Source organism: Populus nigra, chromosome 9, assembly GCF_951802175.1.
Source record: "Populus nigra chromosome 9, ddPopNigr1.1, whole genome shotgun sequence".
In the NCBI taxonomy this organism is placed as follows: Eukaryota; Viridiplantae; Streptophyta; class Magnoliopsida; order Malpighiales; family Salicaceae; genus Populus; species Populus nigra.
Window position 1 is genome coordinate 978914 of NC_084860.1, and position 55254 is coordinate 1034167.

Genomic DNA, 55254 nt, shown 5'->3' on the forward strand with positions numbered 1-55254 from the left:
TCAATAGCCGTCAACTCCCGGCACCAAAATTTTTCATGCATAGCTGGTCAAGCCTAGACATTCCGACTTTCTGCTTCCGACATTAGCCATGGAAAATTCCTCACGCGGAAACGTTCCATACCATAGAGAGAGAGTGGACTTGTAGGGATGACTTGTCTTAAAATTACAATCCACCCTTTCTCTCTCAATTTTCAAACCATTCGCTCATGTCTTGGGCCCAGTTGTAGAGTTGCTCTGAGGAGATATCGGAGACGTTCCGTTTTAACAGGACAGCAGAGTTCCGCGTCTTTGAATCATTGGCAATGGCAGTTATGAATACGATGGAATTTGAGATGTTTAATTGTTTGTTCCTGGATATAAAAAACTTGTGAATTAGATTTTTTATAAATAAAATTTAAATTTAAATAAAAAAATATTAATTTAATTAAACCTTGCTAACTCCCGACAGGATCAATATCAAATAATTATTTTTAAAACAAAAAGTAAAATAATTTTATTAGAGTGACACATCTACAATAAATTTTGGTGATAATAATAAGAATTAGAGTCTGTTTGGCAGATATTTTTAAATAACTTTTTATATTTAAATACATGTAAATAATATTTTTATATGTTTTAAAAATTATTTTTGATATTAGTACTTCAAAATAATTTAAAATATATTAAATTTTAATAAAAAAAAAATTCAATTTTTAAAAAAGTGGTGACAAACAATGTCTTAAAAGCCCTAGTAAAGGCGCGATAAATGATTTTAGCAAATTAAAAAAAAAAAAAGTCCTCACGCGGGAAATAGCCCATACCACAGTGACTTGTAAAGCTGACTTAAAAGCAGAAAATTGATGAACTGTTAAGAGAACATCAGCGAAGATTTCAGGTACTCTCTCTCTCTCTCTTATCTCTTTTAGTATTATGTTAAAATACTTGAACTATCGACTTGAATCCCGCAACTCCTTTTTTTTTTTTGTTCAGATCTTTGAAAAGTCTTATCTTTGCTAGACTCGAAATGGCTGCTGGGAAATATCAAGAATCCTACTCTTCACGGTTTTCTAATTGTAAATATCAAGTGTTCTTGACTTTTAGAGGTGAAGACACCCGCAAGAGCTTTACTGACCACCTCTACAAGGCCCTGGTTGATGCAGGGTTTCACACATTTAGAGATGATGATGAAATTCGGAGAGGAAAGAATATAAGGCTGGAGCTCCAGAAGGCAATAAAACAATCAAAAATAGCGATAATCGTGTTCTCCAAAAACTATGCTTGGTCGAAATGGTGCCTCGAAGAACTTGTAAAGATCATGGAACGTAAGAGGAATGCTGAATGCATAGTTTTCCCAGTATTCTATCATGTGGATCCATCTGAAGTCAGAAATCAAACTGGGAGCTTCGCTGCAGCATTTGTGGAACATGAAAAGCACTACAAGGAGAAGATGGAGCGGGTGAATGGGTGGAGGATTGCTTTGAAGGAAGTTGCAAATTTAGCTGGAATGGATTTAGGAGATGGGTAAGTTATATCTCTTGATGAAACTATACGTAGCATAAGAATAGAATGCTGGCCGTGAACTTTTAATTAATTTCTTTCAGTTAAGTGTACTGATAAGAAAACATACAAGAAAAATAAAATAAAACACTTATGATTTCTTCTTCTTCTTCTTCTTCTTCTTTTCCGATCATGATTTGGTTTTAATAGGTGGTGATAACGCACCTACAAATTTAATTATCATTCATGGACACGCAGCCCGGTTTAATTTCTTAGCTAAATGTTGTTTATTTCTATCCTTTATAGAGAGGCTACTAATTATCCCACCTTGTATTTTACTTTTTGATGCAGGTACGAGGCACAGTTTGTCCAATCTATTGTGGAGAATGTCTTAAAGAATTTGGATCCAAAAATATTTTATGTCCCCCTTCATTTCATCGGAAGAGATGCTTTAGTACAAGATATCAACTCATGGTTGCAAGATGGATCCCATGGTGCTGCCATTGCTTTACTCTATGGAATTGGTGGAGTTGGAAAGACAGCCATAGCTAAGAGTGTTTTTAACCAGAACTATTATAAATTTGAAGGAAAGAGCTTTCTATCAAATTTTAGGTCAAAGGATATAGTTTGCCTACAGAGGCAACTTCTTTTCGACATCCTAAACAAGACTGTTGAGATAAATGATCCTGATGAAGGAATTCTGAAGATTAAGCATGCATTATGTTGCAGAAGAACTCTTATTGTTCTAGATGATGTGGACAAGAGGGACCAATTCAATAAAATCATTGTCATGCAAAATTGGCTTTGTAAAGGAAGTAAAATCATTGTAACAACCAGAAATAAGGGTTTGTTTTCAGCTAATGATATTCAGTGGGTCCGGTACAAAGTTGAACTGCTAGATGATGAAAAATCACTTGAGCTTTTCAATTGGAATGCCTTTGGACAAGCTAACCCTGTTGATGGTTTTGTGGAAGACTCTTGGAGAATAGTACATCATTGTAATGGACTTCCATTAGCTCTTGGAGTTATTGGCTCTTCATTGTCCGGAAAAGGAAGAGGAATATGGGAAAGCGCGTTACAACAAATGGAAGTGATTCTTAATTTTGAAGTTCAAAAGGTTCTTCGAATAAGTTACGACTTTCTTGATGGTGATTATCCGAAGAACTTATTCCTTGATATCGCATGTTTCTTCAATGGAATGCATGTGAATGATGCAGTTAGGATACTGGATGGGCTCGATAAAGGTGCAAGATTTGGGATTGACAATCTCATCGATAGATGTCTTGTTGAAATCAACAGTGATCAAAGGTTGTGGATGCATCAACTAGTAAGAGATATGGGAAGGGAAATTGCTCGTCAAGAATCACCCAAATGTCAAAGAATATGGCATCATGGGGATGCTTTTACAGTTTTGAAAGGAACTACTGTAAGTAGCTGAATTTTTTTAAATGTCTACTTAAATGGTTTGTGGTGCCTTGACATATTCATTCATCTACTTTCCCTTCTCATGTACTTCTAATATTGTTATGCAGGAGGCTGAAAAATTGCGTGGCCTTACCATTGATATGCATGCATTAATGGAATATCATTATGCAGAAGTTGTCTGTACTGATTCAATGGTTTGTCGCAAGCGCCGCAGGCTTAACTTCTTTCAACAATGGCTTTCTGATTTTTTCGATGGGGGAAAATTACAAACTGGCCAAACAAGTTTGTTTCCCATCCTCACCACGGATGCTTTTAGAAAGATGCCAGATATAAAATTTCTCCAACTAAACTACGCTAATTTTCATGGAAGTTTTGAGCACTTTCCCAAGAATTTGATATGGTTATGTTGGCATGGATTGTCTTGGAGCTCCATACCAAATCACGTATGCTTGGAGAAGCTGGTGGTTCTTGATCTATCCAGAAGCTGTCTAGTTGATGCTTGGAAGGGCAAACCGGTATGTATCAAGTCTCTCTATAGCTATCTCTCTCGTTTTCAATTGATAACAACTAAATTCATGTATTTTCACAGTTTCTTCCAAAATTGAAAATTCTTGATCTCCGTCACTCTCGTGATCTCATTAGAACCCCAGACTTCTCGGGTCTCCCATCCCTTGAAAAGCTAATACTTGAAGACTGCATCCGTTTGGTTCAAATTCACGAATCTATTGGTGATTTACAAAGATTGTTGATCTTAAATCTAAGAAATTGTACAACTCTTGTGGAGCTTCCAGAAGAAATGAGTAGATTGAATTCACTTCAAGAGCTGGTTTTAGATGGTTGTTCAAATCTTAACAACCTGAATATGGAGTTAGAGCATCATCAGGGGCGCAAGTTGCTTCAAAGTGATGGAATTGTTGCAAGTACATCATTCATTTCATCTCTTCCATTGAAGCTATTCTTTCCCTCTAGGTTTTCAACGAGGAAAATGTTGAGATTTACCTTGTTTTCACTGCCACGCTTCTTGGAGAGTCTAGATTTAAGTGGAACTCCAATTCGTTTTCTTCCAGAAAGCATCAAGGATCTTGGTCTACTCAGAGCCCTATATTTAAGAAATTGCAAAATGCTTCAGGCACTCCCAGAGCTTCCATTCCTTTTGGATTTGTTAGATGTGTCCTTGTGCTATTCACTGCAAGAACTTGCATATCCAAATAGTTGGACTGAAGGAGATGGTTGCGATCACTTAGTCGAGTTCCAAGATCGGATAAAGCAGGAATTAATCCAAAAGTTAGACTCTCAAATGTTCAGAATAATGGAAACGGTTAGGGCTCAAATACAGCCATCGAGATTTCAGGTGGAAATCTACATTTTATTGTTTTGGAAATCTACATTTGAATACTTTTCTTTTGCTCATTTTATAGACATTGTTTTGGTGGTACAGATAACATTTATGGATGGCATATTCAACGTTGTCTTATATGCATTTGAAGATGAGATGTTACGGTGGTTTGATGAGGAGGATAAATGGCTAATTCAGAATGAGTTTGAAGATAACTTTTCATTCAAAATATCCTCACCTCCTCCTGCGCACCGGATATGTGGCTTTAATCTGTTCATAAGTTGTGTGACGTCAGCACACCGTGGCTTTAGTAATGTTTATATTGAAATCAGAAACAATACGAGCGGTCGATCCTTGCTTTGTCACTTCTTTGTCTTCCCTATGAGGTACGCGCGTGGTGTTCGGGAAATCCAATCGCTATTGCACACGAAATTAGGGGGCAATGATCCTTCATTTGATAATGGTGATGACGTGAGTATTTCAGTGCGTCCACGTGGTCCAGCTATCCAAATAAGGACCGTTGGAGTACAATGGTTGCATGAAGAGGAAGGAATGGATGAAGTTATTAATGCCCACAACAGTAGCGATGATGATGATGATGATGCAGCACACGTAGCCAAAGTAGAATTAGCTTCTCATATAGTTAGAAATTATAATTGTGCTTTCCATGGTAAACGCAGGGCTCGCAATTTCACTTTTTGGAATTTTGCAAAGAAGGGTCTAGAACACGTATTATTTTATGTTTCATTAAGTAGAGGTTTGCTTTTTTAGATTTCAACCGTAAAATCAAAAAAGCTGGAAAGCTTTTGAAATAGTTTTTTCTTTTTTCTTGAAAAGCTTATCATGAAAATAGCTTATCATGAAATAGCATGAGATATTATTTTATTAATTTGTATTTATAATAAGACATATTAAATATAAGTTAACCTTCCAATTTTCATGTTATTTTATCTATTTTATTTCATTTTTTTATATAAAAAATAAAATAAAAATAACACATGATAAAATTTAATTAGTAAAAATAACACATGATAAAATAACACATGATAACATAAAATAGAATTTTTGGCCGAAATGATGTCAATAGCCATCAACTTCTCCTCTTAATTAGATTTTTCTAACTTGATTGAAAATTCCTCATGCGGAAACGTTCCATACCATAGAGAGAGGGGACTTGTAGGGATGACCCATTTGCTGTTTTCTCTTAAACAACTAAAAAACGCTCGAGTTCCCTTCCAATTTTCCGGTCAGCCAAGTCAACGGGAAACCTCACATGCTATTTCAACTCTCACTTGATTGTTTACTTGATAATAATTGGTACGCCAATCTAATATTACTAAGAGTTTTTATGTTCACATAACTTGTGTCGCACGTCAAAAAATTCACGCGGCGTCGGCTGACGATTTTTCGTTTGTCGTTTGCTGCTTGAATTGATTTGTTCGTTGGAGTCGCCACCTAGTAATTTATTGAAGGCTACTAGAAAACCGGATGTATCACACGGCGTCGGCTGACAATTTTTTGTTTGTCGTTTGCTGCTTGAATTGATTCATTCGTTGGAGTCGCCACCTAGTAATTTATTAAAGGCTACTAGGAAACCGGATGTACTGGTCTTGTCAGAGATTCACGAATAAGAGACTGGTTGTGATTAGGAAAGGTATTAACACCCCTAACGCACCCTACCTGAGATAAGCTGCTTTGTGATTTTTGACGTGTTAAAGAAGTTTCAAATTTGTCTTTTCATCGGATATTAGAAATACAACTTACATATAAGTTAATAAATCTGAACTGTGAGCAAATTAAAATATTAAATTCTTCTTTGTTCCTTGCAATTTTATTAAAATAATAAAAACATTAATAAAAAGACACAAACACACCCATTCACTCTCACCATATTTTTCTGTTCTTTTCTTTTTTTCACATCCACACTATTAACATCTTACAATTCACCAAAATTCAAAATAAATCAAAACAATACATTAAACAATTTCAAAAATATTAAACAATTCAAAAATTACAAAATAAACCCCCCAAAAATCCATAACAATGCTGGAGAAGCTTTTTGAAACTGCATGCAGAGCTGAGGCAGGTCTCTGAACAGGTGAACACTGGCGGCGCGTCTTCCCAGTCGCCACCATCACTGGTGGCGCGTGGGTTCACGCGCCGCCGCAAGAAACTCCAGGCAGTAGGGGGATCTGGAGCGGCTTCATCCCTTCTTCCCTTCCATGCCGGCAGTGAAGGCCACCGTGACCTGCAACAACAACAAACGCAAGCAACAGTAGATTTTACTCTTTTTTAGATCTGTTTCCTCGGGTCGGTGTTTTTCAATTTTTTAGATCTGTGATCAGTTCTTCCTCTTTCTGGTGGCTGACGGCTCCGAGGTGAGGGTGGACGCTGACGGCTCTGGGCGTGCTGCTGGTCGGCGAGTTTGGTTGGAGGAAGGCGAGCAGCGGTTGGTTTCTATGGAGGCCAATCTGCAGGGAAAAGGAAAAAAAAGCAGAAGAAGAAGAAGAACAGATACGAGGAAGAGAAGGTCGGGTCGTGGTGGAAGCGGACAGGGCTGGCTTCGGGCTGTTGTTCTAGCCGTTACTGTTGAGGGAGAGGCTGGTCTGTGTGCAGCCGAGAGAGGGAAGTTGCTGGCTGCTGTGGTGAAGGAAAATGGCGTTGGGCAGGGGAGCTCTCTGAATGGCGAAGGGTTGGCTGGCTTTGTTTCTCTAGTTTCGGCTGGGGAAGGGAAAAGTGAGGGGGAGCTGTAGTCGGGGAGGCTTGAGCGGCTGGTTTTGTGTTAATGAGAGGGAGAGGGGACAGCGTCTGAAGAACGGTGGTTGGTCGAGAGGGGGTGGCGCTGCTGGGGCTGTTGAAGCTGCGGTGAAGGAGAAGCTGAGGTGAAGATGAAAGGAAAGGGAGGCAGTGTGTGGGTCTCCGGCTGAAAGAAGAAGAAAACCCAAATCCAGGGGGGGCGGCTCCTCTTGAAAAAAAAGATGGGTTTAGGGTTAGGTTTTTTGTATTTTTTTTATGATGTCAAAATTGCCCCCCTTGAAAATTCAGTGTAGCATGGTATTTATAGGAAAAGTTTTGCTAGGTTTTCAAATTAGTCCCTCAACTTTTCCTTTTCTTCTCTTTTCCTTTTTTTTTTGTAAATTTTGATTTTTCTTATTATTATTTTTTTGTATTTTTGAAAGCGAGCAAATATCAACGTCGACTCAATGTGGAAAATCAATTATTTAAAAATAACGCGTTTAAAAGTTGAATGCGTTTCAAATGTCTTTGAAAATTTAAATTCTTTTGAGACGATGCTAAAAATGTTAAAAACGATGCAAATGTATTAAAAATGTATTTTTTAGATTTTCAATGTTTTTCGCTATTTTTTGGATTTTTCTGAAAATTTATCAAAACATGGGTAAAAAATTGGGTAGCAACAACTTGTAAGCCTCATATCGACCTTTTGAGGATGATCACTGAGCATGCAAAAAACTTTTTGAGACTAGATAGTAATCTATCTCTTAATGCACTTAACGACTAGAACTTACCTACTAAGTTGTATCCTGTGTAATCTCACTATGACAAGCCCAACATATAGTATCTTGAATTCCAAGACCATCAGGTTGCAAATGGTCATCACATAAGATACAAAGAGTCTGAGTTGTTACAGTTGACAAAAAAAACCGACTTAAATTGAAAGTTGAAAGGTTTATTAAAAGCTCAAACTTAAACAAGACTGGATAAGGATCCCCTCGTTGGCATGATGACGACATCGGGTCCCTAAAATCCATGAATAAAAGACCATTGCCACCCCGTGAAGGACGAGTCCACATTAAATGTGCATTTTCCTTGTTGATAACATCATTACTGATAAGCTAGCAAGAATTGTTACAGAGATGAACAAGAAGCAAATAGAAGTAGAGAAAGATGCTACTATAATGCAGAGAAAGAAGAAAATGTTTATGTGTATTATTCATTGCTTACATTCCCAGCACTGTTACATTCATTTTATATCAACAAAAGGTGGCTGAAGCAGAGGTGGCTGAAGCAGAGCCTTTGATATCTTGAAGCTTGGTTACATATTCTACTCAATTGTAACAAAATTCATTAATTGTCTAACCATATTAACAAACTTGCTAACCATTATATTCTCTATTTTCTTTGACAGGTGGCTGAAGCAGAGCCTTTGATATCTTGACAATTACTTGTGCATGATTGCATAATTTTGTAAACTAGTTTGATATAGAATTTGTGTGTCGGCGATTCCATTAGGAAATTTATCGGTGATAATAAATCAATTATTGACGGTTAGTTTATCAGTGATCCATCGGTAATATTTACCGACACATTGGTCGATAAAAAAATAGTCAGCAAATATTTTTTTTTTGTCGTGAATATATTTTGTTAGCTAATCCGCTGATAGGTAACTTTACCGACCGAATTATCAATAGATCTAAAATCCTTGATGAGAAACTCTCCTATGAAAAATCTTCATCGATAATTTATATGCCGACAAAAATATAGCTTAAACGCATATGGAATGTTCTATAAGAGAAAAATCAATTTTTTGATTGTTATTTGACTTCAAAAATTAATTAATAATAATAAAACTTGAAATTTGACAACTCTATAATAAAGACTTTTATTTCCTTTATAGCTTATTCCCTTGCAATTTTAACAACTCAATAATAATAATAATAATAATAATAATAATAATAATTATTGATACAAAAAAAAACATGATTGTTGAAATATCTCAAGAAACCATGTTAGTCTCCTTTAAAAAAGAGGTGTTAGTACTGGGAGTTCGTTTTTTTTTTTTTTTTGTTAGTCGTATTAAAGTGTTTAAATTGGAAAGGAAGTTAATTCCTTTATTAAAGAGATATTAAAGTATTTCTTGATTAATGCCATTCCCTTACTATCATGCCAAATGTTAGGATACTGGCATGCAAACCCGACAAGATAAAAGGCAAAGAATAGGATAAAATGAGAAATCAGACACACAAGAATTTACGTGGTTCACCCAATTTGGCTCCGTCCACGGGCAAGTATAGAAGGATTTTACTAAGTAATGTGGGAATTACAACATCTCTCTACTAATAGGAGAACAACTGAAATCTCTCTATTATTAGAAGAAAACACCTCACTTACTATCTCACAAAATACCTCACAATTATGTGGGATTACTTTCCCTCTCTTACTCTCCTCTTCTCTCTCTTATTTCTCTCTTGGTGTGTTTTATATGGCAAGGATGCACTGCCTATTTATAGGCAAGCATCCTTGCCTTTGTCTTGCAAAAGACAAAGCAAGGCAAGTGGCACCAATTGGTGCTGCAAGTGGCACCGAATTGGTGCCAGTTAACTTCACATTCTCCCACTTTAATCAAGTCTTCACACTTGATCATTTGTGATTCTTCTATCCTTTCTGTATTTGCCATCTTCATGCTGCTTATGTTTCTGCTAGGCCATAAGAGGATCTGCACCATATATACTTGTCAGTGTTGACTGGTTTGGTCAAAGCATCTGCTGGGTTTTCCTTTGTGTGAACCTTCTGAAAATCCACACTTCCATCTTCCACCACCTTGCGAACAAAGTGATACTGAACATCTATGTGTTTTGTTCTTGAATGAAATGCTGGATTCCTTGCAATATGCAAAGCACTCTGACTATCACAATACAAAAGAATCTTCTCTTGTTTGTGTTCGAGCTCCTCCATAAGTTTCTTCATCCATATTGCTTCTTTACAAGCTTGTGTAGCTGCCATGTACTCAGCTTCTATTGTGGATAAAGCTACAACAGTCTGAAGTTTAGAGACCCAGCTCACAGCTCCTCCTGCAATTATGAACACATAGCCTGTAGTGGATTTTCTTTTCTCAAGGTCGCCAGCAAAATCTGAATCAACATAACCTTTGACAGTAAATTTTAACCTTCCATAACATAATGCGGCATCTGAGGTACCCTTGATGTATCTCAAGATCCTCTTAATAGTATTCCAATGCTCTCTACCAGGATTTGCCATGTATCGACTAGCTGCTCCCACTGCTTGTGCATACCATGGCAAACATTAAACTTCCCACTGCTGATGCATACGGTACTCGAGACATCTCCATCCTCTTTGCTTCATTGCTAGGAGACATACTTGAGGATAATTTGAAGTTAACAGGAAGTGGGGTGGAAATTGGCTTACAATCTTGCATGTTGAAGCGTCTCAAGATCTTCTTCAAATAATTCTTTTGAGAAAGCCAAATCTTCCTCTTACTTCTGTCTCGGTGAATTTGCATCCCTAAAATCTTGTTTGCTGGTCCCAAGTCCTTCATATCAAACTCCCTAGCCAACTGTGCCTTCAATTCTTGGACTCGATCTTTGTTGGGGCCTATCACCAACATGTCATCCACGTACAACAACAAAATGATGAAATTTTCTTCAAACCTCTTGTAATACGTACAATGGTATGAACTGAGTCTGTTGTACCCAAGGCTAATTATGAAGGAATCAAATCTCTTGTACCAACACCTCGACGCCTGTTTGAGACCGTATAGAGATTTGTTCAACCTGCAAACCAAGTTTTCCTTGCCTGTTTCAGCAAAACCCTCTGGTTGGAGCATATAAATTTCTTCTTCAAGTTCTCCATGAAGAAATGCAGTTTTCACATCTAACTGCTCTAAGTGAAGATCAAATATAGCACACATTGCCAAGACTACTCTGATTGTAGTAAGTCGTACCACCGGAGAAAATATCTCATTGAAGTCTATTCCTTCTTTCTGAGCATATCCTTTCATCACCAATCTTGCACGATACCGCTCCATTTGATCATTGCCATCACGCTTTATCTTGTAAACCCATTTGTTGCCAATGGCATTTCTTCCTTGTGGTAGCGGAACAAGATCCCAAGTGTTATTCTTGTGTAGAGCTTCAATCTCCTCTTGCATTGCTGTCATCCACATAGATACATCTGTGCTTTTGATAGCCTCATGGAAAGTTGATGGCTCTCCATCCTTTGTTAGAAGACAATATGCAATATTACTCTCAGTAACATATTCTGAGTGCCAAGCCGGTGGTCTTCTTTCACGAGTTGACCGTCGAACTTCAGGAGTTTTAGACTCTGTTTGTTCTTGTTCTTCAGGGGCTGGTGCAGCTTCAGAAGAAGTATGATTCTGAGTATTTTCCATCTGGACTGCTGTAGTCTCCTTTAGAATGCTATTATGTTCTTCCATTTGCATTTTACCTTCTGTAAATATGACATCTCTGCTGATGACTACTTTGTGGACAGTGGGATCCCACAAGCGATACCCCTTCACTCCATCAGCATATCCCAAGAATACACATTTTCTGGATTTTGAATCCAGCTTGCTAACTTCTTGTGTATTGTACATCACATACACAAGACTTCCAAATATATGCAATCGAGAATAATCAGCTGGTTTTCCAGTCCACATCTCCATCGGTGTCTTCAGCTTAATTGTAGTTGACGGAGATCGTTTTATCACATAACAAGCGGTATTGACTGTTTCTGCCCAGAATGACTTTCCTAGACCTGCAGTCTTCAACATTGCTCTTGTTCTATCTAATAGAGTTCTGTTCATCCGCTCTGCCACTCCATTTTGTTGTGGAGTGTATGCCGTTGTGAACTGCCTTTTGATACCTTCATGTTGACAGAAGTTATCAAATTCATCACTGGTATATTCTCCTCCATTGTCAGTCCTCAAACACTTGATCTTCTTTTCAGATTCAAGTTCCACCCGCGCTTTGAAAGTTTTAAAGATTGTGAACACATCTGCCTTCCTTCTAATTGGATACACCCAACATCTCCTAGAGAAGTCATCTATGAATGATACAAAGTATCTTGCTCCTCCCAAGGATACAACCGGTGCTTGCCAAACATCAGAGTGAATCAGGTCTAAGATGCATTTGCTCTTAGTTGTTGATGTGCCAAACTTCAACCTATGCTGTTTACTTGTAACACAGTGCTCACAAAAAGGTAAAGTAACCTTTGTAAGCCCAGGGAGTAACTTCTGATCAGAGAGAACCTTTAAACCTTTCTCTAACATGTGGCCTAGTTTTTGATGCCACATCATCGTCTTCTCTTCTGCAGGACTGGCTGATGCGATTGACACTTCTGCCCCATGATGTGTTTCTCCCATTAATACAAACATGTTTGCAACTGTCTTTCTCGCCTTTAAAACCACCAGCGCTCTTTTGACAATTTTCATTATTCCATTGTCTGTTCGGATCTTACAGCCAAGACTATCAAATTGTCCCACGGACAAAAGATTCTTCTTTAAGTCTTTCACATGTCGCACTCCTGAAATAGTACGAATTAAGCCATCATACATCTTCAATTTGATGGTGCCAATGCCAGCAATCTCTACAGCATGATTATCACCCATGAACACTTTGCCTCCAGAGATGGGTTCATATGTATGGAACCAATCTCGATTAGGAGTCATATGCCATGTTGCTCCTGAATCCATTAGCCAGACCTCAGTAAGCTCTTCTCTATCTGTAGAGATTGTCGCTGCTTCACTATATAAAACCTCTCCATCTTCTGAGGTGCTTGCAACACATCCTTGAGGTTTTGATGACTCTGCAGTATTCTCTATACCCTTTTTAAACCAACAATCCCTTTTGAAGTGCCCTTTTCTGCCACTGTTGTAGCATTTCACAGTCTTCTTACTTCTTGATTTGGACCTCCCCTACCTTTGACTCCCACTGGAGCCACGCTCCGTTGATCTCCCTCTTGACACCAACAATGCCTCTGCTTGGTTTGAACTATTTCTGTCTCCTTTATTTTTGCGCCTATTTTCTTCTTCCAAGATGGCGGCTGCAACATCATCAAAGACTAAATAGTCTGTGAGGATATTATTGGTCAAATTGATAATGAGCTGATCATACGAATCTGGAAGACTTTGAAGTAGAAGCTCTGCACGTTCACTTTCCTCTATTTGTTGACCCAACGTAGTGAGTTGTGAAAATAGAGTTCTTATTGTGTTGTTGTGGTCAGTCACCGCCGTGGTTTCTGCCATTTGAAGGGTATAAAGTCTTCGTTTTAAGAAAATCTTATTGTGTAAAGACTTGGACTCATATAGCTTTGTTAGAGTCTCCCATATCTCCTTAGCTGTTTTCTTCTTTGCCACACTTGATAACACTTCATCGGCTAATGCTAAATGTATGTTAGCAATAGCATTGCCATCCATTTCATTCCATTTTGCATTATCAGTGATTTCCGCAGGTCGATCCCCAATTGCTACCAAGCAATTGTCTTTCCTTAAGATTGCCTTGATTCTCATTTTCCACAGTGAGAAATTGCTCCCCTTGAACCTCTTTATCTCGTACTTTGCTGCCATTGTATTCACCGAGATCTATTCAGCTATCATCGTTTTACAGATCTGTGACGTATATAGAAATAGTATCGTGTGAGTAATACCTCACTAAGTAAGTTCCCAGGAAAGATTGGAGGGGTCACAAACGGTCCCGCTTAAAACCCAATCTCCTTAGACAGAACTTCCTAGACTGTATTTAATCACCGCACTGGCTTTCTATATACGCCAACAGTAGCGTATGTGAACAGTACCGTATGGATGAATAGTGTCGTCTAGGTGAATAGTATCGTAGACGTGAATAGTACCGTACACACGAATAACTTTTGTGTATTAACAACACCAACCAGAAGGCTCTGATACCACTGTTAGGATACTGGCATGCAAACCCGACAAGATAAAAGGCAAAGAATAGGATAAAATGAGAAATCAGACACACAAGAATTTACGTGGTTCACCCAATTTGGCTACGTCCACGGGCAAGTATAGTAGGATTTTACTAAGTAATGTGGGAATTACAACCTCTCTCTACTAATAGGAGAACAACTGAAATCTCTCTATTATTAGGAGAAAACACCTCACTTACTATCTCACAAAATACCTCACAATTATGTGGGATTACTTTCCCTCTCTTACTCTCCTCTTCTCTCTCTTATTTCTCTCTTGGTGTGTTTTATATGGCAAGGATGCACTGCCTATTTATAGGCAAGCATCCTTGCCTTTGTCTTGCAAAATACAAAGCAAGGCAAGTGGCACCAATTGGTGCTGCAAGTGGCACCGAATTGGTGCCTACTTTGTTGACTTAGCTTGCACCAATTGGTGCTAGTTAACTTCACACCAAATAGCTTTACTTGATAAACTAGCCATTGGAATTTATTTTCTAACTTGTTTGTTAGTTCTGGATGTCAATAGCCGTCAACTTGTGGAATTTATTTTCCAAACTTGATTTTTACTTCAGAATTAATGTCAACAGCCATAAAATTTTGTCACCAAAATTTTCTATGCATAACTGGTCAGGCCTGAACAGTTGTCTGCTTCTACTGTTATGGCGATCTTGGAAGTCTGTTCCACCGAAACCCAGGATGGATGGAACAAGTTGTGGGTGCATGTCAGCCAATTTATGGACTTTAGTCATACATAGAAGAGGAAAGAAGAGGCGCATACAGATGACAAAGCCAACTAGAATGAGGATATCAATGGTGAGGAAGCTATTTGATGAGCCGATACGCCGAAAGATTCAACAAAAATCCATACCAATGGTGGGTAGCAATAGATGCCCCTCTTTACAATGCTTATGAAGCAAAAATCCTCAATGTTTTGCATAGTAAGCTTTGTAAAGAAAAACTTGTCTTCTTGTCTTCCTAAAATTATTGAATGATCCACTCATCTAAAGACCTTTCTTTTTTCTTTTTCTGTTTCCTTTTCTTTTCTTTCTCTTCTTTCTTTCTTTCTCTCACTCTTTTTTTTTCTTGTTAACCTGAGATCCCATCTGGCAACCTCCTCTAACCAAAACCAAAAAATGTATGTAGTTCGATCAGCCTGAAATCCTATCTGGTGATTCCCTTTAACCAAAGCTACCTGAGATCCCATCTAGCGACCTCCTTTAACTAGAATCAAAGAATGTGTGTAACTCGATCAACTTGAAATCCCATCTGGCGATTCACTTTAACCAAAACTACCTGAGATCCCTTCTGGCGACCTCATTCAACCAAAACCAAAGAATGTGTGTAGCTCGATCAACCTAAAATCCTATATGGCGATTCCCTTTAACCAAAGCTACCTGAGATCCCATCTAGTGACCTCATTCAACGGGAACTAAAAAATATGTGTAGCTCGATCAACCTGAAATCCCATCTGGCGATTCACTTTAACCAAAGCTACCTGAGATCCCATTTGGCGACCTCATTCAACTGGAACTAAAAAATATATGTAGCTCGATCAACCTGAAATCCCATCTGGCAATTCCCTTTAACCAAAGCTACCTGAGATCCCATCTGGCGACCTCATTCAACTGGAACTAAAAAATATGTGTAGCTCGATCAACCTGAAATCCCATATGGCGATTTCCTTTAACCAAAGCTACCTGAGATTCCATCTGGCGACCTCATTCAATTGGAACTAAAAAAATATGTGTAGCTCGATCAACCTGAAATCCCATATGGCGATTTCCTTTAACCAAAGCTACCTGAGATCCCATCTAGCGACCTCATTCAACTAGAACTAAAAAATATATGTAGCTCGATCAACCTGAAATCCCATCTGGCAATTCCCTTTAACCAAAGCTACCTGAGAATTGTTCTCTCATTGATTGTGCGCATCGTGCTAACACCCATCAAGATTGTCAATCAGTCCTGAACCTGCCTCAAGTTAAAACAATACTCTTCAAGTATATGTTATCACCAGTCTTCTTAGAAACTATCTAGTTATCCAGACATGCATCTCATAGCTTGCAGTACAAGGCTCATCGTTGTAAGCTCAATGGATTTCTCTCATTTTATCGAATCAGATTGTGAAAAGAAATGCAGTGGCATCATTAATGATGTTCATTTTATCACCCATATTCATGCGATGAAGTGCGCATTTGAGCTCCAAAACAGATGGTCCCACAGTCAGTCTTGGTGGTGTGCATCTTTCTGACATTCATTCAAATGCAACTATGCGATAACATCTGTCCTAGCTATATTTCAAAGGGTAACCCCAAGATGAAAATACAAAGTTGTCCCTCAGGTGTAGCGTTGTTTTTAATTGCTGCTGGAGTTCATTAGATTATGGAATGTTTTTTGAACAATATTGCCCCCGGTGTGATCTGAATGTGTTTGTTCATTGATTATCTTTCCTTGAACCACATTGTCCTCCGTTCATCGATTCTTCATTTAATCATCTTTCTTTGCCCCCCAGCTGAGCTGAATACTATTTGTTCTCCTTCTTAGGGTCCACTGTATTGCCCCAAGGAGGCTTAACTTTTCAAGGAGTGTTGAGAAGAGTTGATGTCATTTCATGTCAAGGATTTTGCAGACTCAATCGATGTTCCTCTTGGTTTGACAATCTTTCTTGTTCTGGAATCAAATCTCATATTTCAAAGGTCATGTATATTTAAGTCTAATTGTTGAAATGAAATCAGAGAGATGTCAGTTTTGGAAGAGATTTTTGAAAATTAAGCTTTTTGGTCAAAGACCCAACACACGTCATTCAAATTATATAATCCTTTGATTGTCTTATATTTTGAAAACAGAAATTGACCCATTGTAAGATTAAAATGACCTTTATTCCATGGTTCTTTGTATCCACTTTAAACTCTGATTTTGGGTATATCTTTTGATGGTTTGTGATGAGGTGACCTTTTATGAATTTCAAAAACAAGATGCTCAGGCTTTATCAAGAAATGCTGTTTCTTTTCTTAGCATTTATTTTATCAACATGCATAATAACCAGTAGCTTAATTCATGAAGTCACGACCCTTATAGAAAAGCTCTTCTAGTTTTGAGAGCATCATTTATTGGTTCAGATTGCTTACTTGATCGAAAAGGGCTTTTAAAAACACGTAATGCAGGCTATGGTTCATGGCTATGAAAGAAAGGAAATTCACAGGCTCAAAAGGTGTTTAAGGGTTTCAAGGACCTAGGATCAACATCAACTATTCATCAACTTTTCTTCTCTTGTTGTCTTTGTAGAGAAACTGACATATAATCTTGTTAACCTTAAAGATCAAAATTCTCTTAACATAGGTCATAAAGCAAATCCAACTTCTTCCTTGATGAATAACCAATCTAATCATTACAGTCTTTATCATTGATACCAAAAGACAATGTTTGTAACTCAATATTTTTTTTCTGGTATTGACTTTTGGCGTATGCTGTGTCTTTTCTTAATTGAAAACTCCTTTTCTCTTTCTCGACTTGATAGGCGTTCTAATTCCTTTCCATTTTTTTATAGCTTTCTTCAAAGTCTATAGCTTCTTTCTTCATCAAGCTCTTTCTCAATCATTGGATTTTTGTTCTAAGCCTTTCTTTTATCCATTGATTCTATCAGTGTCTTTAAAATATCTCTTATTTGCCCCCAGTGTGGGGTGTGATCCTAGTCAGAGTTTCTTTTGAAAAGAAATATTCTATCAGGCTCAGATAGGGATTACAAGGGATATATATCTTTAGACAGTGAAGGGATGAACAAAGATGGCCTTTTCTCATTTCAAGCAAGGTCAGTTAGAACCGATAAATTTTGATCTCGTCTAGTGTAATGAGTTGGACTTATAAGAATCATGATTCACGAGTCCATAACTATTGAATCCACTACATGTCATTGTGCATACTACTAAAATTTAGCTACATGGTGTGTGGTTCAATTTCAAGTGTGAGTTCAAAATTTGTTTGGTCGCCTCATATTGTTTATCTTGCCATTTTAACAACTATCGAGTCATTTCTGTAATCAAAGCACTTTTAATCTTTTAGGATTGACTAGCCTTAATTTTGCATGTTGGAGTTTGATCAAAATATTTTGTCAAAATACCCTTTGAAAGAAGCATCTCATGATTTCAGAACAACAAAAAGACAAAGAAAAAACATGTTTCATTAAAGGATGAGATGTGACCCCAAAACAAAATGCAAAATGGCAAAACTCCATAACAAAAATGATTGACAGTTCAACACCTTTCTTGGATCAGTTGCTCTAGCGATATCAGTGTTTGCTAAGCATTCATAATCACTTGTCATTCTGAGGATGTTTTGGTGACAATATGGTTGATAACATCATCTTTCACAAACTCAGAGTCACCTTTTGTTCAACAACTTCTGGACTCGATTCTTGAAATTCTTGCCATTGTTCAATTAAAATGGTCGAGGACCCCACCATGACATCCCATCTCTTGTCTGAATTATACCACCTAGGAAATAGTGGTTGCATGGGATTTGATGGAGCCAGGACGACAAGTCTGGGGCGTAACAGATGCTGGTAGACAAACTTGAGTGGCCGAGGTATGCCAATCTTGTTGGTGATAATAACACATTACACGCTGGAGATAATCAAGGCAACAATCAACTAGAAAATCACTCCTAGCATCAAGGATCAATCCATGGAAATCAAGACGTTATGAGGAGCTGATTAGTTGTGTATATAGAATCTTAAATATCTTTCCTTATAGAGCTGATACTATTATTATTATCAGATTGTATTATTAGACTGTAATAGTTTTCTATATAGTGCAGTATTCTACACCATAAGCATCACGCTGTGGTTTTCATTATTGTCTCTAAAACTCTTCAAATCTTGGCAAAGACATTTAAGCAGCAGCATAACAAGTTCTGACTAGGCAAAATAACTGAGGTTTCTCAATTGAGAGTCATCTTCTGATTCAATTCTCATCACTGTTCTGGAATCCATGGTAGATCCTTCAATCTTTCCTCTCTTCATAGCTTGTTTATTTTTTTAGCAATCCTCACAACATCATGTCAATCTTCCAAGGTTGTTGTGGTTGTTTGAGGATTGTAAGAAACCTTACACCAGCTAGGTAATCTTGGCAGCGCACAGAAACATGTAGCAGCGCCATTACCGACGTGTGGAATCACGTGTTGTCTCTACTAGAAGAGTAACTGATGAATCTGAAACTCTTATGTATCCTCTTTGATTCCTCACTGGTGGTGTAACAAACAAGCACCAATAGAGGGAGTTTTGCTCTGTTGAAGTTTCAGTATTCTTTATGTTTTTCAGTCTAGGCATGTCTCTTCTCTCTACTTCTGCGTTTTAATGCTAACACTGGTAGAAGAAAATTGTAGATGATTTGAAACTATTGCATTCCTTCTTGAATTCCCCATTGGCATATCCATAAACAGATCTCTATAGAAAGAGCTCTGCTATATTGAAGTTCAATGAAAAGTCATGGTTTTCATACCAACATCCTGTGTTGCTAGACTGGAGTGGAGTTCACAGCAAATATGGCTAGAAAGAAGGTTTTGCTCATGGTGCGAAAGGCTGACAGCTATTGGGGGCCATTGAAAGATGTGGAGGTAGTGAACAATTAACAGTGCAGTTGAAACAGAAATGAGATTGTCTTGTATTGATGATTGAAGGTGTTGTTGTTGTTCATGACTGAAATGAGGGAGAGATGGTGCCACTTCAGTGTTTATGGCCCCTACTAATGGAGTGATGAGGAGAAAGGTCAATGATGTTTTCCGTGTGTGGGACATGGACAGACAGTGCTTCCATAGAAAGTTGTGCAGACATTCCCTTTCTACTCTTAAAGTTCAACACTTGTTCAAGCAGATCAAAGAGTCTAGCTATTTCACATTTGATGCTCTCAATTTTCTTTAGACAATGACCCTCTTATCGAACCCCATTCTTTATTTTCCAACTTTTCTCAGTCCAGTATAATAGACCTCGGGTGAGGGAATCAACTTTTCATCCCGGTACATGCATGACAAATGTATGAACATGTAATGTATATGATGAACTCACCCTTTCAAGGGGTGATATATGGTCGTAACTCTTGTATGATGAAACAAGAATCATGATTCTTGCCCAAACTCTACAATAAAATTTTTCCATGCATCACTGGTCAATAGCCATCAACTTGTGGAATTTATTTTCTAACTTTTTTCTTACTTCACCAAGTCAACTCCCGGCACCAAAATTTTCCATGCATAACTGGTCTAGCCTAGACATTCCGACTTTCTGCTTCCGGCATTAATTAGCCATGGAAAATTCCTCACGCGGAAACGTTCCATACCATAGAGAGAGTGGACTTGTAGGGATGACTTGTCTTAGAATTACAATCCACCTTTTCTCTCTCAATTTTCAAACCATTCGCCCATGTCTTGGACCCAGTTGTAGACTTGTTCTGATTACATAAGGGTGTGTTTTGTATTATGTTTTGAAAATGTTTTTAAACTAATATATCAAAATAATTTAAAAATATAAAAAATATTTTAATTTAAAGTGAAAAAATAAAAAATTATTTTTTATTTTTCACTTCAAATTAATATATTTTTTATGTTTTCATATCATTTTGATGTGCTAATATCAAAAATAATTTTTTTAAAATAAAAAAGATATTATTTTAATGTGTTTTGAAATGAAAAACACTTTAAAAAGCAACCGCTTCTACACTTTCAAACACGCTATAATAAATTCCGGGTAATTGCGTTATCCAATTAACTTAAGTCAATTATTTTATAAAAATAAAATAATTTTATTTTTTGTTTTAAAAATAATTATTTGATGTTGATCTATTGATATTAAATGATTTTCTGGTAGTGTAAAAAAATCTTATTCACGATATGTTTATATATGAGAACAAACCATTAAACACCTCAAATTCCATAAATCTTAAATTCTAATTTTTTTTTTAAAATAAATTATTTGACGTTGATGTGATTGAATTTCATTCGGAGTTAACAAGACTTAGTTAAATTAATATTTTTTAATTTAAATTTAAATTTAAATTTAAATTTAAATTTTATTTATAAAAAATCTCATTCAGGAGTTTTTTATATTCGAGCACAAACTATTAAACACCTCATATTCCATAAATCTTAAATTCTAAATAAATAAGAAATTAAATTATTTAAATGAAATACTAATCTAAAAATATTACTGGTTGACTAATTTATTTAATTTAACCAATTGCTTTGTTTTTAATTAATTCTTCATAAATCTACTTTACTTTCAACAGATTCAAATGATGCAACAAGAATTACAGGCCCTAGTAAACTTTCCAAGTCAGATATGAAGACCCTTATCCTGCACGTGCCTTTTTCTTACTGGTGGGTGAAGTAAGCAGAACCGTGTGAGTTGATGGGAGGGATTATGTGTTGTGTGTGTGTCTAATGTCCCTTTTGGTAATTATAGCAAGAATTACAGGCCCTAGTATACGCGTGATAAATGATTTGAGCAAATTAAATAAAAAAAAGGGTCTTCACGCGGGAAATGGCCCATACCACAGCGACTTCTAAGGCTGACTTTATAGCATCTCCAACGTAATATTATTTTAGTTTTTTTATATTTATTTTACATATTTTAAAATAAAATGCTAAATAAAATATTAAAATGTTTTTTCTCTTCCACAAATATTATTTTTACTTATCTTTTAAAAACATCAAAATCAACAAAATGAAGTCACAAAAAAATAAACTAATTAATTATAGCCTTATAAAAAAAAATAACATCAAACTTATAAAAAAAAAACACTATATTTATACTATTTAAAATATTATTTTATCAATTTTGAGTCTTCAAAATAACATTTTCTCCTGGAGACGCTCTTGGAAGTAAAGATTACAGGTACTCTCTCTCTTATCTCTTTTAGAATCACTTCGATTAATTCACTGTTAGAAACTAATTATTGATGATCTCATCAACCAATTTTGTTGGTTCAGCATAGAGATTTATCATATGTACAGATATTTTTCTGAAAGGGCATGGAGGAGTTGATTGGTGGGAAATAACTTGAAAACTGTTTTAAAGAAAAAGTAAGATAATAATATATGAATACTTCAGCTTATTGGTGTGCTGTCGATCTTGAACTCTTGACATCATTCCTGCAACTCGTTTTATTTTGTTCAGATCTTTGAAAAGTCTTATCTTTAATAGACTCGAAATGGCTGCTGGGAAATATCAAGAATCCTACTCTTCACGGTTTCCTAATTGTAAATATCAAGTGTTCTTGAGTTTTAGAGGTGAAGACACCCGCAAGAACTTTACCGATCACCTCTATACGACCCTGGTTCAAGCAGGGATTCACACATTTAGAGATGATAATGAAATTCAGAGAGGAGAGAATATAGATTTCGAGCTCCAGAAGGCAATACAACAATCAAAAATATCGATAATCGTGTTCTCCAAAGACTATGCTTCGTCGAGATGGTGCCTCGATGAACTTGTAATGATCATGGAACGTAAGAGGAATGCTGACTGCATAGTTTTGCCAGTATTCTATGATGTGGATCCATCCCAAGTCAGAAGTCAAACAGGGAGCTTCGCTGCAGCATTTGTGGAACCTGAAAAGAGCTTCAACGAGGAGATGGAGCGGGTGAATGGGTGGAGGATTGCTTTGAAGGAAGTGGCTAATTTAGCTGGAATGGTTTTAGGAGACGGGTAAGTTGTATCTCTTTATGAAACTATACATAGCATAAGACTAGAATGCTGGTCGTGAACTCTTAATTTCTTTCAGTTATGTATACTGATAAGAAAACATAAACAAAAATAAAATAAAATAAAATACTTATATATGATTTCTTCGTTGTTTTTTTTTTTCCAATCATGATTTGGTTTAAACTATCAAATCTTTGACACACAACCTGCTTTAATTTCATAGCTAAATGTTGTTTATTTCTTTTGCTTATAGAGAGACTACTAATTATCGTACATTGTATTTTACTTTTTAATGTAGGTACGAGGCACCGTTTGTCCAATCTATTGTGGAGAAGGTCTTAAAGAATTTGGATCAAAAAATGTTTCATATACCCCCTCATTTCATTGGAAGAGATCCTCTAGTACAAGATATCAACTCATGGTTGCAAGATGGATCCCATGGTGCTGCCATTGCTTTACTCTATGGAATTGGTGGAGTTGGAAAGACAGCCATAGCTAAGAGTGTTTATAACCAAAACTCTTATAAATTTGAAGGAAAGAGCTTCCTGTCAAATTTTAGATCAAAAGATATAGTTTGCCTACAGAGGCAACTTCTTTCCGACATCCTAAAAAAAAATGTTAATGAGATAAATGATGAAGATGAAGGAATTCTGAAGATTAAGGATGCCTTATGTTGCAGAAAAATTCTTATTGTTCTAGATGATGTGGCCAAAAGGGACCAATTCAATAAAATCATTGGCATGCAAAATTGGCTTTGTAAAGGAAGTAAAATCATTGTTACAACCAGAAATAAGGGTCTGTTTTCAGCTAATGATATTGAGGGGGTCCGGTGCAAAGTTGAACCACTAGATAATGAAAAATCACTTGAGCTTTTCAGTTGGAATGCCTTTGGACAAGCTAACCCTGTTGATGGTTTTGTGGAAGACTCTTTGAGAATACTACATCATTGTAATGGACTTCCATTGGCTCTTCGAGTTATTGGCTCTTCATTGTCCGGAAAAGGAAGAGAAATATGGGAAAGCGCATTACAACAAATGGAAGTGATTCCTAATTTTGAAGTTCAAAAGGTTCTTCGAATAAGTTACAACTTTCTTGATGGTGATTATCCGAAGAACTTATTCCTTGATATCGCATGTTTCTTCAATGGAATGGATGTGGATGATGCAGTTAGGATACTGGATGGGCTCGATAAAGGTGCAAGATTTGGGATTGACATTCTCATCGATAGATGTCTTGTTGAAATCAACATTGATAAAAGGTTGTGGATGCATAAACTAGTAAGAGATATGGGAAGGGAAATTGCTCGTCAAGAATCTCCCAAATGTCAAAGAATATGGCGCCACGAGGATGCTTTTACAGTTTTGAAAGGAACTACTGTAAGTAGCTCAATTTTTTTATGTCTGCTTAAATGGTTCGTGGTGACTTAACATATTCATTCATTTACTTTCCTTTCTCATATATTCTTAATATTTTTAACGCAGGATGCTGAAAAATTGCGTGGCCTTACCCTGGATATGCATGCATTAATGGAAGATAATTATGCAGAAGTTGTCTGTACTGATTTAATGGTTCGCCGCAGGCTTAACTTCTTTCAAGAATGGCTTTCTGATTTTTCCGATGGGGGAAGTTTACAAACTGGCAAAACAAGTTTTTTTCCCATCCTCAGCACGGATGCTTTTAGAAAGATGCCAGATATAAAATTTCTCCAGCTAAACTACACTAATTTTCATGGAAGTTTTGAGCACTTTCCCAAGAATTTGATATGGTTATGTTGGCATGGATTGTCTTTGAAATCCATACCAAATCACGTATGCTTGGAGAAGCTGGTGGTTCTTGATCTATCCAGAAGCTGTCTAGTTGATGCTTGGAAAGGCAAATTGGTATGCATCTAGTCTCTCTCTATAGCTATCTCTCTCGTTTTCAATTGATAATGACTAAATTCATGTATTTTCACAGTTTCTTCCAAAATTGAAAATTCTTGATCTCCGTCACTCTCGTGATCTCATTAGAACCCCAGACTTCTCGGGTCTCCCAGCCCTTGAAAAGCTAATACTTGAAGACTGCATCCATTTGGTTCAAATTCATGAATCTATTGGTGATTTACAAAGATTGTTGATCTTAAATCTAAGAAATTGTACAAGTCTTATGGAGCTTCCAGAAGAAATGAGTAGATTGAATTCACTTCAAGAGCTGGTTTTAGATGGTTGCTCAAATCTTGACAGCCTGAATATGGAGTTAGAGCATCATCAAGGGCGCAAGTTGCTTCAAAGTGATGGAATGGTTGCAAGTGCATCATACATTACATCTCTTCCATTGAAGCTATTCTTTCCCTCTAGGTTTTCAGCGAGGAAAATATTGAGATTTACCTTGTTTTCACTGCCACGCTTCTTGGAGAGTCTAGATTTAAGTGGAACTCCAATTCGTTTTCTTCCAGAAAGCATCAAGGATCTTGGTCTACTCAGACACCTATATTTAAGAAATTGCAAAATGCTTCAGGCACTCCCAGAGCTTCCATCCCATTTGGATTCGTTAGATGTGTCCTTTTGCTATTCACTGCAAAGCCTTACAAATCGACACGGTTGGATTTTAGCAGATGGTTGTGATCACTTAGTCGAGTTCCAAGATCGGATAAAGCAAGAATTAATCCAAAAGTTCGACTCTCACATGTTCAGAATAATGGAAACGGTTAGTGCTCAAATACAGACATCGAGATTTCAGGTCCTCCCTCACCCATTTTATTGATTTGGAAATCTACATTTGAATACTTTTCTTTTGCTCATTTTATAGACATTGTTTTGTTGGTACAGATAATATTTGATCATGGCAAATTCAACGTTGTCGTATATGGACTTGATGAAGATGAGATGTTAAGGGGGTTTGATGAGGAGGAAGAAGAGGATAAATGGCTAATTCAGAATGAGTTTGTGGATAACTTTTCATTCAAAATATCCTCAACACCTCCTGCGCACCGGATATGTGGCTTTAATCTGTTCACAAGGCTTAGTGTGACGTCAGGGTACAGTCGCCATGATCCTTTTTATATTGAAATCAGAAACAATACCAGTGGTCGATCCATGCTTTGTCAAACCTATACCTTCCCTAAGAGTTACGCGCGTGGTGTTCGTGAAATCCAAACGCTAAGCCACTGGAAATTACGGTTCGGTGGTCCTACATTTGATAATGGTGATGACGTGAGTATTTCAGTGCGTCCACATGGTCCAGCTATCCAAATAAGGACGATTGGAGTACAATGGTTGCATGAAGAGGAAGGAAAGGATGATGATTTTATACAATCAAAGGATGAAGTTATCAATGCCCACAACAGTAGCGATGATGCTTCTCGTATTTTTAGAAATTATTATTGTGCTTTCCATGGTAATAGCGATTATTATTGTGCTTTCCATGGTAATATCGATTGGTGGTATTTTGCAAAGAGAGGTCTAGAACTTTTGAAATGGTAACATTAAAAAAGCTGGAAAGCATGAGATCTTTTATTTATAAATATTTGTAAGGACTTTCACTCTTCTTCTTTTTTTCCTGTAATATGATATTATTTTATTAATTAATTTTTATTTATAAAATCTTGTATTTATAATAATACATATTAAATATTTTATTTTATGTGTTAACCTTCTATGGACCAAAATATATGTAAATGTCCATTTCTTTTTCATGTTATTTTATCTATTTTATTTCATCTTTTTATGTAAGAAATAAAATAAAAATAATATATGATAAAATTTGATTAGTAATTTTTATCATATGATAAAAATAATAAAAATAAAAAATTAATTTTGATTGAAAATTATCAAATTAAAAGATAGAATTAAAATTCAATAACAAAAGTGGAAAGCTTTTGAAATTGTTTTTTTTTTTAAAGCTTATCAGGAAAATAGTTTTGTATCTCTAGCAATCTTCCTTCTTTCTTTGTATAGCATGAGATCTTTTATTTATAAATATTTGTAACGGCTTTCACTTTTTTTTTCCGCTGTAATATGTTATTATTTTATTAATTGATTTTTATTTATAAAATCTTGTATTTATAATAAAATATATTAAATATCTTATTTTACTTCTCAACTTTTTATTGATCAAAATATATGTAAAGATTTATTTTACTTTCATGTTATTTTATCTGTTTTATTTTATCTTTTTATATAAAAATAATACATGATGAAATATAATTGTTAATTTTTTTTTGTTTTTACATAATGAAATTTGATTGGTAATTTTTTTTCTATATATATTCTCTCCAGATAAGTTTACTTGTAATAAAAAATAAATAGATATGTTTTGAAAATATGATTGAGAGAGTTTTATAATTTAAATATATTTTATTTTAATTAAAAATTAATATGATTGTATTAAATTTTCATAATAAATTAACATAGATTTTTTAGTGGATACACCGGTAAAGATGCAATTGAATTAGTCTTTCATAAACCAGCACTGTACTGTCACCCATGACCTTAAACATTAAAACCCTTTTTTTTATCAACATTATGAGGATCTTGGAATTTGTTTTCATTTCCCTGGTTTTTGTCAACAACAGTTGTTCTAGGAGACGCGAAAGCCACAAAGTTCTAACCACTTGGACTTTTTAATGGTTGGCTGTTGGAGCTATATCATGGCATGCTCTGTTGATTTGCCCCACCCATTCTCTTGAAAGCATTCCAGGTTTAAATCTTCAAGAAATTGCTGAGTATGTCTGAGGAGAAATAGACCGCAACCTCATCGTAGAGCATGACCAACGCCACAGTGCTGTGGTTTTGTGTAGACCCTCACAAACCCCATCTTTGCTTTTTTTTTTTTAAGAACTGAGTGGAGGAGGCGGTGGGAGTGGCCCGATGGCAGTGATGGAGGTATTAAAAGCTCGACCTGTGTTGTTGCACATACACAACGTTACCTTCTGTAGAATTTCAAACTTCTGCAATAACAGTCCCATAAGCTCTTTATTATCTGGGTAACCGCATGGCATTCTCTTGCTATAGGGAGGGTGTTTTTTTTTTTAAAAAAAAAAGAACAAAGCAAACACAGTACATGAAGGGAAGAAAGGCAGAAGGGACGAAGATAAAAACAGAGAACAGGGAATAACGAAGAGAAAAAAAGAGAAACAGAGAACAGGGGGGAACGAAGGAGAAGACTAAAAAATACAGGGGGTGAGAAGGAACGAATGATGAGAAACACAACCAGGGAAGGCAAACGAGCCTAACACAGAGACGAAAACGATAAAGCACAGCGGAGGGAGCTTCCATTCAACCAGCAGCATCTCACGCCTTCATCACCAACGTCTTCATCCTGAGCAGAAAAACCAGAGAGAAAGCAAAAGGAAAGAAACAGTCAGAGTAAAGAAAGCGAAAGGAGGAACAGAGGAAGTATTACATAAAGCATCAAAAAGTACAAAGTCAACAGATGTTCTGCAAGATGACACTACCTCAAGACAACTAAAGTAACATCCAGAATCAGAGCTCTGCAAATTAATGAACATTATCAATGAGGACATTACCATCCCTATTTGCTGTTCTCTCCAGCTGATCATCATCCCCTTGTTGCTGCTCAAAGACTGTGAACTCCACAAACCCATTTGCTGTTTTCTCTTAAACAACTAAAAAACGCTCGAGTTCTCTTCCAATTTTCTGATGAGCCAAGTCAACGGGAAACCTCACACACTCTTTTGACAACAGAATCCTATTACTATCACTCCATGGAACCTCCATTCTTATAGAACCCCCACTCAATAACCCTCTTGCCATCAGCACTTGGAATCCCTGATTCCCTAAACCCACACTTTATAGCCAAAGACACCAAACATTGTGCGGCTTCAATGTCCCTCCACTCCACAGCAATACTCAATGGCTCAAAACGGAACACTAGTCGGTAGCCGACCCAGTAGCTGATTCAGAGTCATGATCCTCACGTGCCTTTTTCTTATTGGTGGGTGGTGTTGATGCTGGTTTTGGATGCGAGAGGATGGAGATCCGGCCAGAGCAGGCGCACAGCGAGGGTGGATGAGTTGGATTATGCGGGTGTCTAATGTCCCTTTTGGTAACTATAATAAAATATTTTATTTATAATATTGTGCCACATAGACTTGAAGGGTTGTCTTAAAAGTTTGGAGCAGAACCCAATTAATTACTGATACAGAACAGCAGCCACAGCTTAAGAGAGAAGGGAAAGGGAAACTTGCAGGTACTCTCTCTTTCTTATCTCCTGTTTACTTTGGTTCCAGCTGCTGTCTTGTTCTCTTTGTTGATGATCACTTAGATTAAACCACTGTTAGGGACTCCTTGTTCATCATCTCATCTTATCATGCCACTCAAAAAATTATAAACTAACAAATTCACATCCGTACTTATGTCAGAGAGGATGCTGAGGTTCTCCCGAGGAAAAACAATGTTTAGGAAATAATATGTTGTTTCTATTAGTATCAGTTGTTAAAAATCCTGGTAATAAGACTTATGACGAAACGACTTGTACACTAGTGTTGTGTTAAGGATTTCAAATGAGATGGCTAAACATAAAAGATATAAAATTATAGTGTTAGGTATCCAAATTTTATGATCTACACATAAAAGATATTTGTGGAGGAGGATTGCTAACCAAGGTACAAAGTTGAAGATAAGTTCCTAAGACTAATATGAAATAATTTTTAGAAAAATAAATATTTTTTTTAGTTAATTTTATTTTTCTATTTCTATTTTCCTATTAAATATTATCAGGCTTTTCTAGTTTTTTTATTTGAATGAAATATTTTTTTTATTTTTATTTTTATATTTAATACTAATATGGTTTTTTTAGTATTTCTATATAAAGGGTTGTAATAACTTTTGATTAGTGGAGACTTAGATGAAAAAAATAAATATTTTGGACATCTCTCAATAATTATGGTGTTCTGGGTCCTTGAGGGTTTTAATCTGTAACAAAACCTATTATTCTTTATTCCTGTTTATGTTAGTTAATATCAGAGTCTAACGATTCCTAGTGGTTTTGGTTGGATGTTGTAGATGACTTGTATCAGAGCTCAACCATGTCTTATGGTTAATTGCTATGTGTTGTTAAATAACCATGGCTAAAAGAGATTGTAGAACAAGACGTAGTTGTTTAGGAGGGAATGATAAAGTTTCCCTTAGAAAAAATACATTAAGTAATTAATGTGATGTTTCTATGTATTTTAGTTGTTGTTATTGAAAATCCTAGTGGTAGGACCAATGATGGGGTAACCCACATAAAAGTTTTGTGTTAGAGATTTAGGATAAGATGACTAAGATAAAAGTATTGTATTAAAAATCTATAATGAGGTGATTTTTGTAAATATAGTGTTACACAAAGGATATTCATGGAGGATGATTGGTTTGAATACAAAGATAAGTTCTTTTCATCCTCACAAGACTAATGCAGGAGATTTTTAGGAAAATATATATATGTCTTTGTTTTTTTTTTTTAGCTTCCTAGTTAGTCAATATTATTAGGTTTTTCTAGTTTTTTTTTAATTTGAATGGAATAATTTTTCTATTTTTATTTTCTTATTTAATATTAATAGGGTTATTTAGTATTTATATATAAAGGGTTGTAATAGATTTTGGCAAGTGAAAATTTTGATGAATAAAAATTGAATATTTTTAAGGGTTTTGACTTATAAAAAAACCCTATTATCATTTGTTCTCATATGTGTCACAATCAACACGGTCAAACTCTAGCTTTTTTGTATTTTTTAATTTTAAAATGATATTATTTTAGATTGATTCGTGTTAATTACATAACCTGTAACCACTATGTTGGCCTGAATCATAGGAAAGGTCGAGTTTAATAACTTTTGTTTCATAAGATAAATTAAGTTCACTTAGACCATTTGCATCAGTTTTAAGAAATTAAGAAAAATCATAGCGTGATTGAGGTTAATTCTTAGTTTTAATGATAAAATAATTCCGATACTATAATTTTCATATACCGATAGTAATTCTTTCTTCAATCACATCTTCAACAAACCATTCATATACATATGTAGATTGATGTATATCATAAAAGTTTATTTACAAGATCATTTTTTGAATTTGAATTTTGAGTATGATAGCTACATGAAATCTACTTACCGTCTTAGTAAAAGATTATTATTTAATAACTAGGTTATTTCCCACGCTAATCTATGACTTGGATCAAAATTATTTTGAATATAAAAAAAATAATATTCTAGTTGTGAGGAATTTTATAACAATATTATGAAACTAGTTCAGTAGATCAAATTTAAAAACTCTAGATTTGAATTTTTAGTCTGAGTTTCAAATTAAATATATAATGTTGTAGTTATTTCAATATCACCTAATCTCTTGTCGGGTGAAGAATAACAAATCAAAGAATAGAAAAAAATAAATGACAAAAAAATATAATTTGATTTAAAAAAAAATAAAGGTTGATATAAAAACATGTTAGATCGTAACCCTGGTGAAGCAATAAAGAGATTTACATCCACTGTTTCCTGCATGATGTTTGGTTCTGTGGTATAAAGAACATGTGGTATCCTAACTACTGCTTTGAAAATCCAAAGTACATAATTCCTACAGCTGAACCCGAAATTGGGCTTATGCTGAATTATTAGGACTCGTTTACATGCTATACATCTAGATATGACTGTTGATAATAACCTTACATGCAGAGATATACCTATGGTTTGTGTTATATAACATTGAAATTATAATTCCTCTGTCAATCTTTGTAACATGTATCCAATTGAGGCTTCTATGGGCTCATAATAGAACCTTGAATTTTCTGTTTTGCAAAACTAGCTAGAGCCTTCCTTTGATTCGTGACGCTTTCGGTGTATTCTGCCAGAAGTGGAAGACTACCTTGTTCTCCCTTTTTACTTGCTTGTCCTCGAATTATCTGTCGGTGCTTCCTCGACAAAGATGGTTAGTTGGTTACCTTTGATGCTCATGATCGCTCTGCTTGTTGACACACATTTGTAATCTCTCTTCTAGACATGCTGAATACAGCAAGAGCAAACATGAGTGCCGAGGAAAAGGAAAGAACAAATGAAGACGCAACTTAACATAATGATCTCCTCGTATGGCCAAAATCAGTTCAAATTAAAGAGACAGTACTGAGACGACACCTGATTAACAAATCAAGACGGTCATGAAACAATTTGATCACTTCTCTGTTACTGTCTCATGGTACTGGCATGATGCAGTCCCCTAAAAATACTTATTTTATGGGGTTATCCATGCACTTTACATATTTCTAGCAATTCACATTACATTAACAAATGATACGAGTCTTAAATAAGAATCTACAATACACTAAAACATCCTTGTTAACAATCTTTTACTCCGACAGCATCTAGGATTCCTTTAACAATGAGATATCTCACGCACACCTAGCAAATCCTTGACTCTTTCCCCTCATTTTGTTAGGTGCTTAGCATACTGGGTAGCTATTTCCCTGTGATTCCTCCGATCAGGTAGGCAAAAAGTAATCAGTGAATCAAATAGACTAAGAGCATGTTTGAGAATGTGGTTGAACCGTGTTTTTTTTTAAATTTAATTTTTTTTATTAAATTTTTTTTTTATATTTTCAGATCGTTTTGATTTGTTGAACTCAAAAATAATTTTTTAAAAAATAAAAAAATATTATTTTAATATATTTCTAAGTAAAAGACACTATAAATTGCAATCATTATCACAATCCCAAACAAACCTAAGAACACATATAAAACGAGTTAGAAAACAATCCAATTGGCTCAGGCAATGATCAACATATATGATACAAAGAACTTTCAACTGATATATCGTATTGCAGGAAGATCAAGGTCTTGTTTTCTTTTTGTGTTTGCAATGACTACAGAAAGAGTTTGAAGAGTACCTGTCATTCCAAATATCCTCACCCGCTGCGCACCGGATATGTGGATTTAAGCTATTCACAAGGTTTTCTGTCATGTCAGAATACGGTCGCTCTGATTATGTTTATCTTGAAATCAGAAATAATACCAGTGGTCGATACTTGTTTTGTCCAGCCTTTGTCTTTCCTACAGATTACGATCATGGGATTGCTGAATTCCAATAGCTAAGCCACTGCAAAATAGGGGTCGATGATCCTACATTTGATAATATGAAAATCATGTGCTTACGTTACAACTTCTCTCCTTTTTCTTTCTCTCTCTTCCTCTCTCTTCCTCTTCTGCTATTTATCTCGCCAACCAAACCTCCCACTCTTTCTTTCTCTTCTCTCTCTCATTCTCTCCTCAAGCAACGACCCTCTTTTCTCTAACAGGTATGGCTTCTCCTCTCTTTTCTCCTCAGTTTGTTTAATTATTTATTTATTAATTAACTCATAACATGTCATTTTTTTTATTTTCTCAGATTAACCCACAACTAAAATAAGGTAAGAATTCTCCTATTTCTTCTCTAAGTTTTGTGTTTTTTTTCTATTTTATTTTTATTTTCTTAATTGTATGAATTTTTTTCATATGAGAAAATTTTGTTGGATTTTAGTTGTTTTTTTTCAATTTTGTTTTTTAATTAAATTAAAAAAATCCAAGGACATAATTGAACTTTAAAAAGGTTTAAGTGGCTTGATCAGCAGGAGCTAAAATGAAAGAACAATAAAGTTTACAAGTCAATTTGTTAGAAATTAGAAGAATCAATAAGTCTAGGGACTTAATTGAAATTTGGTTTATGTTAATTAATGCAACTAGGGACTTAATTGAAGAAAAAACAAAGTTTGAGAATCAATTTGTGTCAAGATTGCAATAATTAAAGGTTCAAAGACTAAAATGAATGGGTGTTGAAGTTTTGAGAGGCAAATTAATTTAATCAAGGGTGAAATCAAAAAAATTAAAAGTATAAAAGGAGAATTGAGGATGAAATTAAAGAATATCAAGACTAAAGACCATAATGTAAAAGACACTAAGTGCTCAATCAAAGAAATCAAGTGCATAATTGAAAAGATTATTAAAGACTGTGACCAATTGAGGGTTTGTTTGTGAAATAACAAGAAAATAAAAACTAAAATTGACTTTCACTTATTACAAAAATTTTTAGGTAATTAGTTCAGAATAAACTCATTTACATGCAATTGGCTAATTAACATACAATTTGAAACATGATAAAGGCTGCCCATTAAATATATGTATTAATAGAAAATAATTTTTAAAAAATAATCTTAAAACTAGGTCAAATACAAGTTGAGTGAACTCTTCACTCAATGAGAGGAAACATATTAAATAAAATCAATTGGTTTGTAACAATTCAATTTAAATTATTTTCTCTTGTATAGAGGAAGTGTTGCTAATTTTTTTTTTAAAAAAATAGGAATGGTTTATGACATTTTAATTTTTTAATTTGTGTAGATGTCAAGGGAAAAGTCAATCGTGTGTCATATGAACATGATTATTGCTAGTTCTTCTAGTAACGCTTCTAACGATCATGAATCGTTAGATGGCGACCAAGAATAAGCACATGAAAGATAGACATTCACTTACAATGCGAGCTCGTTGAGTACCTTTAGAGCAAAATTTTAAATGGAATTTTTATTATTTATTTATTTTTTCTATTTGATCAAATATTTTTAACATATTTCATCACTATCTATGTCAGAAATTAATAACATAAATTTTCTATCTTATTGGTGGAATATTTTTTCATAGCTATTTGCTAGTTTTCTTCTAGCAGTGAAACAACTAAAAAAGAAAAGTTGCATTAGTCTTAAATGTTAGGGGTAAATTGAAAGCAATCCCGATTTGTTTTTAGTATGATCAGATTTCTTTGCTCAACTACTTGAAAGACATTTGATACAATACGTTTTGGTCTAAACCATATTTTTAAAAAAATTAATTTACCTGTTGTTGTTTGGTCTACTAGCGATGTTTTATGAAAAAAAAAAACATTTATAAAAGCATGTGAGGTCAGAGAAACTGATTGGAATATACAGGAGATATTTTAGAAAAAGGAAATTAGACGAAATGCATGGAGAACTAGGAGAAATTAATGGCAAACAGATATAAAATTTAGGGATTTAATATTATGTTATTAAAATAAAGGGATTAACTAAATAATAATTTACTTCACAAAAAAAATTGTTAAAGGAATACAGTAATTCCTGGCACCAAAATTTTCCATGCATAACTGGTCAAGCCTAGACATTCCGACTTTCTGCTTCCGATATTAGCTATGGAAAATTCCTCACGCGGAAACGTTCCATACCATAGAGAGAGAGTGGACTTGTAAGGTGTGTTTGGTATTATGTGTTGAAAGTGTTTTTTTTTAAATTTAATTTTTTTTTTTTTTTAAATTAATATTTTTTTGATGTTTTCAGATCATTTTAATGTGCTGATATCAAAAATAATTTTTAAAAAATAAAAAAAATATTATTTTAATGTGTTTTAAAATAAAAAACACTTTGAGAAGTAACCGTTACTACAATCTCAAACACGCTTTTAAAATAAATTTAATAGCCATCAACTTCTCCTCTTAATTAGATTTTTCAAACTTGATTCTTACTTCTGCTCTTAATTAGATTTTTCAAACTTGATTCTTACTTCAGGATGTCAATAGCCATCAACTTAATTGTGGAATTTATTTTCTAACTTTTTTCTTACGTCACCGGGTCAATAGCCGTCAACTCCCGGAACCAAAATTTTCCATGCATAACTGGTCAAGCCTAGACATTCCACTTTCTGCTTCCGCCATTAGCCATGGAAAATTCCTCACGCGGAAACGTTCCATGCCATAGAGAGAGAGTGGACTTGTAGGGATGACTTGTCTTAAAATTACAATCCACCCTTTCTCTCTCAATTTTAAAACCATTCGCCCATGTCTCGGGCCCAGTTGTAGACTTGCTCTAAGGACAATTCTAAAATAAATTCCGGGTAACTGCGTTATCCAATTAAATTATTTAATAAAAATAAAATAATTTAAAAATAATTATTTGATGTTGATCCGATTCAATTTCATCGGGAGCTAGCAAGATTTAGTTAAATTAATATTTTTTATTTAAATTTAAATTTTATTTATAAAAAATATAATTCACGAGTTTTTTATATCTGAGAACAAACCATTAAACACCTCAAATTCCATCGTATGCATACCCACACAGTGGGTGAATACGTGGGTGAAAGGTTTTTAGCTAATGCTTTGCCTTATTTTATTGGGCAGAGGGTAATGCTTTGCCTTATTTTATTGGGCAGAGGGTAATGCTTCGCATTTCTATGCTACAAATATTGGACATTTCATTAGCATCATCGATTGCATTTCAACTAGTTGAACTAATTTAACTAATTCTTCATAAATCTACTTTGCTATCAACAGAAAGAAAAAGCTAGAATCAATTCAAATAATGCAACAAGAATTACAGGCCCTAGCAAACTTTCCAAGTCAGACATGAAGAGCCTTGATCCTCCACGACCTTTTTCTTACTGGTTGGTGAAGTAAGAAGAACCGTATGAGTTGATGAGAGGGATTATGTGTTGTGTGCGTGTCTCTTGTCCCTTTTGGTGATTATAACTAGAATTAAAGGCCCTAGTAAACGCGTGATAAATGATTCACGCGGGAAATGGCCCATACCACAGCGACTTGTAAGGCTGACTTAAAAGCAGAAAATTGATGAACTGATAAGAGAACATCAGCGAAGGGAGAGTGAAGATTGCAGGTACTCTCTCTCTTATCTCTTTTAGTATTATGTTATATTGTGGAATGTAAATCTGCTGTAACTGAGAATCACTTAAATTAATTCACTGTTAGAAACTAATTATTGATGATCTCATCAACCGATTTTGTTGGTTCAGCATAGAGATTTATCATATGTACAGATATTTTTCTGAAAGGGCATGGAGGATTTGATTGATGGGAAATTACTTGAAAACTGTTTTAAGGATAAAGTAAGATAATAATATATGAACACTTCAGCTTATTGGTGTGCTGTCGATCTTGAACTATCCTGCAACTCGTTTTATTTTGTTCAGATCTTTGAAAAGTCTTATCTTTGCTAGACTCGAAATGGCTGCTGGGAAATATCAAGAATCCTACTCTTCACGGTTTCCTGATTGTAAATATCAAGTGTTCTTGAGTTTTAGAGGTGAAGACACCCGCAAGAACTTTACCGATCACCTCTACAAGGCCCTGGTCCATGCAGGGTTTCACACATTTAGAGATGATGATGAAATTCGGAGAGGAAAGAATATAGAGCTGGAGCTCCAGAAGGCAATACAACAATCAAAAATAGCGATAATCGTGTTCTCCAAAAACTATGCTTGGTCGAGATGGTGCCTTGATGAACTTGTAATGATCATGGAGCGTAAGAGGAATGGTGACTGCATAGTTTTCCCAGTATTCTATCATGTAGATCCATCTGAAGTCAGAAATAAAACTGGGAGCTTCGCTAAAGCATTTGTGGAACATGAAAAGCACTACAAGGAGGAGATGGAGCGGGTGAATGGGTGGAGGATTGCTTTGAAGGAAGTTGCAAATTTAGCTGGAATGGATTTAGGAGATGGGTAAGTTATATCTCTTGATGAAACTATACATAGCATAAGACTAGAATGCTGGTCGTGAACTCTTATTTTCTTTCGGTTAAGTGTACTGATAAGAAAACATATAAGAAAAATAAAATAAAATACTTATAATTTCTTCTTCTTCTTCTTTTTTCGATCATAACACACCTACAAATTTAACTATCAATCATGGACACGCAACCCGGTTTAATTTCTTAGCTAAATGTTGTTTATTTCTATCCTTTATAGAGAGGCTACTAATTATCCCACGTTGTATTTTACTTTTTGATGTAGGTACGAGGCACAGTTTGTCCAATCTATTGTGGAGAATGTCTCAAAGAATTTGGATCCAAAAATATTTCATGTCCCCCTTCATTTCATTGGAAGAGATGCTTTAGTACAAGATATCAACTCATGGTTGCAAGATGGATCCCATGGTGCTGCCATTGCTTTACTCTATGGAATTGGTGGAGTTGGAAAGACAGCCATAGCTAAGAGTGTTTTTAACCAGAACTATTATGAATTTGAAGGAAAGAGCTTTCTATCAAATTTTAGGTCAAAGGATATAGTTTGCCTACAGAGGCAACTTCTTTTCGACATCCTAAACAAGACTGTTGAGATAAATGATCCTGATGAAGGAATTCTGAAGATTAAGGATGCATTATGTTGCAGAAGAACTCTTATCGTTCTAGATGATGTGGACAGAAGGGACCAATTCAATAAAATCATTGTCATGCAAAATTGGCTTTGTAAAGGAAGTAAAATCATTGTAACAACCAGAAATAAGGGTTTGTTTTCAGCTAATGATATTCAGTGGATCCGGTACAAAGTTGAACTGCTAGATGATGAAAAATCACTTGAGCTTTTCAGTTGGAATGCCTTTGGACAAGCTAACCCTGTTGATGGTTTTGTGGAAGACTCTTGGAGAATAGTACATCATTGTAATGGACTTCCATTAGCTCTTGGAGTTATTGGCTCTTCATTGTCCGGAAAAGGAAGAGAAATATGGGAAAGCGTATTAAAACAAATGGAAATGATTCCTAATTTTGATGTTCAAAAGGTTCTTCAAATAAGTTACGACTTTCTTGATGGTGATTATCCGAAGAACTTATTCCTTGATATCGCATGTTTCTTCAATGGAATGGATGTGGATGATGCAGTTAGGATACTGGATGGGCTCGATAAAGGTGCAAGATTTGGGATTGACAATCTCATCGATAGATGTCTTGTTGAAATCAACAGTGATCAAAGGTTGTGGATGCATCAACTAGTAAGAGATATGGGTAGGGAAATTGCTCGTCAAGAATCACCCAAATGTCAAAGAATATGGCATCATGGGGATGCTTTTACAGTTTTGAAAGGAACTACTGTAAGTAGCTGAATTTTTTAAAATGTCTACTTAAATGGTTTGTGGTGCCTTGACATATTCATTCATCTACTTTCCTTTCTCATGTACTTTTAATATTATTATGCAGGATGCTGAAAAATTACGTGGCCTTACCATTGATATGCATGCATTAATGGAAGATCATTATGCAGAAGTTGTCTGTACTGATTCAATGGTTTGTCGCAAGCGCCGCAGGCTTAACTTCTTTCAACAATGGCTTTTCGATTTTTTCGATGGGGGAAAATTACAAACTGGCCAAACAAGTTTGTTTCCCATCCTCAGCACGGATGCTTTTAGAAAGATGCCAGATATAAAATTTCTCCAACTAAACTACACTAATTTTCATGGAAGTTTTGAGCACTTTCCCAAGAATTTAATATGGTTATGTTGGCATGGATTGTCTTGGAGCTCCATACCAAATCACGTATGCTTGGTGAAGCTGGTGGTTCTTGATCTATCCAGAAGTTGTCTAGTTGATGCTTGGAAGGGCAAACCGGTATGTATCAAGTCTCTCTATAGCTATCTCTCTCGTTTTCAATTGATAAGAACTAAATTCATGTATTTTCACAGTTTCTTCCAAAATTGAAAATTCTTGATCTCCGTCACTCTCGTGATCTCATTAGAACCCCAGACTTCTCGGGTCTCCCAGCCCTTGAAAAGCTAATACTTGAAGACTGCATCCATTTGGTTCAAATTCACGAATCTATTGGTGATTTACAAAGATTGTTGATCTTAAATCTAAGAAATTGTACAAGTCTTATGGAGCTTCCAGTAGAAATGAGTAGATTGAATTCACTTCAAGAGCTGGTTTTAGATGGTTGCTCAAATCTTAACAACCTGAATATGGAGTTAGAGCATCATCAGGGGCGCAAGGTGCTTCAAAGTGATGGAATTGTTGCAAGTACATCATTCATTTCGTCTCTTCCATTGAAGCTATTCTTTCCCTCTAGGTTTTCAACGAGGAAAATGTTGAGAACTACCTCGTTTTCACTGCCACGCTTCTTGGAGAGTCTAGATTTAAGTGGAACTCCAATTCGTTTTCTTCCAGAAAGCATCAAGGATCTTGGTCTACTCAGACACCTATATTTAAGAAATTGCAAAATGCTTCAGGCACTCCCAGAGATTCCATCCCATTTGGATTCGTTAGATGTGTCCTTTTGCTATTCACTGCAAAGACTAGCATATCCAAACAGTTGGACTGAACTAGATGATTGTGATCAATTTGTCGAGTTCCAAGATCGGATAAAGCAAGAATTAATCCAAAAGTTTGACCCTCACATGTTCAGAATAATGAAAACGGTTAGTGCTCAAATACAGACATCGAGATTTCAGGTCCTCCCTCACACATTTTATTGATTTGGAAATCTACATTTGAATACTTTTCTTTTGCTCTTTTTTTTTTTTTTAATTATTGTGGGTGTCTGGGCTAGCTTACGTGCACCTCGACTAATCCACGGCCCTGAAGTTAATGACATCTTTTGCTCATTTTACAGACATTGTTTTGGTGGTACAGATAATATTTACAGATGGCATATTCAACGTTGTCGTATCTCTATTTGATGAAGAAGAGAAGTTCAGGGGGTTTTGTGCAGAGGGAGAAGAGGATAAATTGCTAATTCAGAATGAGTTTGTAGATAACTTTTCATTCAAAATATCTTCACCTCCTCCTGCGCACCGGATATGTGGCTTTAATCTGTTCATAAGTTGTGTGACGTCAGCGTACCGTGGCTATAGTTATGTTTATATTGAAATCAGAAACAATACCAGTGGTCGATCCTTGCTTTGTCAAGCCTTTGTCTTCCCTATGAGGTACGCGCATGGTGTTCGTGAAATCCAATCGCTATTGCACACGAAATTAGGGGGCAATGATCCTTCATTTGATAATGGTGATGACGTGAGTATTTCAGTGCTTCCACATCATCCAGCTATCCAAATAAGGACCGTTGGAGTACAATGGTTGCATGAAGAGGAAGGAAAGGATGAAGTTATCAATGCCCACAACAGTAGCGATGATGATGATGATGCAGCACACGCAGCCAAAGTAGAAATAGCTTCTCGTATTTTTAGAAATTATTATTGTGCTTTCCAAGCTAAACACAGTGCTCGCAATTTAACTTTTTGGAATTTTGCAAAGAAGGGTCTAGAACTTGAATTATTTTAAATTTCAACCGTAAAATGAAAAAAAGCTGGAAAGCTTTTGAAAGAGTTTTTTCTTTTTTTCTTTTTTCTTGAAAAGCTTATTATGAAAATAGTTTTGTATCTCTAGTAATCTTCCTCCTTTCTTTGTCTAGCATGAGATCTTTTATTTATAAATATTTATAAGGGCTTTCATATTAAAAAATGTAATATGATATTATTTTATTAATTTGTATTTATAATAAGACATATTAAATGTCTTATTTTATATGTTAACCTTTTATTGACCAAAATATATGTAAATGATTTTTTTAATGTTATTTTATCTATTTTATTTCATCTTTTTATGTAAAAAATAAAATAAAAATAACACATGATAAAATTTGATTAGTATTTTTTTTTGTTTCTACATATACCTTCTTGAAACAGGTTCACTTGTAATAAAAAAATAAATAAGCATGTTTGACTAAGAGGATTTTATAATTTGAATATATTTCATTTTAATTAAAAACTTGAATTGATTCTATTAAATTTTTACAATAAATTAATATATATATATATATATATATTGTAAAAATAAAATATAATAATCATCAAAATTAAAATTTTAAAAATTAATTTTGATTGAAAATTATCAAATTAAAAGATAGAATTAAAAATCAATAACAAAAGTTGAGATCGTAAAATTTTCTATAGTAGCCAATAACTTTGACTACCTATGAGAATCTTTGATATGTTTATCCCTGCAAAGTGGAATGGTACGTGGGTACATGCATGGTGCATATAGTGGAACACGTACGTGGGGGTGAATGAGAAATGGGTCTTTGTTAGTTACTGATGGTTGCTGGAAACTAGTGTAGTGGGAGGAATATTTCCTTATTGTTAGTTTCATATTGTGAGTGCTTTCCTATCTTTAAGCAGGTTGTTTACCTTTCCCAGTTTAGTAGGCTATAAAATATAGCCAATAGGTTGTTCTGAATTATGCTGAAAATAATAAATAACATCCTTTCTACTCTTGTCTTTTCTTCTCTTGTTCCCCAATTCTTTTATAGTTGATAGTAAATTACTCATCAATTGATATCAGATCTTGGTTACACCATGGACACCAGAGGAAAATCCAACACTGAGTTCCGCAGCGAGGTCAATGAAGTTTTGGCTAGACACGAATCCAACTTCGATCAGGTGCATGGCACTCTACAAACTATACTGATTGAGTTTACAAGCCTTGCGCGTCTCTAGGAGTCCAAGAATGAATCCTCCAGAGTTGAACCCATTTGCTCTTGCTGAATCATCAAGTCACAACTCAGGAAACCATCAATCCTCACTTAAACTGAATTTTCCAAAGTTCAGTGGGGAAGATCCAATGGGGTGGATTTACAAATCTGAGCAATACTTTGAATACAATAATATTTCACCTGTGCAACGAGTGCCGCTTGCCTCCTTCCATCTAGAAGGAATAACCTTACAATGACATCAATGGATGACTAAATTCCAGGGACCATTAACATGGGATGAATTCACCAAAGCCATTCTCTGACGTTTTGGTCCAACTGATTTTGAAGACCCCTCGGAAGCTCTTTGAAGACTCCGACAAACTACCACCATTGCAGCCTATCAAGAAGAGTTTGAAAAACTCTCCCATCAAGTTGATAGCCTTCCAAAAGCCTTTCTTATCGGTTGTTTTATTGCAAGTCTAAGAGATGACATTCGCCTATATGTCAAGATTAAGCATCCAGCCACATTATCTGATACCATCGGTGTCGCAAGGTTGATTGAAGAACGAAACCAACTTCAAAAGAAGGTGACACATCCTTACCGGATCCAACCACCTGCAGCTACAACAAAAACAAGCATGAGTAATACTGTAGGGGTACTTGGACCTCCACCAAATTTGCGGCAGAACATGAATCCCACATCAAATGTCAGACGAATTTCCAACCAGGAAACACAAGAAAGGCGAGAAAAAGGCTTATACTACTATTGTGATGAGAAGTTCATTCCGGGTCATCGTTGCCAACGACCCCAATTATTCATGATTAGTGATACAAATGATCAAGATTCTGAGATACAATCTGAGATACTACAAGCGGCATAGGACCAAGAAGCTATTCCTGAAATTTCCTTCCATGCAATTGCAAGTACAACTCATCCTCAAACCCTTCGGGTGATGGGAAGATTGAGGAGCAAAGAAGTCATGGTATTGATAGACGGTGGAAGCACACAATTTTATCGATAAATCCATAGTCAATAAATATGATATACCTATAGTTCCTAATAAAAAAATTCCAGGTGACAATAGCGAACGGGGAGAAAATAGATTGCACAGGGTTGTGCCCATCACTCACCATCATGATACAAGGACAAATTGTTACAGCAGACTATTTTATTCTTCCGATAGCAGTGTGCCCAGTAGTGTTGGGAGTGCAGTGGCTTATGACACTACGTCCGGTGGAGACATATTATAAAAGATTCACCATGTCTTTCAAAAAGGATGGGAATTTATGTGTTTTTCAAGGGCTGAAACAATGAGGACTACAAGTTTTGACAGAGAAGGAATTCACTACTATGTACGTCTTTAACCAATTCTTTGCTATAATTCCAGTAGGCTTCATTACCCAACCAAATTCACATCCATCCGAAATAGCCCAACTCTTATCCAACTTGACGCACGTCACCCACACGACAATCGTTAGCAATTTTTTGTTCATTTGCTTTGATTGGTTTTTTGAGAGTCGCCACCTAGTATTTGATTGAAGGCTACTAGGAAACCTGATGTACTGGTCTTTATTAGAGATTCGAGGGTAAGGGACTGGTTGTGACCAGGGAAGGTATTAGCACCCCTAGCATACCCTACAAGAGATAACATTTTTACCGACGGTCTCACCAACGGAATCCATCCATCGAAATACTAATCGTTGGTCATTTTCCATTCCGTCGCTAATTCTATCGGGAATAAAAAAACAAAACACCGACAATATTTTCTGTTGATATATACCAACAGAAATGGAGACGGAATTATTTCCGTCGGTAAAAAATACCGACAAAAAAATTCCATCAGTAAGTCGGTTTTTGCTGATTTTCTGGTAGTGTTTTAATTCAAATACACTACCCAAAATATTAAAAAATAAATTTGAAAGTATATAAAATTAAAGTGAAAGTAAAAATAAACTTACTATTAAAGTTACTTCATTCGATGTTTGTGAAATATAATTCATCTATAATCGAATCTGAATTGATATTGTAACAACTCCTCAACTGGAATAAAATAACAATCTCATGTCAACTGAAAAACAAAGTAATTAAATTTTTTCCCTCTCTCAATTCCTCCTTCCTTCACTTGATTCTTCCTTATATTAATATTTTCTAAGTTGGACTTTGTAAGTTTACAAGGTTATTTTCTCACTTTTCTTATTTTTTTTCCTTAGATTTTTTTATGTTTTTCCCTTACTTTTCTCTCTTTCTCTCTCACCTTTTCTTTTCTTTCTTTTTCTATTATGCTTCTGCCCAGTCGGCAACATATAAAAGAAAGGAAGAACTGATTTATTTTATTTTTTAATGGCAAATAACAATTTTACCCTTAATGAGTCGTTTTGCTTTTATTTGATGTTTTTTTTGTTAGCACTACCAAACTCTGTTCATCCTAAAATTTTAACCAGATTTTATTCAATATATTTGAAGATTCCTCGTAAAATTTCAGCTCAATTTGATGGCCGGATTGAAAATTACATCCTATAACGTAAAACTGGTCAAATTGTGATTTTTTATCAAATTTCTGAATTTTTTCAAAAATTCTGAAATTTTAACCCAAGCTAAAGCATCATATTAGAAGGCTCCATGTAAAATTTCAGAATTTTTTGATACCTTAATTGAGAATTACAAATTTTCTTTACATAAAACTAATAAATAAATATTGATAAAATCTGACTTGGGCTAGAGCCCACCCTAGCCCATACATGCCTCCGCCTTTGCTTGCTAGTGAAATTTCAGGTTCAGGGTTAGTTTGAGAGTTGAGAGGTTCGGGTTCGGTCGAGTCAGGGCCAGGGATGTCATGGTGGTTGTTGTTGGGGTGTTGGAGAAGATGGAGAGGGAGGTGGGCACCATCAACAAAGAGTTCATCAGCTGTGTCATAACCCAATTTTTGACCCTTTTATTTTAATTATTATTATTATTTTATTTACTGAAAAGAAAAAAAATGATGATAATTATGAAAAAACAAGTAAAATAAAATAAATAAAGAATGAATTAAAATTTGGGTTAAAGGCAACATGATTGGAAGTTTTGATGTTTAATTAAACTTTGGAATTAATTTAATTAATCCAATCAAGAGTTTAATTGGTGAATTGATAAGTTTTGAGACTTAATTAAGCTTGAAATTAATTTAATTAATCCAATCAAGGTTTTAATTGGAGAATTGATAAGTTTTGAGACTTAATTAAGCTTGAAATTAATTTAATTAATCAAATCAAGGGTTTAATTGAAGAATTGATAAGTTTGAGAGTTAATTGAACTTGGATTTAATTAAATTAATGAAACCAGGGACTTAATTGAATAAATAGCAAAGTTTGGGGTTAATTGGGGGCAAAATTGCAACAGATTAAAGTCAAAGGATTAGCTTGTAAAAAGCACCGAAATACAGGGGTCCAATTACAATTTACAAAGGGGCTTGATTGCACGATTTCAGAACTTCAGTGACCATATTGAAAATGGTCATTCCCATCGCACAAACGGCACCGTTTTGAGAAGCTGTTCATCGCCTTCTTCCTCAGGAGCCGTTTCTGGCAGTAATGGCTTTGAAGTCGTTACAAATGGTTGGTATTCTCTGGCTATAAAGCCAGAGAAGATGAGAGAGCGCGGGAGGAGGAATCACAGAGGGGGGAATCACAGAACCGAGAGAGAGCGAAAAAAATCCAGGAGACAGAGGGGGGAGAGAACGAAAAAACCAGGAGAGGCAGAAAAAAATAAACCCAGAAAACAGAGACAAAAGCAAGCAACAAACCCAGAATACCAACATTAACATCACCGTCTTCTTGATCGCCTCCTGCAAATAAAAAAAAAGAACCCCCAGCATCGCCATCGTCTTCGTTCCTTCATCTCAAAAAACCAGGATAATAGGCTAGATAACCAGAAGCAAAGGAAACGCAAAACCCAGAGAGAAAAACGCAAGGAAAGGTGGAAAGGGTGCCCTGCCAAGCGTGGTTCAATCACACAGAAGGAGCTTTGTCATCGTCTTCGTCGCCTTCGGCCAACCAAGATAAGTCGCTTCCTCTGCCTTTCATTCGGTTTCAACTTATTAGCAGCATACTGTGCAAGTGAATTTTAATTCACTTGCACAGCGCAGCAACACGCGTGGCTTGTCGCACGCGTGTTGCTTTTGCTCGGCCAGGTCACTGGCTTGGGCCAGTGACCGGGCCGGGCCGGCTGGGTCTAGCCCAGCCCATATGGGTTGAGCTGGGCCCAGCCCCAAAAAAATAAAAAAACAATAGAAAAAATAGAAAAGTAGAAAAAATAAAAAAACATAAAAAATGTGTATGCATAAATAAAAATAATATAAATTTATTGGTTTATTCACTGACGCTAGAGTCAGGAATAAAAATACCGATTTAAATTTATATTATTTTTATTCATTGTATTTTATTTTGTTTAGCTAGAAAATAAAAAACATATATGTGCATGCGTAAAAAAATAAATTTATTTTATGTGAATATTTACTGGCGCCAGAGTCAGGAATATTATAAGCAAATTATCATAGCATAAACTAATAAACATTTAGCAATTTAAAACAAAACCAGCAATGCAGTCTGCCTCAGGTAGAACATTTAAGGGGTGATAATATCTTTCCTTTTACGTAACCAATCCTGAGCCATAGAATTTTTGATGACCAGTTAAGGTTCCTAGTGACCGTAATACTAGGTAGCGACTCCTCAAACAAGACATTTTTTCCTAAAAAAACAAGATGCTAGATATCTGTTCTTTTGTCATAATTTAAAAAAAAAATTTAGAGCCGCCGCGATGTCAGGTGCGACAAGCTGAAACAATATTTGGTTTGAGGGAAAGATGGGTTTTAGATCCAGAACTCAAATTCTGGTGAGTTTGAATCACTGCTTGTCCTACTTCTTCTACTGCTGCATGGAGAGAGGATTACTTGAGGTTCTTTAATGGATATTCTTTGTGGCCTATCCATATCGTTGGATAATGAAAGAGAGAGAGAGGAGGTTTGTTTTTGACAGGCGAGGAGCGAGAGGAGAGGAAGTGTGGGGAAGTTTCTCTATTTTTTCGGGACTTAGCATAGTTCAGAGTTCAGCTCAGCTTGACCCTACAAGAGCAATAAACAAAGGAGATTGAGTTGATAAAAATGAAGAGATGGGAGGGTGAAAGGTTGGGTCTCTGTGTGTGTATACATAAAAGTCAACTTGAGACATGCTCTGGATTGTATTTTAAAAAAATCTAGAAACTAGGTGGCGAGTTGATCGATCAAATCCTTGTAATCCAATTTAATACATAAGAATTTCATAGGAAATAAATATTTTTCTTCTTATTATTTGTTTATATTTTCATTTTTCTATTATGGATTTTTAGGCTTTTCTAGTTTTCTTATTTGAATGAAATCATTTTTCTATTTTTTTAAACATTGATAGGGTTTTTCTAATATTTCTATATAAAAGGTTGTAATAACTTTGACAAATGAAGGCTTGAATGAAAAAAAATGAATATTTTAGGAAGTCTCCTCATAATTATAGTGTTCTTGATATTTGAAAGTTTTGACTTGTTACAAATTATGTTATCCTTCACTCCTGATTGTGTTAGTTGGTATTAGAGCCTATCAATTCTTAGTGGTTTTGGTTGAAGGTCGTAGATGACATGTATCGAAGCTCAATGATTTTTGATTGCTAATTGATGTGTGTTGTTGCTACCCAATTTTTGACCAATGTTTTGATAAATTTTCAGAAAAATCCAAAAATAGCAAAAAACATGGAAAATCCAAAAAATATATATTTTTTATACATTTGCATCGTTTTTAGCATTTTTAGCATCGTCTCAAAAGAATTTAAATTTTCAAAGACATTTGGAACGCGTTCAACTTTTAACGCGTTATTTTTAAAATCATTGATTTTCTTCATTGGGTCGACGTTGATATTGCTCGTTTTCAAAAAATACAAAAAAATAAGAAAAATCAAAATTTACAAAAAAAAAGAGAAAAAGAGAAAGAAAGAAAAAGTTGAGGGACTAATTTGAAAACCTAGCAAAACTTTTCCTATAAATACCATGTTACACTAAATTTTCAGAGAGGGGGTCAATTTTGGAAACAGCAGAAAAAATACAAAAAAAACAACTTAAACCTAAACCTATCTCTAACCCCAAAAAGAAGAAGCCGGCGGCCCCCTCCAGGCTTTGGAATTTTTCTTCTCTCTCAACCTGCCCCATCGTCTCCAGCAACCCCCCCCCCCCCCCCCCCCCCCCCCAACACTGCCTCTTCTCCTTTCCTCTCAGTAGATCTCCCTCTGATCAACATCAAACCAGCATTTCCTTCCCTCAGCAACAGCACCAGCCGGATCTGCTAAGAGGAGTGAAGACCGGCCAGCAGTAGCCCATCTCCTCTTCAGCCGGTTCCACCATCCTGCCAACAGCAACAGACCAGCCCTTTCTCTCCATCTGCCTCCACACTCGTCCCTGCCTTCCCACTCTCAGCCGCTCATTTGTCTCGGCCAAAACCAAGAGGCAGCGCCCCCCCCCCCCTTTTCCTGAAAAAAACCGAAGCCAACTCCCTCTCTTCCCTCTCAGTTGCAGGGGCAACAAACCCACAGCCCCTCCCTTTCAAAAACCAAACCGGAGCAGCCACTCCGTTCCCTCATTTCCAGCTTCTTCTCCCGAGCCTCTCGACCTTCTCCCCAAACGGATCTTCTGCATCTTCTCCAGGCCGCCAGCTCCAAACCCCCCAGGCTTTTGATTTTTTTCTCCCCCAAACAGCAGTTATAGCCTCACCGTTCCCCCATTTTCTTCTCCCCCACAGTAGCCGAGAAGACACCAGCCCTCTTTTCCTCACAGAACCCACAGCCGATCTTCCCCATTTCTTCTCATTTTCAACCGGACAGCCTTCCCCATCTCAGGGGCAGTTCAGGTGCCACGGATGACAGCACCACCGGCCGGATCTGCGACCAGTACAGGGAAACAAACTGAAAGGAAGAAATAAAACAGAGGATAATCAGATCTGGAGAGGAAAGAAAAATTTGAACCGACTGCCTTGTGTGTATTTTTTGGGTTTTTGCAGGTGACGGTGACTCCACCGCCGGCGTGGGAAGACGGAGGGGAAGAGGACATTGCAGATCCCCTGTTTGTTTGAGCTTCCGGCGGCGGCGCGTGAGCCCACGCGCCGCTAGTGGCGGTGGCGCGTGGGAAGACGCGCCGCCACTGTTTCGGCGGTGGCAGAAGGGTTTCCCTGCAATTTCTGGAGTTTAGGGACTATTTTGTAATTTTAAATTATGTAATGTAATTTTTGTTTAGTGTTTAATTTTTTATAATTTTGTAATGTGATGTACAAAAAGAACAAAAAAAGGAAAAGAAAAGAAAAGAGAGAAAATAATAATAGAAAAAGAGATCTGTGTGTTTGTGTATTTTTTGTATGTATGTTATTGAATAAAAAAAACTGAATTTAATATTTTTAATTTATAGGCACAAATATCTAAAGGATAGATAAAATCATGTTGTATTTTCTATGAAAATGTAGAACATGTATCTACATATATTTTGGAAACTAATAACTGAATTATCGAAGCCTTAGAATTGGGTTAAAATTTTTATTTTTAATAAACACATCAAGTTCACGAAGCAGCTTATCTCAGTTAGGGTGCTAATACATTTTCTAACCACAATCAGTCCTTTACCCGTGAATCTCTGACACGACCAATACATCCGGTTTCCTAGTAGCCTTCGATAAATTACTAGGTGGCGACTCCAACGAACCACTCAAATCAACAATGGGAAAAATCGCCAAGCTGATGTCGCGCGTGGATTTTTTGACGTGCGACATGTGTTGTTGAATAGCCATGATTAGAAAAGATTGCAGAATAAGACAGACTTGTGTAGGAAGGGATGGCAAGGTTACCCTCAGGCAAAAGACATCTAAGAACCATTGTGTTATTTTTAAGGTTGTTAAAATTGCGAGTTAACTCGTAAAATCGTAAGATTTTACGAGTTAACATGTATCTAATATGCTAAATCGGACTAAAAACTTGAAACCAGTAAAATCAGATTTAATTTGTGCAAAATTGGTAAACTCAATAAACTCAGTCTGATTTTATGAATTTACTAAATTTATAATTCGAACCAAGTCAAGTCTAAATTTAGCCTTAAAATGTTTGCTGATTAGTTTTGCGAGATTGAACATATATTTCAAACTGCATATTGGATAAAGCTGAAATTTTACAGGAAAATATTAGATACATGAAAATATATTGAGGTAAATTTTCAGATCAAATGGAGTTAGGAAACATAATATTTCAAAGGGTCAAAGTTAGTAAACTAATATTGTTAAATATGTCAAACAAGACCTTCATGTATTGTTTGGGACATATCTAGAGCTACTGGTGGAATTTTACTTCGATTAAAGTTGTGATAGAAACTAGACATCTAAAACTTTCCAACCATATATTATAGGTCCAATAATTCATCCAAACAAGAGAGAACGACATGTTTGAAATCAGAACTCAAATATGCCAAGAATATACAAAAATTGAAGATTCAAGCTGCATGGAGGAATTTTAATTATTCTATTCTATTTATTTATTTAATTTCAAATAATTATTTTTATTTTGAATTTTTTCTAGTGCGTTAGACATGGTTTAAGAGTTTATTTCATTATTGAATTTATGTTAGTTAATTACTAATTTAAACTCATTAGCTTGCAACCAAAAAGGGGTCTATTAAGACTTATTGTGATGGGAACAACCAGGTTATCACTAGGTTTATGTGTGTTTTCTACCTTTCAGTGATTCTCCTGTATTGAAAAATTTTGTTCTAAGATTTTTTATTTCTCCATGTCATTAATTTATTGATTCATACTATCTATCTCTCTCATTTTATTTAGATCACTCATTGATTATAATATTGTTGACTTATTTATCAGATTTTAATGTAATTTAATTTCTTTGCTAGAATTATCAATATATAATTAGTTAAAAAAATTACTTATGATTTATAATTTTACGATCCAAGTTTATATTGTATTTTTCGTGTCGTGTCAAAAAAATTTTTTTGACAACCTTGGTTATTTCTATCTGCATTAATTGTTATTATTTGAAATCCTGATGATATGATTAATGATGGGGCAACTCACACAAGGTTTTGTGTTAGGGATCCACGATAAAGTGAACCATACAAAAATCTTATATTAAAGACCCATGATGTGGTGATTCACATACAAAGGATATTCGTGGAGGAAGGTTCTTGACCGAGGTCTGAACTCAAGTATGAATTCTTTTCAATCAAGGAAGACTGATGCATGATTTTTTTAGGAGAATAAATATTTTTCTTAATTGATTTTATTTTTTCTATTTTTATTTTCCAATTCAATATTTTTAGGTTTTCTAGTTTTCCTATTTGGATGGAATATTTTTTTATTTTTTTATTCAATATTAATAGGGTTTTTTTTGTATTTCTATATAAATGGTTGTAATAGTTTTTAGAAAGTGGAGACTTGGATGAATAAAAATTGAATATTTTAGATCTCTCCTCATAATTATAATGTTCTTGGTCTTTGAGAGTTTTGACAACAAAACTCGTTATCATTTACTCTAGTTTACGTTAGTTGGTATCAAAACTTGAAGATTCTTAATGATTTTGGTTAGAGATTGTAGAGGATGTGTATCAAAAATCAATGATTCTTGATGGTTAGTTGTTGCATGCTAATAAATAACCATGGTTAGAAGAGGTTGCATAACATGACATACTTATGTCAGAGAGGATGTTGAGGTTCTCCTTAGGAAAAACAATGTTTAGGAAATAATGTGTTGTTTTTATTAGTGTAAGTTGTTATTGAGAATCCTAGTTGTAAGACATATGACAAGGTGATCCATACAAAAGAGTTATGTTAGAGATTCACGATTTGTAGTGTTAAGGACCCTAAATGAGATGGCTCATATACAATTATTGTTTTAGGGATCCAAATGTGATGACCTACACATAAAAGATATTTGTGGAGGATGATTGCTAACCAAGATCCGAACTTGAAGACAAATTCCTTCCAACATGAGAAGATTAATATGAATTTTTTTGTAGAAAAATAAATATTTTTCTTAGTTAATTTTATTTTTTTTATTTCTATTTTCCTATTAAATATTATCAGGCTTTTCTAGTTTTTCTATTTGAATGAAATATTTTTTTCTATCTCTATTTTTCAATTTAATATAATATGGTCTTTTTAGTGTTTCTATATAAATGGTTGTAATAGCTTTTGATTAGTAGAGACTTAGGTAAAAAAAAATATATTTTTTAGATGTTTCTCAATAATTATGATATTATGGGTTTTGAAGGGTTTTAACTCGTAACAAAACCTAACCTATTATCGTTTGTTCCTATCTATGTCTATGTTAGTTAAAGATCCCACATTTGCTACGTTTGGTATACGATGGTTGCATGAAAAGGAAGGAAATGATGATGATGATGATTTCTACGTAGCCAAAGTAGAAATAGCTTTTAGAAATTATTATTAGAAATAGCTTTTAGGAAGGATTGGTGTACAATGCTCGCAATTATACTTTTTGGAATTTTGCAAAGAAGGGTGTAGAACTTGTATTATTTCAACCGTAAAATGAAAAAAAGCTGGAAAGCTTTTGGAATAGTTTTTTCTTTTTTCTTGAAAAGCTTATCATGAATTTGTCCATTTCTTTTATGTGTTAACCTTCTATGGACCAAAATATATGTAAATGTCCATTTCTTTTTCATGTTATTTTATCTATTTTATTTCATCTTTTTATGTAAGAAATAAAATAAAAATAATATATGATAAAATTTGATTAGTAATTTTTATCATATGATAAAAATAATAAAAATAAAAAATTAATTTTGATTGAAAATTATCAAATTAAAAGATAGAATTAAAATTCAATAACAAAAGTGGAAAGCTTTTGAAATTGTTTTTTTTTTTAAAGCTTATCAGGAAAATAGTTTTGTATCTCTAGCAATCTTCCTTCTTTCTTTGTATAGCATGAGATCTTTTATTTATAAATATTTGTAACGGCTTTCACTTTTTTTTTCCGCTGTAATATGTTATTATTTTATTAATTGATTTTTATTTATAAAATCTTGTATTTATAATAAAATATATTAAATATCTTATTTTACTTCTCAACTTTTTATTGATCAAAATATATGTAAAGATTTATTTTACTTTCATGTTATTTTATCTGTTTTATTTTATCTTTTTATATAAAAATAATACATGATGAAATATAATTGTTAATTTTTTTTGTTTTTACATAATGAAATTTGATTGGTAATTTTTTTTCTATATATATTCTCTCCAGATAAGTTTACTTGTAATAAAAAATAAATAGATATGTTTTGAAAATATGATTGAGAGAGTTTTATAATTTAAATATATTTTATTTTAATTAAAAATTAATATGATTGTATTAAATTTTCATAATAAATTAACATAGATTTTTTAGTGGATACACCGGTAAAGATGCAATTGAATTAGTCTTTCATAAACCAGCACTGTACAGTCACCCATAACCTTAAACATTAAAACCCTTTTTTTATCAACATTATGAGGATCTTGGAATTTGTTTTCATTTCCCTGGTTTTTGTCAACAACAGTTGTTCTAGGAGACGCGAAAGCCACAAAGTTCTAACCACTTGGACTTTTTAATGGTTGGCTGTTGGAGCTATATCATGGCATGCTCTGTTGATTTGCCCCACCCATTCTCTTGATGCAAGATCAAGTGCTGAAAGCATTCCAGGTTTAAATCTTCAAGAAATTGCTGAGTATGTCTGAGGAGAAATAGACCGCAACCTCATCTTGTAGAGCATGACCAACGCCACAGTGCTGTGGTTTTGTGTAGACCCTCACAAACCCCATCTTTGCTTTTTTTTTTTAAGAACTGAGTGGAGGAGGCGGTGGGAGTGGCCCGATGGCAGTGATGGAGGTATTAAAAGCTCGACCTGTGTTGTTGCACATACACAAGGTTACCTTCTGTAGAATTTCAAACTTCTGCAATAACAGTCCCATAAGCTCTTTATTATCTGGGTAACCGCATGGCATTCTCTGGCTATAGGGAGGGTTTTTTTTTTTACAAAAAAAGAATAAGGAGGGGGATCGAAGAGCAAGAACAGAGCAAACACAGTACATGAAGGGAAGAGAGGCAGAAGGGACGAAGATAAAAACAGAGAACAGGGAGGAACGAAGAGAAAAAAAGAAACAGAGAACATGGGGGAGCGAAGGAGAAGAATAAAAAATACAGGGGGTGAGAAGGAACGAATGATGAGAAACAGAACCAGGGAAGGCAAACGAGCCTAACACAGAGACGAAAACGAGAAACACAGAGGAGGGAGCTTCCATTCAACCAGCAGCACCTCACGCCTTCATCACCATCGTCTTCATCCTGAGCAGAAAAACCAGAGAGAAAGCAAAAGGAAAGAAACAGTCAGAGTAAAGAAAGCCAAAGGAGGAACAGAGGAAGTATTACATAAAGCATCAAAAAGTACAAAGTCAACAGATGTTCTACAAGATGACACTACCTCAAGACAACTAAAGTAACATCCAGAATCAGAGCTCTGCAAATTAATGAACATTATCAATGAGGACATTACCATCCCTATTTGCTGTTCACTCCAGCTGATCATCATCCCCTTGTTGCTGCTCACCATTTTCCAAGACTGTGAACTCCACAAACCCATTTGCTGTTTTCTCTTAAACAACTAAAAAACGCTCGAGTTCTCTTCCAATTTTCTGATGAGCCAAGTCAACGGGAAACCTCACACACTCTTTTGACAACAGAATCCTATTACTATCACTCCATGGAACCTCCATTCTTATAGAACCCCCACTCAATAACCCTCTTGCCATCAGCACTTGGAATCCCTGATTCCCTAAACCCACACTTTATAGCCAAAGACACCAAACATTGTGCGGCTTCAATGTCCCTCCACTCCACAGCAATACTCAATGGCTCAAAACGGAACACTAGTCGGTAGCCGACCCAGTAGCTGATTCAGAGTCATGATCCTCCACGTGCCTTTTTCTTATTGGTGGGTGGTGTTGATGCTGGTTTTGGATGCGAGAGGATGGAGATCCGGCCAGAGCAGGCGCACAGCGAGGGTGGATGAGTTGGATTATGCGGGTGTCTAATGTCCCTTTTGGTAACTATAATAAAATATTTTATTTATAATATTGTGCCACATAGACTTGAAGGGTTGTCTTAAAAGTTTGGAGCAGAACCCAATTAGATTACTGATACAGAACAGCAGCCACAGCTTAAGAGAGAAGGGAAAGGGAAACTTGCAGGTACTCTCTCTTTCTTATCTCCTGTTTACTTTGGTTCCAGCTGCTGTCTTGTTTTCTTTGTTGATGATCACTTAGATTAAACCACTGTTAGTGACTACTTGTTCATCATCTCATCTTATCATGCCACTCAAAATTATAAACT

General features: G+C 35.3%; 2 protein-coding genes and 1 long non-coding RNA gene across 11 annotated transcripts; 2 read left to right on the forward strand and 1 right to left on the reverse strand.

Annotated features, from left to right (window-relative positions):
• Positions 1-959: 959 nt before the first annotated feature.
• LOC133703709 (disease resistance protein RPV1-like) lies at positions 960-26191 on the forward strand. Of its 3 annotated transcripts, XM_062128324.1 has the most exons (7): positions 21717-21800; positions 21896-21988; positions 22083-22613; positions 22909-23986; positions 24092-24490; positions 24567-25328; positions 25418-26191. In XM_062128324.1, the coding sequence occupies exons 3-7, from the start codon at positions 22117-22119 to the stop codon at positions 26069-26071; spliced, it is 3390 nt and encodes a 1129-aa protein (XP_061984308.1). In that variant the 5' UTR covers positions 21717-21800; positions 21896-21988; positions 22083-22116; the 3' UTR covers positions 26072-26191. The 3 variants fall into 3 exon arrangements, with proteins under 3 accessions (XP_061984307.1, XP_061984308.1, XP_061984309.1); XM_062128325.1 differs by lacking the exon at positions 21896-21988 and having other exon boundaries at positions 21741-21800; XM_062128323.1 differs by lacking the exons at positions 21717-21800; positions 21896-21988; positions 22083-22613; positions 22909-23986; positions 24092-24490 and adding exons at positions 960-1500; positions 1828-2902; positions 3009-3416.
• Positions 26192-27022: 831 nt separating this feature from the next.
• Positions 27023-28723, reverse strand: LOC133703411 (uncharacterized). The gene is made up of 2 exons (XR_009843884.1): positions 28045-28723; positions 27023-27908 (listed from the first exon to the last, which is right to left on the reverse strand). It is a non-coding gene; the product is annotated as an uncharacterized LOC133703411 (long non-coding RNA).
• A 7393-nt stretch (positions 28724-36116) lies between these two features.
• Positions 36117-40681, forward strand: LOC133703706 (disease resistance protein RPV1-like). Of its 7 annotated transcripts, none has more exons than XM_062128315.1 (6): positions 36117-36248; positions 36562-37092; positions 37384-38458; positions 38565-38972; positions 39047-39808; positions 39990-40681. In XM_062128315.1, the coding sequence occupies exons 2-6, from the start codon at positions 36596-36598 to the stop codon at positions 40635-40637; spliced, it is 3390 nt and encodes a 1129-aa protein (XP_061984299.1). In that variant the 5' UTR covers positions 36117-36248; positions 36562-36595; the 3' UTR covers positions 40638-40681. The 7 variants fall into 7 exon arrangements, with proteins under 7 accessions (XP_061984299.1, XP_061984300.1, XP_061984297.1 ...); XM_062128316.1 differs by having other exon boundaries at positions 36128-36248; positions 36589-37092; XM_062128313.1 differs by lacking the exon at positions 36117-36248 and adding an exon at positions 36255-36477.
• Positions 40682-55254: the final 14573 nt, after the last annotated feature.

Bases quoted from the DNA above. Each gene is read 5' to 3' on its own strand.
- LOC133703709 (XM_062128323.1), top strand. From the start codon at position 1,004: ATGGCTGCTGGGAAATATCAAGAATCCTACTCTTCACGGTTTTCTAAT. The intron at 2,903-3,008 runs GTAAGTAGCTGA...ATTGTTATGCAG, and splicing joins CAGTTTTGAAAGGAACTACT to GAGGCTGAAAAATTGCGTGG. The intron at 25,329-25,417 runs GTCCTCCCTCAC...TTGTTGGTACAG, and splicing joins TACAGACATCGAGATTTCAG to ATAATATTTGATCATGGCAA.
- LOC133703706 (XM_062128313.1), top strand. From the start codon at position 36,443: ATGGGAAATTACTTGAAAACTGTTTTAAGGATAAA. The intron at 38,973-39,046 runs GTATGTATCAAG...GTATTTTCACAG, and splicing joins ATGCTTGGAAGGGCAAACCG to TTTCTTCCAAAATTGAAAAT. The intron at 39,809-39,989 runs GTCCTCCCTCAC...TTGGTGGTACAG, and splicing joins TACAGACATCGAGATTTCAG to ATAATATTTACAGATGGCAT.